Raw genomic sequence first — 72,089 nt, 5'->3', positions numbered from 1 at the left:
CGACGGTTTATAGATAAGCTCAGATGCATTCTGAGCATCCAGAACAGTAATTTTAATGTTTTGAGAAGACCATAAAGTGGACACCATTTGACTTATGCAATTTGAAACTGTGGATATAAGTACTTTATTCTGAGAATAGCCAGCATTGATTTTATCAACATCCTGGTGTAAATAAGGTATCACCACATGTGTTGTGGGTTGAGTTCTCATTAAAAAAATAACTGCAATGTGGTAAAATGTATTCATAAATATGAAAGAACAGGCTCTTAATAATCGCATACTGTATTTTATTCTCAAGATTTGTTTTTGCATAAGTTTGAAAAAACAACAGTTCATAAGTTTAGGATAAATTACTTATCATGAATTTAATTTTCAAAGTGGCACTAATGACAACACTCATACTGAACATAATTACGCTTGTATAGACTGATTTTGGAGATCAAGCAATAATTGCAGATGGGCTTTCTGAGGTCCCAGATAGCTTTTCTGATTTCCTTTTCTAACTTTCAGAATTTAGTAAATTAGCATATGGTCCATTGATACTTATATGTAGACACTAGTCCCTAGAGACAACTATTTTTGGTTTCAAATCTGGGCAAATGCAGTCCCAGAAAATTCAGAATGTGACAAACAAGAAACAGGTGTTGTAAACAAGTCAGTGCTGCTAAAAATACAAACTTGCAGAAACAAAGATACTATTCGGACATGGTTTTGCACATAAGACTGACATGGTTTGCACATAAGACTGGCATAGCATGTTTCAAGTACACACATATATGTCAGAAGGTGGGGGGACATACCATATTCTGTCCCCCCTGGTTGAAAAGGTGGGGGGGACATGCCCCCCATCCCCCACCAAATTGCGTCCATGATTATAGCTTCAAATGGTATTGTAATTTGTCAACTGTAATCATTATATTTTACTGTTTTGCAGGAAAGCATGGACAACATACCTATAATAGCAAGATTTACAGCTGGCTAAGCATTGATACTGTTTCTTAATGCCCAGAGTGAGAATGAAAATAGCTCATGATTTGTCACAAAGGATGACTGATGCTTCATTGAGATTTGTATTAAAGTATTCGCATATATTTTCTCGTCACAGGTTCCTCTATATTTGACGTTATAATTATCTTACCATATTAGTTCCTAAAATAGCTTGGTCGCTTGAGAGTTAAAATTCCATTTTAAAGGTGGTTTTCAACATTCGTAATATTGTTGTCTCAGTAGTCACAAATGTGGCAACCACGGAGCAAAAATTCTGGCCAGAATTCAAAGGCATATTTCCCCAAGCCTAGAGGTTAAATCTCCAACCTGTCAAAGGTTTTGAACACAGCATAAGCTCCAACAGGAACAAACTGATTTTACAGTTTGCATTTTTGACAGTGAAACATTATTCAAAAATGTTGGCTGCCTGAAAGATAGCAGAACTAAATTTAGTGGAAGCTAATTGGCCTGCTTTCAAAGTTAGCTGAACAGCTAACCTGCTAAGTTAGCTGAACAGCTAACCTGCTATTGAAAAAGTTAGCTTTGCTAATTAGCTGTTTGCTGAACAATGCCCTCTATCGCAGTTAGATACTTAGTTTTGGGAGTTAAAGATGAGTGGTTGCACCATCACAAGCTCCCAAATCCTCAACAGACCTCACCTATAATCATCATGACAGTGAGGGAAAAAAGGAGCTGAAGTTATTGATGAATCAGTGGTAAAGTGTAAGTATTTGTGCTTATTTAACCACTAATCATTTAAATAAAAGCGCCTTTCTGTTCTAAGTAGTTAAATTTCACAATATTCACCAAATGAATTTGCAAGATGCAACAGGTCCTTGGCTACTTCCAAGTCTGTGTGCATACCAGTGTGACCGCAGTCTAACTATTACTCTCTTTATCTCTGTCCCCCTCAAGCACCGGTGCACAAAACCTTATGTTCTCTCTCCAAAAATGTCTTCTTTTAATCTTCTGTGGGATATATACATTTGTTTGTCGTTACCCCTATAGCAAAATCTTTTTATGGCAGCTCTTTTATTTATAAAATGTTAACTAGCTAAAGACATTGAAGGACTACAAGATGGTGAAAAGCGGTATTGGGCATCAAACCCGTTGAGACGTAACCTTGCAGGTGCATTCTGTGTCGGTGTTGGAAAAATGATGCAACATTCGCACCCAGTGGAGGTTTTTTTTTTGTTTTTTTTGGCATGTGTTTGTTGGAAAGATTGGTGCCTCTGTGTTTATCTGGTGGGAATCTTGTTGAATGCGGCAGTAAGCAGTTCCACTATGAGTGACATCTGCACAATAAACATGTTCCAGAACACAAGCAGCAATCAGCATAAATCACATCATTTACAACACTTTAAACGCTTCAAGAAATACTTTTTAAGAACAGGCTGATTTGTTGTTATTTCTGCCTAATTGTCGAACTTAAACGCTGATGCTTGTGAGTCAGAAGTAACACGCCCAGATAATAGCGATGGCACAGTGGGAAATCTCCCTAATTCCTCACAGTAACTTCTGATCGCCTATGGGACTGTATGGGTGTTTTGTTGTTAACACAGGATGCTAAGTGTATTTCTCAAACCCTTCTGAAAAATGATTTAACATGGCAAAAAAGAAACAAAAAAACACACAGTCGGACAGGTGTGAACGATACCGCTGCAACGGTTTTGTGCATCATGCACACAAACACAGTACGAGCTCCTGGAAAGTGTGACACCTCATCGCGCTGCTGCTGTGGGGAAGAAAAAAACCACACACTAAAAAAACCAACAAAAAACACTGCAATTTCTAATAGTTACCCCACGCCATATAAAAACACTGCATTGTCTTGAATATCTCTTATCAAGCAAACAATGCAAGTATGATCCTTCTGTTTCTCTGAATATGACCCATGGTCATAGACGTAAAGTCATGAACTGACATGAATGAAGCCATGCGCTTTTATCATGTCCACATCTGCCGGCGCCATGTGTTCAGCGAGCGGCGCACCGAAGGACACCGCATCATGTGGACATAGCTTATGTGGTGGACATGGCATTCAGATCTCCAGCTGAGTGTTCACATGATCAGACAGTTCCTTTCACATGGGGCAGTCTGCTGATTTGCACACTGACGTGGTCGCTCCTGCCTGTTGCAAAGGCAATATGTCTTTGTATGTATTTCCACGTGAGGACAGCATGCCCATGCACGTGCCTCACGGAAGAATGTTGTCAGGTGATATCCTTCATGGTACAGTATGTGTTCTCCAGCTGTGACTTGCAAGTCCACAGATCTCAACAGCAGCAGCTAGCGCGGACACTTCCACCTCTGTCGACCACCTCAGCTCAGAGAAAAAAAAAACTCACTCTCTCTTTGTTTTGTGATTATTTATGTTATGTATTTGTTATGTAATTATGTATGTAGTTATTGTTCTACATATTTTATTGAATTGTCCTGGCTCTGTTGTCTGTGTTTTTAATTTAACACGCTGTGTGTAATGAGCCGCTGTCAGTTCCAGCTGACAGCTGGTCTCTGGCCGGCAATCAGCTGAGAGGTGCTGCGTGTCCACAGTGCTATGAGCAAAACCATCACACATGAATGAGATCACGCCTTTCCCCATGTTGTATTTATTTTCCACTTTTTCTGTCTGTCATGTGGACTACAATTTACGTGGTGGAAAGTTCATTAGGCTGGCTGGAGCACCAGCTGATAACAAAGTTCTCACCGTGCTGTGCGCGCTCAGACATGGCTGGCTGATCCCCATGTGATCTTGTCTGTACATAACTATCAGCGTGTATTGGGTGGAGTGTTGTTCATGTTGTTGATGGCACGACATATGTTCTCCAGCTGAGTTGAAAGTAAACGGTGGTCAGTTGTTCCAGCTGAAGATTATAGCCATCCAGATGTGCGCTGCGCTGGACAGAGATCGCACTCCGGCAACCTCAGCCACACCTGACAATGTTGGATCATGGTGTGGGGGACAACGATGACACACTCCTCATGCCATTTCTGTTGTGGGGGGGGGGCAGCCCCTCGCACACCACGTGTTGCGGGGGGGGGGGGGGGCTTGCATAGCATTTGTGTTGCTTGGTAATGGGACACTCATGGGGCACTTAGAAAATGCGGGGCCATTCGCACATCCAGGTCGAACGAATATGGTCACCTGCTCTCTACTCTGGTGCCGGCTGCACAAATAGCCCTGCCTTTTCTACGTGCCCTGCAAGTGGTGTTGGATGTTCATGGGTGGCACCTGGACTTTGGCCGACTCTGGCAAAATCCTGTCTCGACGTGCTGCACCCGTCTGAGCAAACTTTCTGAAAATATTTGGCTTTTGAGTCATCGTTCCAATAAACTAAAATACACTTTTGATAGAAATTTTGACTGTTTAATTTATGTATGAACATCTGTCAGTCATTTTTCAACTGATTTAATCTACAATTAATGTGCCAGAGGGGGGGGGGGGAAATGAAAGATTTTCATCATAATATTGAAAATTCTAAAAAAACAAAAAAACAACAACAACAAAAAAAGCATAGCGGTCAGCACTGTTGCCTCACAGCAACAAGGTCATGGGATTGATTCGCACCTGTGGCCTTTCTGTGTGGAGTTTGCATGTTCTCCCCGTGTTGTGTGGGTTTCCTCCAGATGCTCCGGCTTCCTCCCACATCCAAAGACATGTAGGTTAGATGGGTTAGATTCTTTAAGTTGTCCATAGGTGTGCGTGTGGGTGTGAATGTGTTCGTTTGTCTTCATGTGGCCCTGCAACAGACTGGCGTCTTGTCCAGGGTGTACCCCGCCTCACGCCCTGTGACTGCTGGGATAGGCTCCAGCCCTCCCGTGACCCTTAACTGGAGTAAGCAGTTGAAGATGAGTGAGTGAGTACGATGTCTTAAGCTAAAAACTAGATGATGTTTAAATTACTGTGAAATAAAACAGCAAATTATCACATTTGAGATGATGAAAACAGTAATTAAGAAAGCCAAAAGGTTCAATTACTGCATTACACGATTCTGTAGTCTTATGTTTATTCAGAAGATGTACTCTACTAGTATCCTATACAGCACATAGACACATCCTACGGTATGGACAGTAGCACTATTTGAACTGTTACTGATTAATGAGAACAAGGTCAAGTTTTCAGACAGGGCTTTTAACAAAAAACCCACTTAGGACAACGCATTATGTTATCGGGGAAAAGCAAATTCTTGAGATAAAAGTGGGAGAAAATGACATCTCATGAATATGATCATTGTTTCCTTTTCCTTTGGTGTTTCACATCATAAACCCCTCGGAATGCAGCGTTTGAGCTTTGACTAAATCCATTCAGACTCTTTGTTGTGCAGTCAGTCAGATCACACAGGCACTCACACAACACCACACCTCAGATATCAGGCATCTACTGTGGCTCTGATAACCACAATCAACACAACAGCATGGTCCGCAGCCACCGCCATGCACACTGCACCATCTGCAGTGGCGCAACAATGGATTTGGCATTGAGGGGGCCACACCGTCCAAAGGAAGTCCCCAATGTTATATTTCGAGTGTGCTGAACAATTAAATAATTTCTGAAACAATTGTTTAATTTCTCTGTCTTCTATCCAAGCGTTGAACCAATAAATTATTTTCTAAAGCATTTGCTTAATTTACAGTTTCAAGCAGAGGGAAGCCTCAAAAAGGTGTCTCATATAGGGTTTGTGATGACAAAATGTGAATAATCTTTTGAGTATTTTAAAATAGAGGGACTAATTTTTGAGCAGCAGTTGTTTCAGTTAGTGTTTCAAGAATGTTGAAACAGTGAATTATTTTTGAAGCAATTATGTAATTTAGTATTTAAAGAATTTGAAATGTATATTTTTTTTCTGCAGCAAGCTTTTCAAATGTTTTTGAAATAATTTTCCGAAAATATTACTTCAAATAGTGGATCAAGAATTTTGAAGAAGTTACCTTATTTTGGGCAGCATGGTGGCTTAGTGATTAGCACTGATGGCTCATAGCAAGAAGGTCATGGGATCGATTCCCATGTCTGGCCTTTCTATGTGGAGTCCAGCTTCCTCCCACATCCAAAGACATGCAGGTTAGGTGGATTGGAAACTTTAAATTGTCTGTAGGTGTGAATGTGTTTGTTTGTCTGTATGTGGCCCTGTGACAGACTGGCGTCCTGTCCAGGGTGTACACCGCCTCACACGCTATGACTGCTGGAATAGGCTCCAGCTCCCCCCAGTGACCCTTAAATGGAATAAAGGGTTGAAGATGTGTGTGACTTATTTTATTTTGTGTTTGTGCTGCACGCTATTTAAAATAGTAGATCATTTCTGAAGCAATTGTTTCATTTTGTATTTTAATTGGTTTGAAATGAATCAATTCATGCAGCAACTGTTTCAAAAATTGTGAAGCAGTGGCACATTTTCTGAAGCAGTGGCTTGAAAAATATGTTAGGCAGTGTTAGGAAAAAATGTGAATAATGTTTTGGAAGTATTTCAAAATATGATTCACTATTTTATAAGACTCAAAACACCAAATGAAGCAGCTGTTTCAAAAGATGATTTGAGTATTTTAAAATAGTGAATCCTTTTCACAAACAACTATTTAGTGTTTTATTATTTCACAGTAGGGAATATTTTTCTGACACAACTGCTTCATGTTATGTTTCAAACATTTTTAAATTGAATTGTTTCATGCAGCATGTGTTTCTAAAGTTTTGAAACCATAAATTCTTTTCTGAAACAACTTTTTCATTTTGTTCCAAGTCTTTCATAACGGGGATTTTTTTAAGCGAATGTGTCAGTTTTTCAGGCATTTCAAAATGAATCATTTTCTGTTGCAAGTGTTTTGATAGCATTTAAAAAGGAACACATTTTCTGAAACAACTGCTTCACTTAGTGCTTCAAGCATTTAGAAACAGACAATCATTTTTAGAAACAGTTCAGTTTGGTTTTTGTGTATAGGTATTTTATTTTTTTTTTTAAATGGGAATAATCTTCAGAAGCAATTGTTTAATTCACTATTTTGAACATTTTACAACAGGGAATCATTATCTGAAACATTTCTCATTTTGTGCTTCAAGCCTTTTGATACAACAAATTACTTTTTGAACAATTCTGTACATCAGTGTTTCAAGCATTTCAAAACAATTTATATTCTGCACCTTTTTCTCACTCCTCATGTCTTTTTTTTCAATATTTATTGAAGTATGTGTAAGTAATGGGTGAGTGTGTTTGAGGGTGGTCATTGTTTTTGAGGATGCACAAGCAAATTTCGTTGTGTTGATCGCTGTGCAATGACAATAAAGGTGAATCTGATTCTGATTCTTTTTAAAAATTTTAATTTACTGTTTTCAGTATTTCAAATTTTTATTTTGGGCAACAACTGCTCCTTTTAGTGCTTTGTAATTATGAACCATTGTCTGAAGCAAATGCTTCATGTACTCTATTAAACATTTCCAAGCAGTAATTTTTTTTCTTTGAAGTGATTTTTTTTTTTGTTTTCTCTGATTTAAATTTGAAAAACTCATTTCTACACTGAATAAAGAAACACCTTAAAAAGTTGTTTTAATTGGCAACATCTAAATGAATTAAGTTGTTTGAACTCAAGTTAATAAGTTACATCAACTCTAACTTACAAACCTAATGCCGCGTTCACACCGGGCGTGATCAGATGCTACAAATTCACGTGGGTCGCCAGGCGACGGACGCGCCTCCTTCGCCCGGTGTGTCGCTCTGCTTGGGTGGACTTTCGCTGCAAAAATTCGCCCCGGTGCGTCATCAAATAGGAAGAGCTTCCATTCCGCTCGCCGGCTCCGGTTGTCAGTCAAGCTAACATGACGGACCTTGATCACACGGAGCGAGTTGTTGTGAAAAGCTCCCAATACAGAGAGTATCATTATTTGCTGCAGGAGCTGAGTCTGGATGACGGCCGCTTTCAGCAGTCCTTCCACCTCTGCGGGACCCAGTTTTACGCACATGTAAACAATAAAAAAAAAAAAAAAAAAGAAACTCCGCTGCTTGCTGCAGCTCTCACTTCCCCCAAAAAACTCTGTCATAATTGTGTTTAGAAACCAGTCACCATTTGTTTTATTATACATCTGTGTAGTTAATTAATAAAATATTCTCTACAAACGATTCGCGCGCGCATGTAAAAAAAAAAGAAAAGGAAAAAGCTCCGCTCCCGCTGCTGCAAGTAGGGCTGCTGCTCGCTCCAAAAACTCTGTCATAATTGTGTTTAGAAACCAGTCACCATTTGCTTTATTATACAGCTGTGTAGTTAATAAGTAAAATAATCTCCAGGACGATTCGCACGTGCGCGTGCACATAAAAGAAAGATAAAAAGAAACTCCGTTCCCCGCTGCTGTGGTGCTGCTGTTCGCTCCAAAAACTCTGTCATAATTGTGAAATAAAGGACAAAAGAGACATAAGTCCTGCTCACAGGCTGTTACCAGATACAGGACATGTTCACATCTTCAGTCAAACTCCAGACATCTCCACGTCACTACATATTCAGTCCCTGATTGGTTATCGCGGTGCGACGAGATGAAAAAGTTCAGATTTTTGAACTTGGGGAGGAGGGCAATGCGACGTGACGCGACGCAATATCGCGCCACAAACGCACAAAATGCTCAAAATCGCTTCACTCACATCGCTTCACTCGCGTCCATCGCGTCGCGCTACGCGGTTTGGCTCCAAAACGCGTCCTTACATAGGGATTACATGGCAACCTGTGGCTGCAGTCGCTCACGTCGCACCCGGTGTGAATGCAGCTTAAGATCTAGGAACTTAAATGAATTGTTTCAATTGGCAACATCTAAATGAATTAAGTTGTTTGAACTTCGGTTAATAAGTTAGATCAACTCTAATTTACAAACCTAAGTTCAAGGAACTTAATTCATTTAGATGTCACCAATTGAAACAATTCATTTAAGTAGATTCAACTATTCTCTTTTTTTTCAGTGTATCATCACTATGGCATATTTTGGGAGGGATTCAAACCTTAAAATCCACCATCCTAAATAAGCGTATATGTTCTGTGCTGAAACCTTTCTTTCATGTTATTTCCCATAATGCACAAACACTATCATGATCATAAGTGATCTACAAATTCAGATGCTCTCGGTGTAAAATGGAAGGCACGATAATGACTTTATTAAACAGGATCCTCACTGTGAGGTGTGTTGACTTCTTTCCAGGATTACTGTACAAGATCTTCTGCCTTCTAAGAGGAAAAATGGCAGCAGGCAGTAAAAGGAATAATTCTGCTGTGTTTATGGAAAGAGCCTGGAGTGCACTGCAGACACGGTGTCTCCTTTGAATCTGATGAGGACTTTAGATCATACCTGCAGCTATAGCGCAGCTAAAGAGTGCTGTTAGCCTGATCAAACAGCTGCCACTATGAATAGGAGCGCTATATCCTCGCAGCACCCCGGGCTGTGTGAAATGAATACAGCTCTCCGGCGTCCCTCTCACATGCACCTCTTAGGTTGGAAACATCTTTTCATAATTGCGTTTAATTCTATGTTAGGTGCCCCCACAATGTCACTGGTAAGGTTAAGGCTAAGCTAAAGAAGCTTTTCAACCTTTGTTGTTGGGGCTTTTGCTCATTTAGAGGTAGTATCATTGATCCACCTCTAAGAACTCAAACATCACCAGAAGCTATTAAATTGTATCTCTGTTGTTGTTGATATTTTGATTATTGCTTGAACACACATTTCTATTCATGTGTGTGATGTGAAATCCCCTTCGTTTAGGTATAATTTAGTACCTGATGAATGAGGCCACATGGGAAAAGGATCTTGGTTAAGGGTTGTTAATGAGAGGAGGGAATTCCAAATGTGAGAACCTTAGTTGGTGTTTCATTTTGTTCTCTGTCTGCAAAGCTCATTAAAAATGACTGTATCAAGAAGGCTGCCTGTCTGCGCCGACTCACTTACAGCTTTTCCATGAAGGTGTGTTTGAAGTGGAACTGTTTCAGTTTGGGGAGAGTTTGCTTAAAAAAAACTTTAAAAGTATCACTCATGACATTTGTTGAGCACATGAGGAGTTTTACAGTTACACACAAAGGAGAATCACGACAATAAGAAAAATAACTGGCAGACCTGCTTTAAGAGATGAAAGTCTGCAGATACTCAAGCCTCCGCTTACACTGATTTTCTCTTTCCCACTCTCACTCTAAAAAAAAAAAAAAAAAGTACCTGGATTAAAATAAAGGCTCATTCTGGTATATGTAAGTTTAGAAAGCTTTCATTTTATGAGATTACTGTCAGATCAACATAAAAAAATAATATTTCCATAATTGCAATCTAAATGTAATCCAAATATACATCACCTAACATGTATTTAGAACTCATTAATACACAATAATTATAAAAAACTTTCTTCATTGACCTGTGAGTGGTGACAACATGATATCTTTGGTACTAGGTCTATCCGGAGGATCCAGTTTCTATACGTGACATTCAGGTGAGACTACTACGACTTGCTTTTTGAGGAAACATCCGTTATTATGGACAGGTTTGGATGGACAGTGTTTGCCAAGCAGGACCTGGAGAGGTTTTGTAGTGCGGCAGATACATTTTGACCTAATATGAATGTTTTGATGGTGGATGGGAATTAAGTAAATAAATCAGTAAATCAGTAAGAAACATATGCAAATTCCACACGTTGGTGGACTCAAACCCACAACCTTCTTGAAGCAGGCATGCCACTGTTTCACTGTTTCACTGTGTCACCCATGAAACTAATATAAAGCAAACCAAAAAAGTCACATGAAGTGAAAAATATACTAACTGAATCCAAAAGCACCTTATTTTCCAAAGAATGTGTTGCACCAGAGTTTGAATTGCACCTAATTAAAAATATGCTTCTTGAAGAGGAAAAACCCATATATAAGTTAATCTGGAGTATTTAAGTCGTACTTTTTTTTTGTTTTGTTTTGTTTTGTTCTCTTGAGAGTTGTGAAAGTTTATTTTGTTTCATGCTTCTGATTTCTGTGAAAGCTCCATATAAATTCTCATCATAATTATTATTATTAATAACGAAAGTGTGATTTTTCGGTATACGAGGGCTGTCAATAAAGTAAGGGTCCTTTTTATTTTTTTCAAAAACTATATGGATTTCATTCATATGTTTTTACGTCAGACATGCTCGAACCCTCGTGCGCATGCGTGAGTTTTTCCACGCCTGTCGGTGACGTCATTCGCCTGTGAGCACTCCTTGTGGGAGGAGTCGTCCAGCCCCTCATTGGAATTCCTTTGTCTGAGAAGTTGCTGAGAGACTAGCGCTTTGTTTGATCAAAATTTTTTCTAAACCTGTGAGACACATCGAAGTGGACACGGTTCGAAAAATTAAGCTGGTTTTCAGTGAAAATTTTAACGGCTGATGAGAGATTTTGAGGTGATTCTGTCGCTTTAAGGACTTCCCACGGAGTGAGACGTCGCTCAGCGCTCTCAGCCGCCGTCGTCAGCCTGTTTCAAGCTGAAAACCTCCACATTTCAGGCTCTATTGATCCAGGACGTCGTGAGAGAACAGAGAAGTTTCAGAAGAAGTCGGTTTCAGCATTTTATCCGGATATTCCACTGTTAAAGGAGATTTTTTTAATGAAAGACGTGCGGACGGATCCGCGCGTCGGGACGCAGCCGACGCGCTGCGGCGGCACAGGAAAAACACCTCCGTGTTGATAACCATTTGTAAAATCCAGGCGGCTTTTGATGGCTTTCAGTGCAGTGAGTATATGAGAAATTGTTTAATAGGCAGGACATGTTCCAACTTGTCCTTAAGGCTTTCAACAGAGGTGTTTTTCCTGTGGCGGAGCATCGCGGCGGCTGCGTCCCGACGCGCGGACCCGTCCGCACGTCTTTCATTAAAAAAATCTCCTTTAACAGTGGAATATCCGGATAAAATGCTGAAACCGACTTCTTCTGAAACTTCTCTGTTCTCTCACGACGTCCTGGATCAATAGAACCTGAAATGTGGAGGTTTTCAGCTTGAACAGGCTGACAACGGCGGCTGAGAGCGCTGAGCGACGTCTCGCACCGTGGGAAGTCCTTAAAGCGACAGAATCACCTCAAAATCTCTCATCAGCCGTTAAAATTTTCACTGAAAACCAGCTTAATTTTTCGAACCGTATCCACTTCGATGTGTCTCACAGGTTTAGAAAACATTTTGATCAAACAACGCGCCAGTCTCTCAGCAACTTCTCAGACAAAGGAATTCCGACAAGGGGCTGGACGACTCCTCCCACAAGGAGTGCTCACAGGCGAATGACGTCACCGACAGGCGTGGAAAAACTCACGCATGCGCACGAGGGTTCGAGCATGTCTGACGTAAAAACATATGAATGAAATCCATATAGTTTTTGAAAAAAATAAAAAGGACCCTTACTTTATTGACAGACCTCGTATAAGTCACACTGGAGCATAATGCGCAGGACCTGCCAAACTAGTAAAAATACAATTGTGACATACTCCAGAAAATGCGGTAACTGAATGTAAAGCTAATAGAGTTGCTTTCCAAATCAAAAAGCAACTGAATATAAAGGTAATGCAATGTAAAGCTATAAATGTTATTGAATAGGAAAGTAAGTGAATATAATGTGTATATAATATAAAGCTAAATGAAAATCCTGAATGTAAATCTAAGAATAGCGAAAGTAACTAAAAGTAGCAGAATATAAAGCTATAACACCCCATAAAGTGAACTGAAAAGCTATCTGAATCTGCAAGTAACTGAATATAAAACTAATATAATATAAAGTGAGTCTAACTAACTATAAAGGTAAACATGCTAATTGAAAAAGCTAACCAAATCTGCAAGTAACTGAATATAAAAGTTATCACAATATTATGCTAACATCCTATAAAGCTAATTGAAAAACTATCTGAATCAAAAAGCAACTGAACACAAAAAACCCATAATATAAAGGTAATGAAAGAATTAAATATAAAGCTAAGACATTATAAAGGTAACTAAAAAAGCTAACTGGATTTGCAAGTAATCAAGTATAATGCTAACAGAATTTAAAGTGATAATAAAAAGCTAAATGAATGTAAAACTAAAAATAAAGCTATCTGAACATGAAACTAATTGAATGTCAACCTACACAATAGCTAAGCAAAAATAAAAACACAAAGTTCACTGAATTTAAAATGAACTAACTAAATATAAAGCTTACTAATACCAAGGTAACAGAATATAAAGCTACACATCTCAAAATCTAAAATTAAATGAAGAGAGGCTATTTTAAGTGTAATAATTTAACATAGGAGTTAAATACATACAAACCCAACAGAATATAATCTTAACTGAAAAGCAAATTAAATTTTAAAAACCTAACTCAATTTTAAGACTTGTAATTTTCAGATTTTCATTAATAAGCTGAAATAAATCTTAAGTTAATACAAAGTAAACAATTTAAAATGAACTACATAACTATGTCAAACTAACAGAATATAACACTGAAAACTTCTATTTTTCACATTTGATAAATTTGTCTACTATGAAGAAAACACAAATTAAATTGAATATATAACTACAGCTGTCTAAATGCTATAAAATTAAGCAAATATATAAGTACTATATAAGTACCATCTGGTCATTAGAGGATGTGTAACAACATTTGCAGGTCACTGAATATTGCATGGAGGTGATGTATCACAGAAATTTACTGAGTATGGCACAATATGATAAATCAGCCTAGAACAGGTGAAGGTGAGAAGTGAGGGAAGCTACCAAGATTATTCTGTAGGCAATATGAGCTTCATTGGCTATGATTAACAAACTGCAACATATTTTTAAAATGGGAACATGACACATACCTTTTTTTAACATGTTAATGTCATATAAAGTAAGAAGAGCTAAAACGCTGGGGTTATGTAATTTTTAGAGCACCTGAATTGCCTTTCTCACATTATTGTTTACATATTTATGTTTGACAAAATAGTAAATGATAGTGTGATTATAGCACATCACCCATAATATCACAATAATGTAGCTAAAGGCTGGAAATATTAATAAAAAAAATCTGTTTTAGACAACCTACTCTATCATTTGCACATTTGAGGTGTTGCTGTTTGAAATTTGTAAGCTATCTTATACGATGCCATAAACACAGACATCAGTGCTTGTGAGGGAATTTGGAAGTGTGCCATTATACCAGTTTATGATCCAGTTCTATTAAAGTAGGAGAAACCTGTAGGTCTTCGTGTTATTTGCTCAACTTCAAACCCATATTTGGTTCAAGTTCAAGCCGCAGGGCAAGCTGACAGTGAACATGCATTCCTTTCTGCCTGATTTAAAAGTGAAGTCTCACCTTTTTTATGCTCTTACTTGATCAGAGATGAGCAGAAGGCATTCCATGATCAAAACTTTGACTACAAAGAATGTAGCAGTCATTTACTTTCAAAGTTGATATCATCCCCAAAGGAAAATGCAACAGGGAAACAAAATTTAATAGTTTATTTCTGAAGATTATAATGTTGCTAACTTGGAAATGTTGCAGTCATGCAGAACTTGATGTCCCGTGTCTCTATTGCACTGCTCACCTCTGATCCATAAGTTGTGCAGGCAATGTGTTAAACATAAAGACTCCTCAGCACCGACAAGCTCTTGCACAGGCGCAGGTATGCATACAGAGGGCAGCTTTGAGCCAACAATGCAGTGGAAATGAAGCCTTGTGTCCCAGCCAGAGCCTGTAGATACATCTCTGTTCAGACTCCTGAAGATAACCTGCAAGATTTAAAAATCAGATTGAAAAAAAAAAGCCAAGATCAGATCACAAAAAAGATTTAAAAAAAAAAAGATTAACAGTGCAAATAAAACGTGGCATGGTACTATAATTTGCAAAATGTGTCTGCTTCCCAACTCCTCACAGGTTCTTTGGCTGATTTTCACCAAGCTTGATATGTAGATGATGGCCATTGCAGTCAAAAGTCTTTTTTCTGAAACAGGCCAGGTGAGTTCAAATTTACCAAATGTCAAACATTGAGGTCAAGATCATTGGGCTCAAAAGGTCAAAATTTATTTCAAATTCCACTTTGCACTTAACTTGGCATTCACATGGAGGTCAGTTCCGGGACAAAGGTCATGTCTACTTGTCTTGTTTGTTTGATTATTGGCCTACTATTATTGGTCAGAGTTCTCCTTCAAGGGCAGTCGCATCTCCTTCTCTCTCCTTTCTCTTCCTCTATCTCTGCTCCAACCTTCAAAGAACCCTACCCCACCAGACTGTGAATTCTTCAAACTATATAAGATTAAGCATGGAATTGATCAGCTGGTCTGTGAACGCTATTGACACCATTTTTTCAACAAGGAAATCAGGGCTGGGGGACCCTGTGTGCCCAGCTGGACCCTACCCTACGGGCTATGTTCTCGACACCTGGGAGAAATGGTGTGTCTTATGCTTGGTACCACTCTCTGTGGACTTTGAAGATTTATTTATATTTGGATTTATTGTAGGAGGGCTGGTACCAAATGTGATGATTCGTTATTGCGCGTAAAAGCACATCATTAAGTTCTGTCACGTTGTGAATGAGGTGAATTGTCTCCACACACACCCCCATATTCATCCATCAGCTGCTGAACAATTCAGATCGCTCCAGTTTGCTCCTCAAAATCCACAGCAGAACTTTGTGACTACATGCTTAGTTGGACTCTGTGCCATGGAGTGACGGAGAGAGGAGGAGGAGAAGGAGAGAGGCAGATGTGTGGCTTCACGCGGCTCTCATCTTGCGCCTTTTCCAAAACATCAGGCACATGCAGCAGGTGGAACACCTGCAGGAGTGTGCCGAGGAGCACTGGAACAAGGCTTTTAGATGACTTGGCATCACTGTCCTCCTTCAGCATACTGCAGCAATGAAACTGAATGTGGTGCAGCAGGGTTTAATTGTGTGCACATCAGGGAAGAACGCTGTCATGCTCTATTAAGGATCACCACTAATCAAGACGGATCAACACGCTCAGTTGCGACCTCCACGAAATTAGGCGAAATGAGGGCAGTGCGTGACATTCGTGGAAGATTTTTTTGACAGCCAAAAACATGCTCCACGAAAATCACAAATATCACGCACCAACACGCACTATTAAGAAACCTATTCAGATGCGTTAAGTCACATTAAGAATGTCAGGAATGTGCCACGAATGGTGCAAATATGACATTCGTAACGTCTCTTGCTTATGTGTAAATGCACCTTACCGGAAAACCGGCAAGATGGCTGCCACCAGAACCACGACCCCTCATCTATCCGTGATGATTAATGAGTTGGGTAAGGCAATACATTCTCAGACTGCGTTAACCCTTGAACTCAGACATGAGGTGGATAACATCTTGGAGCAAATGTACGCCTTGCAAAGGAAGATATCGGAGACCAGGGAATACTCATAAATTCAATTTGTTTGGTTAGAGGAGCTGCAAATGTGCTTTCTCTGCTCAACTCTAAACATGGCAGGCTTATCAGCCTACAAAGGTCAAAACACCCTGAAACACTGTTTTCCTCCAGAAGAACTTCTACAGCCTTGGTGAACCATTTGGCTGCCCTCTTATCTTCTGCCCTCCCCGACATTCAGTCTGTTGTTGTTAAGGCAACTCCAGACATTATGCACACACTGTCAGAAACTGATACAAACTCATCTGACTGATACGAACTCATCTTATCTGCACTCATGACGCACACCCCATCTCCCCCCCCCCCACCTGTACCACTCCTCCCTTGCCTCCACCCTACTGCTCCCCCCTCCCAAGCTTGTGGCTGCATGGGACACTGCTGCCCCCCCCATTCACACTGCCTCAATTCGGATGATGGACTGTCTTAAAGTTTAGCGTGCATAAACAATCAAATGTATAAATCAAATCAAATCAAATCAACTTTATTTATATAGCGCCAAATCACAACAAACAGCTGCCCCAAGGCGCTTTATATTGTAAGGCAAGGCCATACAATAATTACGGAAAACCCCCAACGGTCAAAACGACCCCCTGTGACCAAGCACTTGGTGACAGTGGGAAGGAAAAACTCCCTTTTAACAGGAAGAAACCTCCAGCAGAACCAGGCTCAGGGAGGGCAGTCTTCTGCTGGGACTGGTTGGGGCTGAGGGAGAGAACCAGGAAAAAGACATGCTGTGGAAGAGAGCAGAGATCAATCACTAATGATTAAATGCAGAGTGGTGCATACAGAGCAAAAAGAGAAAGAAACACTCAGTGCATCATGGGAACCCCCCAGCAGTCTAAGTCTATAGCAGCATAACTAAGGGATGGTTCATGGTCACCTGATCCAGCCCTAACTATAAGCTTTAGCAAAAAGGAAAGTTTTAAGCCTAATCTTAAAAGTAGAGAGGGTGTCTGTCTCCCTGATCCAAATTGGGAGCTGGTTCCAGAGGAGAGGAGCCTGAAAGCTGAAGGCTTTGCCTCCCATTCTACTCTTACAAACCCTAGGAACTACAAGTAAGCCTGCAGTCTGAGAGCGAAGCGCTCTATTGGGGTGATATGGTACTATGAGGTCCCTAAGATAAGATGGGACCTGATTATTCAAAACCTTATAAGTAAGAAGAAGAATTTTAAATTCTATTCTAGAATTAACAGGAAGCCAATGAAGAGAGGCCAATATGGGTGAGATATGCTCTCTCCTTCTAGTCCCCGTCAGTACTCTAGCTGCAGCATTTTGAATTAACTGAAGGCTTTTTAGGGAACTTTTAGGACAACCTGATAATAATGAATTACAATAGTCCAGCCTAGAGGAAATAAATGCATGAATTAGTTTTTCAGCATCACTCTGAGACAAGACCTTTCTAATTTTAGAGATATTGCGCAAATGCAAAAAAGCAGTCCTACATATTTGTTTAATATGCGCATTGAATGACATATCCTGATCAAAAATGACTCCAAGATTTCTCACAGTATTACTAGAGGTGGCCAAGTGGTTAATGCGCTTGGTTTCAATTCAGAAGGTTCTGGGTTCAAATCCCACCCCTGCCACATTTCTCCATGTAATGTGGAGTTGCATCAGGAAGGGCATCCGGCGTAAAACCTGTGCCAAATCAACATGCAGATCCACCTTGGATTTGCTGTGGTGACCCCAAGTGCAAACAAGGGAGCAGCCGAAGGGACTTACTTTTTTTACTAGAGGTCAGGGCAATGCCATCCAGAGTAAGGATCTGGTTAGACACCATGTTTCTAAGATTTGTGGGGCCAAGTACAATAACTTCAGTTTTATCTGAGTTTAAAAGCAGGAAATTAGAGGTCATCCATGTCTTTATGTCTGTAAGACAATCCTGCAGTTTAGCTAATTGGTGTGTGTCCTCTGGCTTCATGGATAGATAAAGCTGGGTATCATCTGCATAACAATGAAAATTTAAGCAATGCTGTCTAATAATACTGCCTAAGGGAAACATGTATAAAGTGAATAAAATTGGTCCTAGCACAGAACCTTGTGGAACTCCTTAATTAACCTTAGTCTGTGAAGAAGATTCCCCATTTACATGAACAAATTGTAATCTATTAGATAAATATTCAAACCACTGCAGCGCGGTGCCTTTAATACCTATGGCATGCTCTAATCTCTGTAATAAAATTTTATGGTCAACAGTATCAAAAGCAGCACTGAGGTCTAACAGAACAAGCACAGAGATGAGTCCACTGTCTGAGGCCATAAGAAGATCATTTGTAACCTTCACTAATGCTGTTTCTGTACTATGATGGATTCTAAAACCTGACTGAAACTCTTCAAATAGGCCATTCCTCTGCAGATGATCAGTTAGCTGTTTTACAACTACCCTTTCAAAAATCTTTGAGAGAAAAGGAAGGTTGGAGATTGGCCTATAATTAGCTAAGATAGCTGGGTCAAGTGATGGCTTTTTATGTAATGGTTTAATTACTGCCACCTTAAAAGCCTGTGGTACATAGCCAACTAATAAAGATAGATTGATCATATTTAAGACTGAAGCATTAACTAATGGTAGGGCTTCCTTGAGCAGCCTGGTAGGAATGGGGTCTAATAGACATGTTGATGATTTGGAGGAAGTAACTAATGAAAATAACAATCGGAGAGAAAGAGTCTAACCAAATACCGGCATCACTGAAAGCAGCCAAAGAGAATGATATGTCTTTGGGATGGTTATGAGTAATTTTTTCTCTAATAGTTAGAATTTTATTAGCAAAGAAAGTCATGAAGTCATTATTAGTTAAAGTTAAAGGAATACTCGGCTCAATAGAGCTCTGACTCTTTGTCAGCCTGGCTACAGTGCTGAAAAGAAACCTGGAGTTGTTCTTATTTTCTTCAATTAGTGATGAGTAGAAAGATGTCCTAGCTTTACGGAGGGCTTTTTTTTATAGAGCAACAGACTCTTTTTCCAGGCTAAGTGAAGATCTTCTAAATTAGTGAGACGCCATTTCCTCTCCAACTTACGGGTTATCTGCTTTAAGCTGCGAGTTTGTGAGTTATACCACGGAGTCAGGCACTTCTGATTTCAGGCTCTCTTTTTCAGAGGAGCTACAGCATCCAAAGTTGTCTTCAATGAGGATGTAAAATTATTGACGAGATACTCTATCCCACTCACAGAGTTTAGGTAGCTACTCTGCACTGTGTTGGTATATGGCATTAGAGAACATAAAGAAGGAATCATATCCTTAAACGTATCCGTATATGTATGGGTGTTCTAATTTGATGTGTTTCATTATTACATTCAACTTGTAATAATTGTGGATTAATTGTATTTTTTTGAGGTGATTGTGTGGGAAGAAATTTCATTGCACTTGTTGTAATGGCAAAAAAAATCCATCCATCCATCCATCCATCCATCCATCCATCCATCCATCCATCCATCCATCCATCCATCCATCCATCCATCCATCCATCCATCCATCCATCCATCCATCCATCCATCCATCCATCCAGTTTGTTGGCCTACCCCTCCCATGAACTATTTTTGGTTTCTACCAAACTTGGTAGGTCATTGAAGATCATGATTTCATGTCTTGTTTGTTTGTTGGTGTACTCCTCCCATGACCTATTTCTGATTTCTACCAAACGTGGTGTGGTGTTTTCACCATATTTGTCCTAGAAACTCTGACAGCCAGCTAAACTCTTACTCTGAAGACAGTTGTCTTGTGCCCACAGGTTTGATGTTTCAAGGAAAGTGTGAAACTGAAACATACAAAAATCTATCCCAGAAGGTGTTGAACAAGTGTTGAACCTGTCGCCACTAGGATTTGTAGAGGTCTGCAATGTCAAATTCACCAGCAGGAGCAGGGATGATGTTCACCTTTTGTGTAGGAAAAGCATGTGGTGTGAGTATTGAGGAGTCATCAGGGTCAGTTGTCACAGAAACAAGAGGCCTGGTGTTGATGATTGCTGCTATTTCTGCCATGAAAGTCACAAACGTGTCATGGGTAAGTTTGTCCTCAGCTGGAGCAACTTTGAATCCAGAATTCTCCTTGAAAGTCCAATTATTCTCTCCCAAATTCCTCCACAATGGGATGCATGTGGAGGATTAAAGGTCCAAGTGCAGCCTTGGTCTGACAGGTAAGACTTCACAATCGTGCTTTCAATGTTCAAAGGTATTTTCAAGTCTTTACATGCGCCAGTGAAGTTGATGCCATGGTCGGAACGAATATGTTTGACTGGTCCACGCACGACAATGAAATGCCATTGTGCATTTAAGAAGCTGAACATGAAGGGGCTCTATTTCTTCAATGTGTATGGCTCTTATGCTCATACATGTAAAGATCACTGCCAACCATTTACTCTGTGCAAGGCCACCTCTGGTCCTTCACGAGGAGACATTCCAAGGGCCAAACATGTCTAGCCCAACATTTGTGAAAGGAGGGTGTAATGACAGAAGATCAGCTGGAAGGTTGGCCATTTTCTGAATGTTGAATGGAGCTCTGAGTCTTTTGTATGTTACACATTGGTGGGTGATGGTGCTCACTCTTTACTTCCTGCCAGTTATTCAAAAACCAGCTGAACGTACAGCCCCTTCTGTAAAGTGATGACCTCATGATGATGTCTGATGAGTAAATCTGCAATGTGATGCTGGCCAGAGATAATCAAGGCTATCTTTTCACTCTGATCAAGACTTCAATGGTGTAGGCATCTTCCGACTCTCAGAAAGCCATGTGTATCAATGAAAGGATCCAGATTTCTGAGAATACTCGTTTTTGGTATCTTCTCTTGTTTTCGTATACACTTTATCTCTTGGCTGTGAACTTCCTGTTGTACTGTGTGAATACTTGTGGCTGAAGCCTGACTGGATTCCTTGACAGTCAATTCTTCCTTGCACTAACGCCAGCACTTACATACACTATTTTCTCGTTGGGATTTCTTGCAGTGATGAGCAATGTGGACAAGGCTGGTCAATGCATAAGTCAGTAACTTCCAAGTAGACAACTTCATAAATGTTTGGAACCTAGCTGCTTGCATGAGGTTGTAGTACTTAAGGTAGACACCAGAGGCCTAATGTTTGGACTCTGGCTTGAACAGGAATTTGGGTCCACTCAGCCAGTTGGTGTCTTTCAGGTGGCCAACAGGGACAGAATGTGTTGGGTGGCCTGCAGGGTTCTGGTCTGGTGGCACATAATGCCATTGGTCTGGACAGGAGGATCTTCGGATGCGTAACACCTGGTTGCTGATGTAAACATAAGAGCATCTGGTCTCATTACAAATATAGCCCAGGACCACTTTACTGTCTGAGAAGTAGGTAACAGCATCCAGCAGAAGGTCTAGTTCTGCTGAGATCAGGTCTGCTAACTCAATGAGTGTTGCTGCACAAAATTCAAGTCTTGGCACTGTGTGCTCAGGGCGAGGGGCTAGCTTGGCTTTACCTTTGACAAATCCAATCTGGTTATTTCCACCTGCATCTATGACTTTTAGGTAGGACACTGCAGCAATAGCGTGAAGTGACACTTCACAGAAGACACACAATTCTCTTCTGATAGCTGCTGATGGTGATCTGTGTAGAGTCTAAGAACGGTAAGTTCAGACATCTTTGACAAACGAACCCCCCATGATGTCCAAGCATTGTTCATTGCTTGAGGTATTGGAGCATCCCAGTCACCATTGTCAGCAGAAAGTTCTCGCAAAATAGCCTTGCCTTGGATTGTCACCGGTGCAGCAAATCCAAGCGGGGTCATAGAGGCTGTTGATTGTAGACGAAACAAGGCTTTATCTCATTAGAGACACTGAAGCGGAAACAGTCTGTTTGGGGGTTCCAATTGAGTCTGAGGCTACACTGCATCAGTAACATATCTGCATCAAAGTCCAAGTTTATGAGATCACTTGCATAATCGTTGGATGTAAAGGTATCCATGAACTCTGTTTGTTGCAATCTTATGGAGTCTTAGATTCAATTTGGAGAGAACTTCCTGTGTCTTCTTTAGCAGACTGACAGCAGCTTCAACCATAGGCAGGGACTTCTGACTATTATCTACATAGAAGCCACACATTACAAATCATTTCACATCAGGGTCAACATGAAACTTGATGATTTGAACAGGCCGATACAAGCCATGTATTGCTACTGCAGGTGAGGGGTTGTTACCGAAGACATGGACCCTCATGAGACAATCCACAGTGGCTTTGGATAGGCCATTGTCTTGGAACCAAAGAAAATGTAGGAAGTTCCTGTCCTCTTCCCTAACCAAGAAAGAGCAGAACTCTTAGCATCATAGTGGAGTAGAGTGGAGAAAGACATTGTTTCACCAAAACAGATCCAATCTAGGCTTGCATCTCAGATGTACCTTCTGGCAATTTGCAGCTAAACATTCAGGTCTTAAGAAAATCCTCCTCTATACCTCTTTATTATGAAGCTGCATAACTGGTGATACAAAATGCAAATTTAGCACTGTGTGCAATTTCTCCAATCACAGCCACATAAGCTTATAACTTCTTCTCAGTTGTCTGGGTGTCTTGGTGGCTTTCCTCACTCTTCTTCTTGCACAATCACTCAGTTTTTGAGAACTGTCTACTCCATGCAGATTTACCACAGAGATAAGATAAGACTTTACTGATCTCACAATGAAGAAATTCAGTTGTTACATCAGCTCTTAATAAACACACAAGATGAGTGCAAATAGAAAGGAAACGTGCGTCAGGCAGCGTGTGCAAAGATAAAATAATAGAAATAATACTTAACAATACAATAAAAAGAAAATGAAGTATATATATATATATATATATATATATATATATATATAAACAAGTTGTTATTGCACATGCTTTGTAGACATTAATATTGCACATGATTTGGAGACATACGAGGTCTATTAGAAAAGAAACCGACAGTTTTATTTTTTTTTAAAAACTACATGGATTTGAATCACGTGTGATTACATCAGCCAAGCTTGAACCCTCGTGCGCATGCGAGAGTTTTTTCACGCCTGTCGGTGACGTCATTCGCCTGTGAGCACGCCTTGTGGAAGGAGTGGTCCAGCCCCCTCGTCGGATTTTCATTGTCTGAGAAATTTCTGAGAGACTGGCGCTGTGCTTCATCAAACTTTTTTCAAGAACTGTGAGGCACATCCGAGTGGAGACCATTCGAGAAATTCAGCTGGTTTTTGGTGTAAATTTTAATGGCTGATGAGAGATTTTGGATTGTTTCTATCACTGTAAGGACTTCCCACGGAGCGGGACATCGCGCAGCGCTCCGAAGCAACGTCGTCATCCTGTTTCAAGCTGAAAACCTCCAAATTTAAGCCTCTGTTGACCCAGAACGTCGTGAGAGAACAAAGAACTTTCAGAAGAGGTCGGAATCAGCAGTTTATCCGGACATTCCACTGTTAAAAGAGATTTTTTTAATGAAAGACGTGCGGACGAATTGGCGGCGCGGCGCACCCGCCACAGGAAAAACATCTCCGTGTTGATAACCATTTGTAAAATCCAGGCGGCTTTTGGTGGCTTTCAGTTGAGTGAGTATCTGAGAAATTGTTTAACAGTAGGGCATGTTCCAACTTGTCCTTAAGGCTTCCAATGGAGGTGTTTTTCCTGTGGCGGGCGCGCCGCGCCGGCTGCGAGCCAACGCCGCCAATCCGTCCGCACGTCTTTCATTAAAAAAAATCTCCTTTAACAGTGGAATGTCCGGATAAACTGCTGATTCCGACCTCTTCTGAAAGTTCTCTGTTCTCTCATGACGTCCTGGGTCAACAGAGGCTTAAATTTGGAGGTTTTCAGCTTGAAACAGGATGACGACGTCGCCTCGGAGCGCTGCGCGACGTCCCGCTCCGTGGGAAGTCCTTACAGTGATAGAAACAATCCAAAATCTCTCATTAGCCGTTAAAATTTTCACCGAAAACCAGCTGAATTTCTCGAATAGTGTCCACTCGGATGTGCCTCACAGTTTTTGAAAAAATTTTGATCAAGCACAGCGCCAGTCTCTCAGCAACTTCTCAGACAAAGAAATTCCGATGAGGGGGCTGGACCACTCCTTCCACAAGACGTGCTCACAGGCGAATGACGTCACCGACAGGCGTGAAAAATCTCTTGCATGCCCACGAGGGTTCAAGCTTGGCTGATGTAATCACACGTTATTCAAATCCATATGGTTTTTTAAAAAAATAATAAGGTCGGATACTTTTCTCACAGACCTCGCATTATTACAATTTGTTATTTCGCAGTGTTATTGTATTTGTATTTCTTCGTAACTGATGTAAATAAAGTCCAAGACATATTCAGTATCAGCTTTACCATCAGAGCCTCGTCCACAACGACCTCAAAAGACTCCAAGCTGTCATTGATGTTAAAGGGGGAAATATACGGTATTAAGAAGAGGAGTATGTAAACTTTTTAAATGCATGAGAGACATGAGGTACCTCGGTGCTTGTGTCATGTTGTCATGGAGCTATGGACGTGAACTCTTGAAAGGCAATGGTGCTACCCAACTACTGTCTGAGTCTTTACTTAGTCCGTCATTCATTATTTCCATGAATATGGCATCCTAAATGGAAGGAGCCACCTGATTTTCATCCTTGGTTTGCCTGAGCACAGTGCATCCCAAGTTGTCGGCTTCACCGGATATGTTTGGGGGTGACTGGTGACCTGAATATCACTGAATTTCTCTTTAACATGGAATGTGTGAAATGTGTGTGTGAATGTGTGAAGATTTAGCTGGCTGTCATAGTTTATAGAACAAGTATACCGAGGACAGCACACTTGGTATGTCATTGAAGCTCATGTCTTCCTGTTTTGTTTGAATATACTGTATATAACCGCTCAAATGACTTCAGAACAGGTGACGTTAGGGCCACAGGTGTGTAGTCATTAAGTGTGTTGGGGTTCTTCTTCTTGGGCACAGGGACCAGACATAAGGGTTTCCACCACTCAGGAACAACCATCTGGCTCAGGCTCAAGTTAAAAAAAAAAAAATATATATATATATATATACACATATATATATATATATATATATACACACACACATATACAAAACCCCAATTCCAATGAAGTTGGGATGTTGTGTAAAATGTAAATAAAAACAGAATACAATGATTTGCAAATCCTCTTCAACCTATATTCAATTGAATACACCACAAAGACAAGATATTTAATGTTCAAACTGATAAACTTTATTGTTCTTGTGCAAATATTTGCTCATTTTGAAATGGATGACTGCAACATGTTTCAAAAAAGCTGGGACAGTGTTTACCACTGTGTTACATCACCTTTCCTTCTAACAACACTCAATAAGCATTTGGGAACTGAGGACACTAACTGTTGAAGCATTGGAGGTGGAATTCATTCCCATTCTTGCTTGATGTACGACTTCAGTTGTTCAACAGTCCGGGGTCTCTGTTGTTGTATTTTCCGCTTCATAATGTGCCACACATTTTCGATGGGTGACAGGTCTGGACTGCAGGAAGGCCAGTCTAGTACCGCACTCTTTTACTATGAAGCCACGTTGTTGTAACATGTGCAGAATGTTGCTTGACATTGTCTTGCAGAAAAAGACGTTGCTTGGATGGCAGCATGTCAATCAATCAATCAATCAATTTTTTTTATATAGCGCCAAATCACAACAAACAGTTGCCCCAAGGCGCTTTATATTGTAAGGCAAGGCCATACAATAATTATGTAAAACCCCAACGGTCAAAACGACCCCCTGTGAGCAAGCACTTGGCTACAGTGGGAAGGAAAAACTCCCTTTTAACAGGAAGAAACCTCCAGCAGAACCAGGCTCAGGGAGGGGCAGTCTTCTGCTGGGACTGGATGGGGCATGTGCTGCTCCAAAACCTGGATGTACCTTTCAGCATTCATGGTGTCATCACAGATGTGTAAGTTGCCATGCCATGGGCACTAACACACCCCCATACCATCACAGATGCTGGCTTTTGAATTTTGCGCTGGTAACAATCTGGATGGTGTTTTTCCTCTTTTGTCTGGAGGACACAACGTCCGTGATTTCCAAAAACAATTTGAAATGTGGACTCATCAGACCACAGCACACTTTTACACTTTGCATCTGTCCATTTCAAGTGAGCTCAGTCCCAGAGAAGGCGGCGGCGTTTTTGGATATTGCTGATGTATGGCTTTGGCTTTGCACGGTAGAGTTTTAACTTGCACTTGTAGATGTAGCGACGAACTGTGTTAACTGAGAATGGTTTTCTTAAGTGTTCTTGAGCCCATGCGGTAAGATCCTTTACACGATGATGTCAGTTTTTAATGCAGTGCCACCCTGAGGGATCGGAGGTCATGGGCATTCATTGCTGGTTTTCGGCCTTGCTGTTACGTGTAGAAAATTCTCCAGATTCTCTGAATTTTCTGATTATATTATGTACTGTATATTATGTACTGTCCCAGCTTTTTTGAAATGTGTTGCAGCCATCCATTTTAAAATGAGCTAATATTTGCACAAAAACAATAAAGTTTATCAGTTTGAACATTAAATAACTCAGCCACATGGGGTGTGCAGCCAGTACATTCTGAGTGCCGGTCCCAAGCCCGGATAAATGAGGACGCTTGCATCAGGAAGGGCATCCGGCGTAAAACAAGCCAACCCAACTATGCAGACTAAGAATCGAATTTCCATACCGGATCGCTGCGGCCCAGGATAACAACATTCCCCACCGGTGCTGTTGCCCAACAGGGTGCCGGTGGAAATTGGGCTACTGCTGGGTGAAGACGGTGAAGAAGAGGAGAATGTTTCCACAAACAGCGGGAGAAGAAGAAAACTAGAAGGGTGGAAATGAGAGTGGGGACTTGTGTTGGTAGTATGACTGGTAAAGGGAGAGAGCTGGCTGATATGATGTAGAGGAGAAAGGTAGACATATTGTGTGTGCAAGAGACCAAGTGGAAGGGAAGTAAGAGCAGGAGCATTGGCGGTGGGTACAAGTTGTTGTACCATGGTGAGGACAGGAAGAGAAATGGTGTTGGGTCATTTTAAAGGAAGAGTATGTTAAAAGTGTGTTGGAGGTCAAGCGAGTGTCTGACAGGGTGATGAGTGTGAAGTTGGAAATTGAAGGGGTGATGATGAATATCTTCAGTGCATATGCCCCACAGGTAGGTTGTGAGATGAAGGAGTAAGAAGATTTCTGGAGTGTGTTAGATGAGGTGGTGGAGACTGTGCCCAAGCATGAAAGAGTGGTGATAGGAGCAGACTTCAATGGGCATGTTGGTGAAGGGAACAGAGGTGATGAGGAAGTAATGGGTAGATATGGCATCAAGGATAGGAATGGGGAAGGACAGATGGTAGTTGATTTTGCAAAAAGGATGGAAATGGCTGTGGTGAAAACCTACTTTCAGAAAATGGAGGAGCACAGGGTAACATATAAGAGTGGAGGAAGGTGCACACAAGTGGACTACATTCTTTATTGGGAGATGCAAGCTAAAAGAAATCAGAGACTGTAAGGTGTGACAGGAGAGAGTGTCGGTAGACAGCATAGGATGGTTGTTTGTAGGATGACTTTAGAGGTAAAGAAGAAGAAGAGAGTGAGAACTCAACAGAGGATCAGATGATGGAAGCTGAAGGAGGAAGACTGTTGTGTGAAATTTAGTGAGCAGGTGAGAGAAGCACTGGTTGGAGGGGAAGCAATTTTGGACAGCTGGAAAAGTACTGCAGATGTGGTGAGGGAGACAGGTAGGACAGTACTGGGTATGACATCTGGACAGTGGAAGGAAGACAAGGAGACTTGGTGGTGGATTGAAGAGGTCCAGGAAAGCATAAGGAGAAAGACGTTGGCAAAAAAACTTTTGGGATAGTCGGAGAGATGAAGAAAGTAGACAGGAGTACAATGAGATGTGGTGTAAGGTGAAAAGAGAAGTGGCAAAAGCGAAGGAAAAGGCATATTGCGAGCTGTACAAGAAGTTGAATAGTAAGGAAGGAGAAAAGCACTTGTACCGATTGGCCAGACAAAGGGACAGAGCTGGAAAGGATGTGCAGCAGGTTAGGGTGGTAAAAGATGCACATGGTAATGTGCTGACAAGTGAGTGTGTGCTGAGAAGGTGGATGGAATATTTCGAAGAGTTGATGAATAAAGAAAATGAGCAAGAGAAAAGGCTGGATGATGTGGTGAGAGTAAATCAGGAAGTACAAGAGATTAGTAAGGAAGAAGTGAGGGCCGCTATGAAGAGGATGAAGAGTGGAAAGGCAGTTGGTCCAGATGACATTCCAGTGGAGGCATGGAAATGTCTAGGAGAGATGGCAGTAGAGTTTCTAACAAGATTGTTTAATATACTCAACAAAAATATAAACGCAACACTTTTGGTTTTGCTCCCATTTTGTATGAGATGAACTCAAAGATCTAAAACTTTTTCCACATACACAATATCACCATTTCCCTCAAATATTGTTCACAAACCAGTCTAAATCTGTGATAGTGAGCACTTCTCCTTTGCTGAGATAATCCATCCCACCTTACAGGTGTGCCATATCAAGATGCTGATTAGACGCCATGATTAGTGCACAGGTGTGCCTTAGACTGCCCACAATAAAAGGCCACTCTGAAAGGTGCAGTTTTATCACACAGCACAATGCCACAGATGTCGCAAGATTTGAGGGAGCGTGTAATTGGCATGCTGACAGCAGGAATGTCAACCAGAGCTGTTGTTCGTGTATTGAATGTTCATTTCTCTACCATAAGCCGTCTCCAAAGGCGTTTCAGAGAATTTGGCAGTACATCCAACCAGCCTCACAACCGCAGACCACGTGTAACCACACCATCCCAGGACCACCACATCCAGCATATTCATCTCCAAGATCATCTGAGACCAGCCACTCGGACAGCTGCTGAAACAATCGGTTTGCATAACCAAAGAATTTCTGCACAAACTGTCAGAAACCGTCTCAGGGAAGCTCATCTGCATGCTCGTAGTCCTCATCGGGGTCTCAACCTGACTCCAGTTCGTCGTCGTAACCGACCTGAGTGGGCAAATGCTCACATTCGCTGGCGTTTGGCACATTGGAGAGGTGTTCTCTTCACAGATGAATCCCGGTTCACACTGTCCAGGGCAGATGGCAGACAGTGTGAGTGGCGTCGTGTGGGTGAGCGGTTTTCTGATGTCAATGTTGTGAATCGAGTGGCCCAAGGTGGTGGTGGGGTTATGGTATGGGCAGGCATCTGTTATGGACGAAGAACACAGGTGCATTTTATTGATGGCATTTTGAATGCACAGAGATACCGTGACGAGATCCTGAGGCCTACTGTTGTGCCATACATCCAAGAACATCACCTCTTGTTGCAGCAGGATAATGCACGGCTCCATGTTGCAACTTCGCACAGCCATTGAAGAGGAGTGGACCAACATTCCACAGGCCACAATTGACAACCTGATCAACTCTATGTGAAGGAGATATGTTGCACTGCATGAGGCAATTGGTGGTCACACCAGATACTGACTGGTATCCCCCCCCAATAAAACAAAACTGCACCTTTCAGAGTGGCCTTGTGGACAGTCTAAGGCACACCTGTGCATTAATCATGGTGACTAATCAGCATCTTGATATGGCACACCTGTGAGGTGGGATGGATTATCTCAGCAAAGGAGAAGTGCTCACTATCACAGATTTAGACTGGTTTGTGAACAATATTTGAGGGAAATGGTGATATTGTGTATGTGGAAAAAGTTTTAGATCTTTGAGTTCATCTCATACAAAATGGGAGCAAAACCAAAAGTGTTGCGTTTATATTTTTGTTAAGTGTAAAATCTTGGAAAGTGAGAGGATCCCTGAGGAGTGGAGACGAGTGTGCTGGTTCCTATTTTCAAGAACAAGGGTGATGTGCAGAGCTGCAGTAACTACAGAGGCATAAAACTGATCAGCCACAGCATGAAGTTATGGGAAAGAGTAGTAGAAGCTAGGCTTAGAAAACAGGTGAAGATGTGTGAGCAGCAATATGGTTTCATGCTGAGAAAGAGCACTACAGATGCAATGTTTGCTCTGAGAATACTGTTGGAGAAGTACAGTGAAGGCCAGAAAGAGTTACATCGTGTGTTTGTGGACTTAGAAAAAGCTTATGATAGGGTGCCAAGAGAAGAGCTGTGGTATTGTATGAGGAAGTCTGGAGTGGCAGAGAAGTATGTTAGGGTAGTGCAGGACATGTACAAGAGTAGTGTGACAGCGGTGAGATACGCAGTCGGAATGACAGACTCATTCAAGGTGGAGGTGGGATTACACCAAGGATCAGCTCTGAGTCCTTTCTTGTTTGTAGTGATGATGAACAAGTTGATGGATGAGATCAGACAGGAGTCCCCATGGACAATGATGTTTGCAGATGACATTGTGATCTGTAGTGAGAGTAGAGAGCAAGTTGAGTCTAGTCTGGAGAGGTGCAGATATGCTTTGGAGAGAAGGGGAATGAAAGTCAGTAGAAGCAAGACTGAGTACATGTGTGTGAATGGGAAGAAGCCTAGTGGAATAGTGCAGTTACAAGGAGTAGAAGTGGTGAAAGTACAACCCCTGGCAAAAATTATGGAATCACCGGCCTTGGAGGATGTTCATTCAGTAGAAAAAAAGCAGATCACAGACATGACACAAAACTAAAGTCATTTCAAATCAAATCAAATCAATTTTATTTATATAGCGCCAAATCACAACAAACAGTTGCCCCAAGGCGCTTTATTTTGTAAGGCAAAGCCATACAATAATTACGGAAAAACCCCAACGGTCAAAACGACCCCCTGTGAGCAAGCACTTGGCGACAGTGGGAAGGAAAAACTCCCTTTTAACAGGAAGAAACCTCCAGCAGAACCAGGCTCAGGGAGGGGCAGTCTTCTGCTGGGACTGGTTGAGGCTGAAGGAGAGAACCAGGAAAAAGACATGCTGTGGAGGGGAGCAGAGAACCCTCCAGCAGTCTAAGTCTATAGCAGCATAACTAAGGGATGGTTCAGGGTCACCTGATCCAGCCCTAACTATAAGCTTTAGCAAAAAGGAAAGTTTTAAGCCTAATCTTAAAAGTAGAGAGGGTGTCTGTCTCCCTGATCCGAATTGGGAGCTGGTTCCAGAGGAGAGGAGCCTGAAAGCTGAAGGCTCTGCCTCCCATTCTACTCTTACAAAACATGGAACTACAAGTAAGCCTGCAGTCTGAGAGCGAAGCGCTCTATTGGGGTGATATGGTACTATGAGGTCCCTAAGATAAGATGGGACCTGATTATTCAAAACCTTATAAGTAAGAAGAAGAATTTTAAATTCTATTCTAGAATTAACAGGAAGCCAATGAAGAGAGGCCAATATGGGTGACATATGCTCTCTCCTTCTAGTCCCTGTCAGTACTCTAGCTGCAGCATTTTGAATTAACTGAAGGCTTTTCAGGGAACTTTTAGGACAACCTGATAATAATGAATTACAATAGTCCAGCCTAGAGGAAATAAATGCATGAATTAGTTTTTCAGCATCACTCTGAGACAAGACCTTTCTAATTTTAGAGATATTGCGCAAATGCAAAAAAAAAAGCAGTCCTACATATTTGTTTAATATGCGCATTGAATGACATATCCTGATCAAAAATGACTCCAAGATTTCTCACAGTATTACTAGAGGTCAGGGTAATGCCATCCAGAGTAAGGAACTGGTTAGACACCATGTTTCTAAGATTTGGGGGGCCAAGTACAATAACTTCAGTTTTCTTCAAATGGCAACTTTCTGGCTTTAAGAAACACTATAAGAAATCAGGAAACAAAATTGTGGCAGTCAGTAACGGTTACTTTTTTAGACCAAGCAGAGGGAAAAAAAATATGGACTCACTCAATTCTGAGGAAAAAATTATGGAATCATGAAAAACAAAAGAACGCTCCAACACATCACTAGTATTTTGTTGCACCACCTCTGGCTTTTATAACAGCTTGCAGTCTCTGAGGCATGGACTTAATGAGTGACAAACAGTACTCTTCATCAATCTGGCTCCAACTTTCTCTGATTGCTGTTGCCAGATCAGCTTTGCAGGTTGGAGCCTTGTCATGGACCATTTTCTTCAACTTCCACCAAAGATTTTCAATTGGATTAAGATCCGGATTATTTGCAGGCCATGACATTGACCCTATGTGTCTTTTTGCAAGGAATGTTTTCACAGTTTTTGCTCTATGGCAAGATGCATTATCATCTTGAAAAATGATTTCATCATCCCCAAACATCCTTTCAATTGATGGGATAAGAAAAGTGCCCAAAATATCAACGTAAACTTGTGCATTTATTGATGATGTAATGACAGCCATCTCCCCAGTGCCTTTACCTGACATGCAGCCCCATATCATCAATGACTGTGGAAATGTACATGTTCTCTTCAGGCAATCATCTTTATAAATCTCATTGGAACGGCACCAAACAAAAGTTCCAGCATCATCACCTTGCCCAATGCAGATTCGAGATTCATCACTGAATATGACTTTCATCCAGTCATCCACAGTCCATGATGGCTTTCGTTTAGCTTTTCTATATGTAAATCCCATTTCCTTTAGGCGGTTTCTTACAGTTCAGTCACAGACATTGACTCCAGTTTCCTCCCATTCGTTCCTCATTTGTTTTGTTGTGCATTTTCGATTTTTGAGATATATTGCTTTAAGTTTTCTGTCTTGACGCTTTGATGTCTTCCTTGGTCTACCAGTATGTTTGCCTTTAACAACCTTCCCATGTTGTTTGTATTTGGTCCAGAGTTTAGACACAGCTGACTGTGAACAATCAATATCTTTTGCAACATTGCATGATGATTTACCCTCTTTTAAGAGTTTGATAATCCTCTCCTTTGTTTCAATTGACATCTCTCGTGTTGGAGCCATGATACATGTCAGTCCACTTGGTGCAACAGCTCTCCAAGGTGTGATCACTCCTTTTTAGATGCAGACTAACGAGCAGATCTGATTTGATGCAGGTGTTAGTTTTGGGGATGAAAATTTACAGGGTGATTCCATAATTTATTCCTCAGAATTGAGTGAGTCCATATTTTTTTTTCCCTCTGCTTGGTCTAAAAAAGTAACCGTTACTGCCTGCCACAATTTTTTCCTGATTTCTTATAGTGTTTCTTAAAGGCAGAAATTTGCCGTTTGAAATGACTTTAGTTTTGTGTCATGTCTATGATCTGCTTTTTTTCTACAAAATTAAACAACTGAATGAACATCCTCCAAGGCCGGTGATTCCATAATTTTTGCCAGGGGTTGTAGATGAGTTTAAATATTTGGGGTCAACTGTTCAAAGTAATGGAGAGTGTGGTAGAGAGGTGAAGAAGAGAGTGCAGGCAGGGTGGAGTGGGTGGAGAAAGATGGCAGGAGTGATTTGTGACCATAGAATATCAGCAAGAGTGAAGGGGAAAGTTACAAGACAGTCGTGAGACCAGCTATGTTGTACGGCTTAGAGACGGTGGCACTAACAAAAAGACAGGAGAAAGAGCTGGAGGTGGCAGAGCTGAACATGTTGAGATTCTCTTTGGGAGTGACAAGAATGGACAAGATTAGGAATGAACATATCAGGGGGACAGCTCAGGTGTGACGGTTTGGAGACAAAGTCAGAGAGGCGAGATTGAGGTGGTTTGGACATGTGCAGAGGAGGGACCCAGGGTATATAGGGAGAAGGATGCTGAGGATGGAGCCACCAGGCAGGATGAGAAGAGGGAAGCCAAAGAGGAGGTTTATGGATGTGCAGAGGGAGGACATGCAGGTGGTTGGTGTGACAGAGGAAAATACAGAAGACAGGGTGAGATGGAAACGATTGATCTGCTGTGGCGACCCCTAACGGGAACGGCCGAAAGACAAAGAAGAAGTTTGAACATTAAATATCTCGTCTTTGTGGTGTATTCAGTTGGATATAGGTTGAAGAGGATTTGCAAATCATTGTATTCTGTCTTTATTTACATTTCACACAATGTCCCAACTTGGGGTTGTATATAAAATTTCATTTTATTAGATATTCAAATAATACAAAATTGGTTCATTCATATTTTTTAAAAAAAAACTTTTTATAATATGTTTTTAAAAATCTGGAATGACATTAATGCTGACCATGACTGCAGATATGCACAACATGATCAGCTTGAGTGAACGTGCACGCTTATATACTGAACTGTGGTGACATCTGCATTTATATTTTGCATTTTTTTTTCTCCTTGTGTTCATTCAACAACATGAACTGTTCAGGACATTCAGCCCAGTTTAAAGATTCCAGTTTGCACAACTTTTTTTGTAAACCTGCAGGGCTGCATTTTCTGTTTTTGTTCGACTCGTTGACGCTCATATGGGCTTCCTGAATGGGTTATCTTCAGGCTTGTTCCCACAGGAGCTGATGACTCAAAAAGATTTCAAAGATGCATGATGAGAATGCAAATCTTTGTGGTCTGAAACGACTTAATTTTATGTGATTTATCCTGCAGACCATAATCAAACTTCAAAGAAAACCAAATGGTTCAAATATAGAACAAAGAGGGATTCCAGAAATTGGCAACACATACATTTCTCTCATCTGCACCTTGCACAGATTAGAAGCTTTTGGGTCCAGAGTCAAAGGTTTTCCTCAGCACGCAACCACTCAGGTGTCTGCACGTCCAGATACAGTTTGCAAATAAAACAAAGTGCTCATGAAGCCGAATGAGAATACAAAATACAGTATGGATCCAGATACTGTTGGGGACATAGGTTTACATACACCTTGGTTCAAAACAATCACGTTCAATTAACTCCAGTGTCTATTTCCCTTCATCATAAACTTTTTTCAAAAAAATATTACAAAATAGATTTATTTATATTTTTATTCAACATGCCAAATTTGTAAGGGGTCAAAGGTTTACATACACCATGTTAACTGGCTCTTTAAAGATTGCCGAAGGGGCTGCAAGAATCCAGAAATTAATTTAATTACCTTTAAAAGCTATCTAATGAGTAATTGGCATAATTAGAAGTTTACTTGGACACCTGTGGGGTATATTTAAAGGTCAGTCTGACAACCAGAACCAAACATTTGAATTTTTCATCTCCACAAGTCAATTTCCAACCATGAGCAGCCGTATAATCTACTGTGCAAATATGTTGAAATCAAAAGAATACAGCCCAAATCAACTCCCAGAAATGAAGGCACTATTAATCTAAAGGTTACCAGAACCTGAGGGTCACAAATAAGAAGTTAGACACTAGTGGGATAAGCTAGAAGTAACAACATCTACCTTTTGGAGAGTGATTTATTACCATCCATCTAAAATCAACATTATCCTATTGGGCAAGTCCAAGTCAATGGGATTTTATGTTTCTAGACCCCTGAGGGCTACAAAGCTAAATCACAAGCCTTTTTATGTCAGTTATGTACAAAGGAGGAATGATTTCCTCCTGATGGAGTGATCTCCAAAAGGTGGATGATGTCACATTTCTGTTTGATGCCTCAAAGGCTGTCATCAGTTCATTAGTTGTGGTCCTGAGCTTCTGCTGGATCTTTAACTATGATGCTGTGTTAAATCTGCAGTCTAAAGGACTGGAAAGCTCATCACCTGTCTGATGTCAGTCTGCTCAAACTGTGGTGATCAAACCAAGTCATCTATGGAATGAATATTGTCTACTCCATGTGTCTCCTTGTCTGAAGGTGAGCAATGGACAGAGTGGAATAATGATGACGAGTTCAGGCTTGTCTGGGAAAAACAATGAATTGGTTCAAGTGTTTTCTCCCCTTGTCAAGGTGCAACTGTCACATATTGTAGACTGTGCAGTGGCATATCAATCAATCAATCAATCAATTTTATTTATATAGCGCCAAATCACAACAAACAGTTGCCCCAAGGCGCTTTATATTGTAAGGCAATGCCATACAGGGAGGGGCAGTCTTCTGCTGGGACTGGTTGGGGCTGAGGGAGAGAACCAGGAAAAAGACATGTTGTGGAGGGGAGCAGAGATCAATCACTAATGATTAAATGCAGAGTGGTGCATACAGAGCAAAAAGAGAAAGAAACACTCAGTGCATCATGGGAACCCCACAGCAGTCTAAGTCTATAGCAGCATAACTAAGGGATGGTTCAGGGTCACCTGATCCAGCCCTAACTATAAGCTTTAGCAAAAAGGAAAGTTTTAAGCCTAATCTTAAAAGTAGAGAGGGTGTCTGTCTCCCTGATCTGAATTGGGAGCTGGTTCCACAGGAGAGGAGCCTGAAAGCTGAAGGCTCTGCCTCCCATTCTACTCTTACAAACCCTAGGAACTACAAGTAAGCCTGCAGTCTGAGAGCGAAGCGCTCTATTGGGGTGATATGGTACTATGAGGTCCCTAAGATAAGATGGGACCTGATTATTCAAAACCTTATAAGTAAGATGAAGAATTTTAAATTGGAGATTGGCCTATAATTAGCTAAGATAGCTGGGTCAAGTGATGGCTTTTTAAGTAATGGATTAATTACTGCCACCTTAAAAGCCTGTGGTACATAGCCAACTAATAAAGATAGATTGATCATATTTAAGATCGAAGCATTAAATAATGGTAGGGCTTCCTTGAGCAGCCTGGTAGGAATGGGGTCTAATAGACATGTTGATGGTTTGGATGAAGTAACTAATGAAAATAACTCAGACAGAACAATCTGAGAGAAAGAGTCTAACCAAATACCGGCATCACTGAAAGCAGCCAACGATAACGATACATCTTTGGGATGGTTATGAGTAATTTTTTCTCTAATAGTTAAAATTTTATTAGCAAAGAAAGTCATGAAGTCATTACTAGTTAAAGTTAAAGGAATACTCGGCTCAATAGAGCTCTGACTCTTTGTCAGCCTGGCTACAGTGTTGAAAAGAAACCTAGGGTTGTTCTTATTTTCTTCAATTAGTGATGAGTAGTAAGATGTCCTAGCTTTACGGAGGGCTTTTTTATAGAGCATATCAAAGTAAAACTCAGAAGGATTTGTTTTTGGTTCAACCAAAAATGCTGTACCTTTGAAATGGGTCAAAATAAAGAATTAGGGGCTATCTGGATATTAATTTGGAACATTCACATGAGAGAATCACTTCAGCTTGAATCATTCATTCATTTTCTGCTGTTTATCTGGGTCTGGCATCCGGGTCACTGTGGCAGTCCCCAAAGCAGCTCATCCCACACTTCCCTAACCTCAGTCAAGTTGTCTAACTCTTCTTGGGGATCTTGAGATGTTCCCAAGCAAGTGAGGAAATATATAGCGTGCCCTGGGACTTGTTTGGTTGGACGTATTGGAAGATGTCCCTATGGAGACAACAGGAGGCATCCTCTCCAGATGCCTAAACCACCTCAGCTTGACTTCTTTTGTTATGAAAAAGCAGCACAGCGGCTCTACTCCAAGCCTCTCCCGGATATCTGAGCTTCTCACCCTGTCCTTGAATGTAAATAAGCCCAGATACCAGCTTGAATCATATAACAAAATATCAAAGGACTAATATTTTACATACACAAAAAAAAAACCTTTCATTTGAAGGAAACTGACAGGCCTCACCTCCCAGGATACATAATGTGAGATTGTTGTTTTTAACCTAACTGTCTCCAAATAATTAAAAACAAACGCAGTTAACCATGAACAGTCAATTTTCATTTTCTTGTAGCTTTTGTCTCAGACCTTGATAGACTATTTTGGTTGGTCTTGTTGTCCTTATTTGTCATCTCACATCCTGTATGTGTTCAGTTTAAAGGATGATACTATGCAGAACAGATTTTGTATGTGCACTTTTGCAGTTAAACATCCTCACAATTGCACAATTCTTAGACAGACTGTGCAGCAAAAATTCTCCTGCAATAATCAAAATTTAGACATGAATTACTCATTACCCATCTTTGATACAAACACACACACACACACATATATATATATATATATATATATATATATATATATATATATATATATATATATATATATATATATATATATAAAACAAGATTTGAACTCCTGCATAATCTGTGAGACCTCGACTAATTGCTGGAATGTGCTTTTTTCAGCAGGAGAGTTGACAAGGAATATAGCAGCAGCTTTTCATTTAACGCAAAAGACATAAGTTACATTGTAGATACCTGAAAATGGTTTATTAAGATGCATAACCTGAGTGTCTGAGGGATTTCTGGCTACGATGTCAATATTTAATTTAAGACACCCAGTGAGCCTTTTAAATCACTGGCCATTGTAACACTAGGAATCACTTAAGACTACGCCGTTATAAGCGTGACATCAACAAATAAATGAACTTTCTAATGCAGCTGCTTTCATGAAAGATTAACAATAATAAACAAACAATGGTTTACCACATTTAAATTATGACCTGTGAGTGTAATGAAACCCTGTCAAATTCAGCTCGACATCTTTCAGTCTCCCACAGTGTGCAGAGGCACTTATCCCTCTCATAAAAACAGAAGAGCTTCCCTGCAGACCTGAGGCTATTCGAAGAACAATGATGCGTTTAGGCACATGCACAGACTGCTGCTACTGGAACACGATAACAGCATGAGATACAGCTCAAGAGATTTCATATTTAGGCTAATGAAGAACTGGTATTATGATGATGGTGATGCTTCTTCTCCGGGAACCATCACCTTATCACGGTGGAGAGGTGTGTGTGTGTGTGTGTGTGTGTGTGTGTGTGTGCGCGTGCCTGTCTTCTTTTTAAGAAAATCCTCCTCTGTACCACTTCATCATGAAGCTGTATAACTAATGGTACAAAATGCAAAATTTGCAATGTGCACACTTTCTCCAATCACAGCCACATGAGCCTATAAGTTCTTCTGGGTTGTCTGGGTGTCTTTCTGTTGTCATTATGATTTAAAAATTGTAAACAAAGTTGTTTGACAATAAATGGTTTCACCCAGCCACTAACCATTAGTGAAAAAAAGTTTTTTGTGTTATAATTCATATTCTCTGAAAAATGGCCAATCCCCCCCCCCCCCCCCCAAAAAAAAATTGCCAGGGTATGTAAACTTTTGAGCACAGCTGTACAAAACAGGAGAGAGCAAAGCGAATAATGTGAGCAAAGTGACAAACATAAAGGAACCAGCAAATACTTAAATACCAACTCAAATTGATTAACAAATGGAGGACAGGTGTGTGACAGGGTCAAAAGGTCAAGTGACAACTAACAGCAAAAGGTGATCAGAAACTAAAGACATCTAAAGTTAAGTAGAACCAAAACAGATCCAAAAATGACATAATACAAAAATAAACATAGAACTCCAAAAAAAGAACGAAGTAGAACAGTGCAAAAAACTGGCAGGAAGACAATAAATATGGCCCTGTGATTAACGTTTTTTTTTTCTGTAGCTATCTTGCATTGCACACTATGTAACAAATTTTTATTTTTGTTTTGTTCCTGGGTACACAGTGTGTTTTCTAACCTGTTATGCCTTAAATAAATAGAAAATAGCTGTTATTCCACAGAAACTTTGCTTCTGTGATCAGGACAATGATATTTTGAAATTTGTCTGTTTTCAAGAATATTCTCGATTCGCCTTCACTACTGCTGAGTAGTCTTCTAGAATATTCTTTAACTGCCAGAACTGCCCAGAATTTTCTAGAAGTTTCCAGAATTATCTAGAAATTTCAAGAAATTTTTAGAACTTTCTAGAACGTAAAAAAAAAAAAAAAATCAAAGTTTGTGCTGAATGTCGTCATTTTTCCATGGACTTTAGACATAAGCAGTTGAAATATAACACTTAGAAGCCAGGAACAAAAATTGTGTTACATAGTGTTATTTATGCAACCATTTTTGTTACTCTTATTTTATTTTTTCATATATTATTATTTTTATAATATATTTATTTTAATATTAGGTATTATAACTCTTATTGATGTGTGTGTGTGCATAGTATTGAAGTTGTTGATTGTTTTCATAAGGCATGTGTGTGTGGAATATGTTAAAAATCCAATAAAAATATTCAAAAAATAAAACTGGCAGGGACACTAAAAGAGGAGGTGTGGACACTGTGATAGCTGAAAAAAGGAGCAACAATTTCCCATTTTGACAGCGCATCAGCGTGCTACTTTGTTTTGCCTCTTTATTTCTCCTTTCTCTTTTATTTCACACAATTCATAGAGCTTTTATACAGCTCAAACCTGCCTATTAACAACAACGGGCTCCAACAGGAAAACATTACAGATTTAGTATTTTGTCACATGCCTGACAGGAACAAGCATTAGGGCCCCTTCACACATAGTACGAATAAGTATAAATCAATGCAAATCACGGAGGAATAGCTTGTATGAGCGAACCACAAAAACCCTGAGCCGACGGGCAGGCGTGCACGATCCCGCTGCGACAGTGTCGTGTGAGCAGGAACACAGTGCGTGCAGCTGGGATGTGGTGCACCACATCGTGCCACTGATGCAGAGAAAAATAAAATAAAAACCAGCTGTAAAATTAGTGAATATCACTGGGTTGATATAAATAATACATAAAAGGGGGCGCAATATGTCAAATGGTTCTGGGGCACGCCGCTCACAGGACACGCGTGTCCTGTCAGACAGACATGACATTCAGATCGCCTGCTGCATGTCCACATGAACTGACGGACTGTTCCAGCTGGAACAGCCTGTCAGTGTGCGCCCTCTCCAGCCCGTTGCAAAAGAGATATATGTCTTTATGTATTTCCACGTGAGGACAGCAGGCACAGACACGCGCCTCACGGGGAAATGTTGCAAGTTCATGTCCTTCAAAACACGGGATGTGTTCTCCAGCTGGGACCTCCAGGAGCACAGATCACAACAGCGCTGTGAACAGACACACCCCCTTGTCCATTCACAGCTCACACCAACGTGTCTCTGTGTTATGTGGTCATTCATTTTCGTTATTTGTTATGTAATTGTGTATGTAAGTATTGCCATAATTATTTATTTAACTGTCCTGGCGGTAGTTTCTGTGTTTGTAATGTGTGCACTGAGCTGTCACCCAGCTGTCAGTGTGCTGTGATCAGCTTACAGGCACCTGTGCTGTGTGCGCTCAGACCTCCCTGTCCGGTCCCCATGTGATCAGAGCTGTCCATACATACATACATGTCAGCATGTTATGCAAGTTTCCCCTCCCCCCGACACATGCCACATGTCGGGGGAGCCGGGGGTCAGCGCAACACATGCACTGCGTGTGTTATCTAAGACAAATTTCACATACAGCTCAACAGTGATCTTCTGCAGACTGTTTTCTTCATAATAGTGCGAATGGCCACACGTTTTGTAAGTGCCCAAGAGCGGTGTTAGATGTTCCAGGTGCGTGTCACCTGGAATTTGGTCAACACCTGCCGCGAGAGGGCTCGAATGGGCTCTCACAGCCACACGCTGTCTTTCAGTCGCTGGTGTGCACAAATAGTTGTAGCAACAGGTGTACGACGCGTTGGAGACAGCTACGAATTTACACATATTGCTTATGATTCCTGCTTCATGTGCACTTCATGCGCAATTTGACCACATTCGTACTATGAGTGAAGGAGCCCCTAAAGAGGCCAAGAGACTTTGATATGTACTTCACACATGCCAAGGTGTCACCAGAAGAGGAATCAGCTTTATATGCATAGCAGGGATGCACATTGCCAAGACAGCATTATATGTATAGAATACACATTGCTCACCCAGTCAGGGTGTGTGACATGAAACAGCTTTGTATGCATAGAATACACATTGCAGAGACAAGAAAACTCAGTATGCACACCTCTGTATGGTGAATTATGTCCACATCATGCATTAATTGTTGAATGTCTGCTACATGCACCCACCCACCCACACACACACACGCCTCCCCAGAATTCACCATAACGATAATAATAAATGTTATGCCATGGTCCAGTGGAGCCTCACATCCAGGCTGCATGCAATTGCATTTCAGAGCTCAGACATAAACTGTGAGTCCCTGTCGGAAGGGAGGTCGAATCGGGTGACCAAGGTGCCGATGGCATGAAGGTTGCCTCACCTGGGGGCAACGCAGATGTGTGAAAGGTGTGGATGAGGGCAGTCGTGGCAGTGTGGGCAGGGATGAGTGCCGCAGCAGCTATGCCAATGAATGCCCAGGCCATCACAGCCATTGTTGCAGCTGTCAACGGAACAGCCTCCTGTCACTGGGTAGAAATATATCCACCATTGTAGGGAGGTGTGTGAAGCCCAGGGAGGAGGGCAGGGGGCCCGCAAGGCCCACGTCAACGTGATCGAATCTGTGGTCAAGGACAGGGAAAAGAGCAAGGGGAGCTTTGGCGTGGCAGTGGATCTTGGAGCACTGACACTCGCCACAGGGGGTCTGCCCAGACTCTGACGTCCTTCCATGCGACATAGTAATATATATGTGTGTGTGTGCGCAGACAGACAGACGGACGGACGGACAGACAGACAGATAGATTTTTATTGATCCCTTGGGAAGCCTCCCTCAGGGAATCTGAGGTTCCAGCAGCATTGTATAGCAGCACACAGGGTAAGAAGCACACAGTGTCAAAAGTGAAAGTAAAAAAGAAAAACAATAGAAATACACAATACAATACAATAAATACCAGACATACTGATCAATACTGGTTTACTGACTACTACTGTTCCTCTCATTCCCGTCCTCTGTCATCCTGTTACTCCTCCTCCCCCTGATTGAGGACTTTTTCAGTCTGTTGGTCCTGCACTTGGGAAGGAGCAGCCTGTGGCTGAAGACGCTCCTCTGGTTGTTGATGACGGTGTGTAGAGGGTGACTGGCATCGTCCATAATGTCCAGTAGTTTGTCCAGTGTTCTTTTCTCTGCTACCGTCACCAGAGAGTCCAACTTCATGCCAACCACGGAGTCAGTCCGCTTGATCAGTTTGTCTAGTCTGCATGTGTCTTTCTTGGATGTGCTGCCCCCCAGCACACCACAGTGTAAAAGATGACGCTGCCTACTACGGACTGGTAGAACATCCGCAGGAGTTTCCTGTAGATGTTAAATGGCCCCAGCCTCTTCAGGAAGTACAACCTGCTCTGTCCCATCCTGTACAGGTGGTTGTGTGGGTTGTCCAGTCCAGTTGTACGTGTAGGAATCCACAGCCTCCACCTCAACTCCCTTGATCAGAACTGGTCATGGACTTGGTCTGAACTTCCCAAAGTCAATGACCAGTTCCTTTGTCTTCGAGGTGTTGCGCTGTAGATTTGTGTGGCACCAGACAGCAAAGTCCTTCACTGGGCTCCTGTCCTCCTTCTCTGTCATCCCTGATGCATCCAACAGTGGCTGTGTCATCTGTGAACGTCTGGCTGTGACAGAGCTCCGAGATGTAAAAAACGTCAGAGGTGTACAGGGTGAAGAGAAGATGGGCCAGCACCATGCCCTGGGGTGCTCCAGTGCGGCTGATCACAGTGTCAGATGTGGTGTCCCTCAGCCTAACATACTGTGGCCTGTCGGTGAGGTAGCTGGAGATCCAAGTGACCAGGCAGCAGTCTGTGACTGCCATTAAGTTATATCAAAAAGACATAAACACATTTGTGGACCCGTAGCACTTGTGTGAAGAAAAAGTTGGTTAAGTTTCAAACTAGATGCAAACACACAATCAGGGAAGTCCAGTCAGGGTGCATGCGCTGATGCTGTGTGTGGTCACTTCCACTGTACCATGGAGCTGGATGGATCGTGGATTGATGATGGACTGGGAGCAGATGGGGTTGTTAGTCAGTGAGACAAACCGTTTCTTCTCAGACAAATGTACTAAATCGGGGGGGTTCCTTTACATTCTGGTTGTTCAACAGTTAGAGCCTCTTCACACATATTGCACAGAGAGGTAAAGCCAGTGGTGGGCACAGCTAACCAAAAAGTTAGCTTCAATAACCATTAATCCGATAACTGAAAAGTTATCTTTTATGACGATAAACCGATAAACTGCTAAAAAAAAATGTATCTTTATTACAGATAACCGATAACTTTTAGTATTGATTTGGACGCAGCCACATCAGATTACACTGTCGGCTTCTGATAAACCATTTTCACTGGGCTTCTGGGTAAAGTCAAGGATCACAAACACAAAAAGAACACACAAAAAATGAATTAATAAAAAAATAAAACCCCAAACACTGTCATCATCTTTTAAAAGCAGTAAAACACAATATTAGAAGTCACAGTTTATCTCGGTATTAGATACACTGTCATTTACAAACTAAAAGCTGCTGCTTTTTTCACACGCTTTGAACCTTGCGGCTTAAACAACCGAAATACGTCCATTAATGTATTGATTGGCAGAGTAAAATACACGTAGTAAATATAAAATCTTACCTGTTAGTTTCAGTGGGGTTCATTAAATTCTGAAGAAATAATCCACATAAAGTGTCCTGATTATCCAACATGGTGTCTAAGAAACGTCCCTCTGTAACATAGCTGCACCATGAGAACTCCTCTCTCCCACCGAGTCTTGGCGATTAAATTATGCCGTCAGCCACAAAGAAATAAAATAATGTTAAAAAAAAGTTTGTTTTGTTTCTGGGTCAAGCGGATGGTAACACTCACTGTAACATCCAAAGTGAACCTGAACTACACCACCCACAATGCTCCCTGCATCGACCGGCCAATCACATTTTGCGCTTAATGATGATGTCATCAGCAAGCGACAGCTACAAACACAGAACAGACTGACTAAAATGTTTGATTTTAAGGGTTTACAAACGTTTTTGACCATTAAACAATGCTCAATGTAAATTGGTCCGCTGATGGTTTTGAAAGCTATCTGAAAAGCTAATCTGCTAGCAAAAACATTAGCTTAATTATTGGTTATTGGATTAGCTGAACTGTGCCCACCACTGGGTAAGAATCATGGCAAAACAGCCCAAATGAGTGAACCCCGAAAACATCAAGCCGACGTCAGGAGGGACACATTGGGGGGAGGTGAGTGTCTAGTGTTTAAGGTGTTGGGCTTGAGACCAGAAGATCCTCGGTTCAAATCCCAGCCTGACTGGAAAATCACTAAGGGCCCTTGGGCAAGGTCTTTAATCCCCTATTGCTCCCGGTGTGTCGTAAGCGCCTTGTATGGCAGCACCCTCACATTGGGGTGAATGTGAGGCATTATTTGTAAAGAGCTTTGAGCGTCTGATGCAGATGGAAAAGTGCTATATAAATGCAGTCCATTTATGGTCGGACAGGTGTGCACGATACAGCGGCGACAGCTTCGTGCACGAACACAGTGCAAGCAGCTGGAGCGTGTGGTACCACATCGCTCTGCTGCTGTGGAGAAAAAAAAAATCAGAAGCACACACCATGAAAAACACGACACACGCGCGATACACATGCACATCGCATGTGTTGAGGAGGGAGCCGACACTGGCACGCCACATGTGTGTTGCTTGGCAGTGCCACAGTTAGCCAAATTTCACAGCCAGCTTGAAAGTGGTTGTCTGCTCACTATTTTTGTGCTGACTGCGTGAATCCCCACATTTCCTAAGTGCTCCATGAGTGGTATTGGATGGAATTTGGCCGACACCTGCCGAGAGGGGGATCGAATGGGCTCTGACAGGGCACTCTCTCTCTTTTGGCAGCTAGTGTGCGTGAATGGTTGTGGGGACAGGCGTACGAGGCGTACAAGTCGGCACCGATTTCTCACAAATGGCATGCAGTTCATGCTTTGTGTGCTAGTCGGCTTCAATCGTGTTATTCTAAAACTCAAATAACGTGGTCACACCTCTGCACAGTCCTCTCTTTTTTGGTGCATTAGTGAATACCACCTGTGCACTCCCTTGTCTGATGGATAATAATTCTCACAGAGAAAAACATTTCCTGGTTACACATACTAATTCTGTAATGTTGACATAGTGACACAGTTTCATATTGGAAGTATGCAAGATTTTCTTCTTTATTCTTTTTAATTGCTTTCTTACAGTTAAGTATATGATTATAGTTACATTGATGGCAGTCAGAGGATTTGGTGACATTTCACATGCTTTTATATGATGTGAAAAGCAAATATTCCCATGTGTGTTGCTACATAAACATTAAGGAATCATAGATTTTTCAGTCCAAGTGTTAAACATCAACATTTTCATACCTTTCTTAACTTGATAACCAACAGCAGAAAAATCAGATAGTTTTGTCTGTTTGCTTTCACACTCCAGAGTTTTCATATGAAATGATTCTACTCTTGTGTATAAATGATTAACCTGCCGCTTCCTGTTCACATGGATGAAGCATATTTGTGCAAATGTGGTTACTATGTGTGTTGGCGTAGAACTCTGAAGGAATGTGTTGCACTTTTTTTTAAATTGAATGCATAAATTCAGGAACTCCATCGGCCAACAGTTCTCATTGTGCAGAAGATTTTCAAAAAGCGTGCAACCAAAAGTAACTGTGTGAACACGGTTGGCCCCATTCATCCCTGCCGGGACAGTAGCTCTGTCAGTGGGGCCATCTCTTATGGAATTACTGTCATATTTGGCAGGATGAGTCTTCAAGTGATAAAAGAGGTGTTGATACAGAAGCATCTGGCACAGCACTGAACATCTAAGATCCTGCTCTCCCCCAAATACATCAAACCTCAGGCGGCATCTGTTTAGGCTATAGATCAGCCTAGTTAGTCTATATTGTGAATTTCAATCAGTTTGTCTCTTCTGCGAGGAAAAATGTTGATTTAGTTGATAGATCCCAAGATTAATCACCATTTCACCCTGAAAAGGCAAATTCCCACTGACTGTCATCTTCAAAAATCTCCCCCCACACGAGTCTCAAATAGCAGGGTTTTTCCTGAAAATGTTGCCCAAGGCTTTCTTATGAAAGGTTTTGACTGATTACCAAGACTTAGACTGGAATTTCACACAATTTAACACAAATCAGGACAGACTTCAAGAATAAACCACAAAGATGCCAGATGCCGAGAGCAATTTTGAGTTAGAGACACAATTCTAAATAGACTGGAACATTACAAGTGATGTTTTTCACCATGTTGACAGATGTCCTAATTGAGATTTGATTGATGTCAGTTTCCAAACTTCACTGTTCTTTTTTTTTTTGCACTTTCTATCACATAGATCAGTCTCTATTTTGGATTGCTACACCTGCACTGATATCAAACACACAGGTTAATAAGACCTGACTATTCAGTTACTAAACAGCAAAACACACAAAGACGCTTCTTCTCTCTCTCTTGAGCGCTCAGATGTGGCCAAAAACCCCAGAGGGACTAAAGCCATTTTTCATGTAATTACAGAAAACCTGCCTGACTGGCTTTAAGGCATCTTGTGAAAGGAGGGACGTGGCTTTTCTTACAGTGTACTGTAATCTAACCAGTTAGTGTTTGCCAAAAGTCATTTTACTTGTTTCAGTTACACTGATCCATTTTGGCGCCGCATCAAAGTCTAACGTCTCCAAGGAGTGTCACAGTAAACTCGCTGGTTGAACAACACAAGTGTGAAGGTAAAATATATACTTAATTTTGCGCCTATTTTACAGACCCCTAAACTTTTAAAAGATAAGGCATATCTTTAAAATATGAGGTGTGGAAAAATTATGAATCGACTCATCAGGTGCCATTAGATGTTGAGTGTTCGATGCCTAAATTGGCAATAAATTAATAAGTTCAAATCTAAGCAGTGAAACTCCAAAATGACTTAATTTAAGAAATAGAACTACAGAGCTACAACTACCAAAACATTCCATTAATACAGTGAAGTACATGGAAACAATGTTAGTGGTTTAAGATATTTATTTAGATCTGATTGGATCTGGACACATGCACTGGTGCTACCCATTACTGCATCCACCACATTACAGACTCACTCTCTATACTGGATGGCAACCACCCAGGCAGATGACTGGACCATCCCAGCTTGCTGAAGCCAAAGCCAGGTGATATGTGTGCATCTCCTTGGAATTACCAGTTACTGGGGTCCTCAGTACTGCAGTATGTGTGCAGTGGATGATGTCCAGGCAAGTACACTACATGGCCAAAATTTCATAGCTAGTAATATGCTCTGTCTAAATCTCCCTACGTAACTGCTCATTTAACTCAAACTCATTCCAGCGGCCCCCAAGGATTCACTCAAGTACCAAAGACATCCAGTTACCACCTTAGATCACTGGTCATTTCCCAAATCTCAGTCATTAGGACCCTAAAAAGGTGGACCTATGCTCTCTTGCAAAAATATCAATATAATGTAACATGTCTGTCCAGCATCCTTGAAGTAAAGTTGACCTCCAAGTCTTTTTCTCACCATATAGGACAAACAAACATCTTGGAGCTTGGCTCAGCCAAGTATTATATACAAATAATGAATGTTTATGTGTGCATGCGCCTCGGTGAATGGAACATTCCATATTTCATCGCATGAAATATTCTTTCCATTGCATGAATGAAATAACATTCATTATTTGTTTTACATAACGCCTAAAATACATCCTTGTCATTTCATGTTTTATTAATTTATGAACAAGAGAAAAGGGACTTACATTTTGGTGTGCATCACTGGTCCTTTGAGGTCAGCAGGTTCCAAATAGTCCAACACAAACTTTAAATAGCAGTCCAATCCGATCGAAATGATAAACGCTATCAGCTTTGGTAATATCAACATCTCTCATGGTCTTAAAATGACGGTGTGGTCCATACCTGATGCCGTGCGTTGATTTTGTGTACAGACTACCGTCTGCAAAAGGACGCTGAGAAAAGTCGTGACAGAAATTTGTCGAGCTCTTTGTCCGACAACGGTTCTACTTCAGCTAGAGATGTCCCAGCTAATACTGCAAATGCATCTGGATGGTTACGTGTATTGGCTTTGGGGGTGTTTTGTGTTAGAAGAATTAGCATCATCATTAAGCTCATTCAAATCGTCTGTCACCAAAACAAAACCTGCGATGTTTGTTTTTAAGCTAAGCACTGTCGCCGCTAGTGTGAGCACTCAGTGGTTACAGCATGCAATGGTACAAAATGTATGGAACCAAAATTGCAGGGTAAATGGAACACAATGGCGATGGGACAAATGATCAATATCATGTGACATGCAAACCACCATTAGAGCTAGAATTAGAATTAGAAGGATTTCTGAAAATTTAACAGATTACCTCCAGTCTGTCAAAGCATATGGTGGACAGTGGCCACCAAAGCTCCCTGAGGTGAAGCAGAAAATGAAGATTTGTGTTATGTGTCGGACGCAGCCCGGAGAACCGACCAGCGTTTGAAGGACCCAGTATAAAATAAGCAGAGCACGGTACAAAGGATAACAGAGTTTAATGAACATAACAGTGCTGTGAAAAAATATAAAAGTGCGCGGTCTGGCGTGGTGGTTTTGCGGTGCGCTCCCCGCCGACACCCCCCAGGTGGCCGCGACAAACCGAGTCTGTGAAAGAAGGAATCATTATGTGAGTCCACACTCAACACACAGAGAGAACGCTCAAAGGTGCACAAACAGCAAACACTTCCTGGCTTAATTACTAATCAGCTTCCCACCCTGCAGGCATGGAACACCCAGTTCACAAAACTCCACTGCAGTGGAAGCTGATTACACGATCAACATACAGCTCAATATAATAAGGTGTGAGGGACACCACATTTACTGACTGTATAAATGTTAGTCACAAAATCTAACGTACCTCAGGAAGTGTGCTGACGAGCGTGAGACCTCACCCCCTCCTCTTTCACAGACCATGCATCAAACCTGGACGTTCTCTGCATCCACTGATGATGAGATGGCTCCCGAGACGACGATCTCACCCGTCTGGTCACAAGGTCGAGTTCCCGGCAGTTCTGCTTGAATCACACATGCCTTAAATGCAGAACGCCATCCAATTATCTGCTTCAGCTGAAAGTCTTTAAGGTTGCATGTGAGCACCAGTCACAGGTGCTACACATGATGTTGATGAGGGTGAGGATTCTTCAGCCAGCACCTTCTCCACAGACAAATCAGTTCTCATGCCACCTGAAGAGCAAAGAAAAGAAAAGAACACCAAAACATCCAGCCACACCCCCCAACACACAACAATTTGTCTGTTGTTTTTTTTTTCCATTTTGTGTTTAGTTTTATTTTGTTTAAATGTTGCTTTCAATTCACTTTTGTTGTTTATGTTATGGTGTATCTTGTTGCTGTGCATATTGTTGATGTGCCAGCAGGAATCATGGATTTTTGTAATCACATCCAACATCTTTTCACTTTGCAGCCTCCCGTTACAGATGCTACATGGCAATTGTGCACGTTAGTGAGAGTACAACAGCTTTGAACATGGCTGCATATATGCAGCCATTGTCATATTATTTATCATATGTTACCTGAACAGTGCATTCCTCATAGAGTGTGTTTATCACACACACACACACACACACACACACACACACACACACACACACACACACACACACACACACACACACACACACACACACACACACACACACACACACTCATCTTCAACCGCTTAGTCCAGTTAAGGGTTGCAGGGGGCTGGAGCCAATCCCAGCAGTCACAGTCTGTCAGTTTGTTTATCATACTAAGAAAATGCTACAGGTGACTGGCGATGAACCTATTTATGTGAGGTATGTCTGAGTGTTCTTCTCTAAATAAAGAAATATACAGCCCTGAACGTTAGACTTGCTTTTGGGTGGTCTAAGGCGTAAATATTTTATTGTGACAGACGATATGAACACACCAATTCTGCCCCTCATTTTTAGATCGACACGTCCACATAAGGACAAGTGTAACATGATGTTTACTGAATGTGGGCACTGGGCATTAAAAAGACTTGCAATAAAAAAAAGTCACATTGTTACATTTAAATTTATTGTTTTTGCGTAGTAATGAAGAAAAAAAATCCCATAAAACATAACATTTTTATTCAAATTTTGGGGTCCCTAAAGTGTTGCAGTGCACGTACCCTCTAATGACAATATGCACACTCAAAAAAATAACTTGCTCAGTGAACATAAAAAAAACAATAATGTAAAGTGTTTCCACCCAAGTAAAAGGTGTTAACCTAACCAGAAACAATTTTGCTGAGTGACCGAAGTGTAAATTTGTTGGGTTTGTTGGGTCAACATGATGAAATTGTGTTACTGTTTCCTAATTACCATGGTTCAGGCCAACTAGATTTGAAAAGGCAAATGTAACAAAAATTAAAAAATAAGCCCTTTGAGCTTCTCCCTTGTTTGCGCTTGGGATTGCCACAGCAAATCTTAGATGGACCTGCATGTTGCATTGGCACAGGTTTTACACCAGATGTTCTTCCTGACGCAACTCCACATTACATGGAGAAATGTGGTAGTGGTGGCGTTTGAACCGGGAACCTTTCATAGTGAAACCAAGTGCATTAACCACTTGACCACCATCCATGCCCTGGAAGTAGTTACAACTATACTTTTAAAATAGTACAGTTGCATGTCAACTTAACTTTGCTATGTTGGATCAGCATAATTTATGCAGATCCACCTTGGATTTGCTGTGGTGACTGAGAGCACAAACAAGCGAGTAGCCAAAAGGACTTACTCTTTTTTGTTGTTGTTTTTTTTGTTTTTTTTACATTTACCCTTACAAATCTAGTTGGCCTAACCCATAGGACTTCAGTAACAGTAACACAAGTTCATCATGTTGACCCAACAAATGCATATTTAGGTCACTCAGCAAAAATGTTTCTGTCTACGTTAATGAATTTTATTTGAGTGGAAATCATTTTCATAATGTTATTAGGGTCACTGAGCAAGTTAAATTTTAAGTTGTTGCATGTTATGTTAAAACTACATGATTCCAAAGTGTTCACCCATAAAACCTGATTTTATATCATAGAGGCTACATGTTAGACATGTAACATAAAAAACAATATCACCCATGCTGGTTTTTTGAGTGCAGACACTATTCTATAATGACAAAATGTTCACAACATATGCAATTTTATGTTTTTATGATTTTAAAATAGTCTTTCTTGAGCTCAGCTTTTGATGTAATGCCCCTCCTGTGCTTTGAATTCTACATGTCATCTGAGCTTTCAGCTATGCTGCACATCGATCAAAACACGCCAATAAATCATCATACGTCCCGACACTGTCAGCTCATAGAGGACATTAGTGTGAAGGAATTTCCTCCAGGTTGGATCAGTGCTGTCACTGTCTTTCGCTTGTACAGCAGATCTGCAGTGTAGTACTGAAGGAGGAATCTCTGAAGTATTCTCTGTTTTGTTTTTCTTCTTAAAGTTCTGAATTATTCACGCTGCCCATCGGGCAAATATTGCCAGATTCAAAAGTTGTAATCTACATCAAAGTAGCTGCAGAAGTGAGCTGTCTTGATGCTTGTTCCTCACTCTAGGGGGCGATCATTACTATGATTTATCAATCATAACACTTGTTTTTTTTAACTCTTGTGCAGGATTTATCAATAATCCCATCAGTTATCTTCACAGGTGTCAGATATCAACAAAACAGCATGACAAGTACTTTTTTTTTTTTGGTGTTTTTTAAGTCTCTACTTTCTGATTTGTTTCTGACCTAGGTTGCCTTTTTATTTGTTCCAGCTTAACAAATAACTGTTCCAATTTGATGATATAATCTCTTGCTGAAGGGATTTTCCTGTACTGACAAGTCCATCCGTATTCATGTATAAAGCCACCATGAAACAATCTTCTTTGCTTTTCTAAGATATGGTTTCAGGGTTATTGTAGGTTGTCTGTTCATTACCATAATTATAATACTGTTCAGTGGTACATAATCATAAAATTAACCATTGCCTTCAAACATTATGTTCATCTGTATGATTGTGTACGTTCATGGGTTTATAGTGGCAGCATGCAAAGTCCAACTATGTTGCACTACATTTGTTGGATGCCATTTTACCCTTTGAAGGCCCATCATCTGTTCTATACTACTCTGGTGTTTCATCTTCTAAAGGGATACATGTGAGCGCACATGTGATCAGGATTGATAAGACCTGTGATTTGTTTCATTTTATGTTATATGCTGGAAGGGATTTTTGAATTTACCTCAACTGAAATCAGGCAACATTCTGCATTTTATCCAGATTCCCATTTCTTAATTGAATGCATTTGATACTTCATAATTGTGGGTCATGTCTGGTCAGGTCTGCGAGCATGCACCGGTGCCACCCATCACCACATCCACCACATTGCATGACCGCCTGCGATTTGATTAACAACCACCCAGGCAGATCACCGGTTCATTTGTGTGCTGTAGCCAAATGATATGTGGGCATCAACTTGGCCTTGTCCAGTTGCTTAACATAAAATCATTCCAGCAGTACCCAAGGATCTGGAGAGACTGAACAACCACGACATCCGGCCACAGCTTCAGCCCAAGTCTCACAGCCATACAGTAACACTAATAATACCAAGAAGACAAAATGAGAAGCTCATTTCTGCAGCAAAGGTATCGGTACCACCAAACACCTATATTATCACATCATACCATCTTTCCAGAAGACTCACTCTCAAAGGCTGATCAAAATCAAAGATGAACTTTACCACTCAGTAGTGACACATAGATGTGGTGAAGAACAATAGTGTCCAAAAAATACAGACTGTTTTGGCATATTTGTTCTTTGCTTGTTGGTAGAGAGCTGCAGAACAATAATGACAAATGGCATTTGTTATTCTTAGACTGGTGCCAAAATTGGAAACGTTGACACACACACACACACACACACACACACAAAAAAAACATATGAAAAGTACTGGAGGGAAATATCCACAGTACTACAGCCGAATGAAAGTCACAGACCCATATTGACGAGGCCATTTCTGATTTCTACTATTGTGAAAGACTTTAGTGTAGCTATGAAGTGATAATGAAAAGCCCTTCTGAACTAGACTATTTCTTAGTTACTCAGTGAAAGCAGTTACCACACATTACATGTACATTTTGGAAAATGTTCAGACCAGTTGATCCCTTGTGGTGTGCCTGCAATACCAGCAGTAGTCCATGGGGATTTTCCAGAAGTGAAATTGGGTCACAAATGGGAAGATCACTATTGACCTTATGGTGCACATGGAGGTAAATGTCTGTGATTATTTTGCTGCTTACTACAAAGTCCCTGCATTGACAAACAAATAAATATTACAGTTTAGGACAGGACAAAAAGTTTTAATGTTCTGTTTATCAGTTTGATGTACCAAAGCAGTGCAGGCATGAAAGGTCATTGACCTCTTCCTAAATATCATGTGCAGAATGACATTTCAGTGATTGGTTTGTGAATTACCTAAGTATATAAATAAAATAAAGTTCTAGAAAAGTCCTTTGCAGAAGGATTCAGACTGAATCACATTGAAAACATGGTCAAGCCTGGATTAACAGTCATACCTGTAGGACTAATTTTGTAATTATTCAAGGTCACAAAAGGTCAGGTAAGGTATTTTTCATAGACATGATATTTAAGACAAGAGATTATCTAAACTTGAGACACATTTTGAAAATGATTAGGAACTCAAATTAAAGTTCCACGGAGCAATCTGAAAGGTCAGTGACCTCTCAAGGTCACCAGAGGTCAAGCAGATCCTGGAAAGTTGGTGATCAGAATTCAAAATATTCAAATCTAGAAAACTGTACAATTATGTAAACATACGCGTATTGTGGATTTTGAATGAGCTCAGATTGACAATTCATGCTCAAAGTGGGATTTTTTGTCAGGTTAACAGGTGCAAAGTTCAATGACCTCTCAAGGTCAACAGATGATAGATAAAGTTTGGCAAACCGCACTTTAGATCTTGTTCTGACTTATGGTATGGAAATTGAAGACTTAACAGTATTCCCTGAAAACCCACTGTTGTCTGATCATTTCTTAATAACATTTACATTTACTTTAATGGACTACCCAGCAGGGGAATAAGTTTCATTACAGTAGAAGTCTTTCTGAAAGCGCTGTAACTAGGTTTAAGGATATGATTCCTTCTTTATGTTCTCTAATGCCATATACCAACACAGTGCAGAGTAGCTACCTAAACTCTGTGAGTGAGATAGATTATCTCATCAATAGCTTTACATCCTCACTGAGCACAACTTTGGATGCTGTAGCTCCTCTGAAAAAGAGAGCCTTGAATCAGAAGTGCCTGACTCCATGGTATAACCCACAAACTCGCAGCTTAAAGCAGATAACCCGTAAGCTGGAGAGGAAATGGCGTCTCACTAATTTAGAAGATCTTCATTTAGCCTGGAAAAAGAGTCTGTTGCTCTATAAAAAAAAGCCCTCCGTAAAGCTAGGACATCTTACTATTCATCACTAATTGAAGAAAATAAGAACAACCCCAGGTTTCTTTTCAGCACTGTAGCAAGGCTGACAAAGAGTCAGAGCTCTATTGAGCCGAGTATTCCTTTAACTTTAACTAGTAATGACTTCATGACTTTCTTTGCAAATAAAATTTTAACTATTAGAGAAAAAATTATTCATAACCATCCCAAAGACATATCTTTATGTTCGGCTGCCTTCAGTAATGCTGATATTTGGCTAGACTCTTTCTCTCCGATTGTTCTGAGTTACTTTCATTAGTTACTTCCTCCAAACCATCAACATGTCTATTAGACCCCATTCCTACCAGGCTGCTCAAGGAAGCCCTACCATTAGTTAATGCTTCAATCTTAAATATGATCAATCTATCTTTATTAGTTGGCTATGTACCACAGGCTTTTAAGGTGGCAGTAATTAATCCATTACTTAAAAAGCCATCACTTGACCCAGCTATCTTAGCTAATTATAGGCCAATCTCCAATTTAAAATTCTTCGTCTTACTTATAAGGTTTTGAATAATCAGGTCCCATCTTATCTTAGGGACCTCATAGTACCATATCACCCCAATAGAGCGCTTCGCTCTCAGACTGCAGGCTTACTTGTAGTAATTATAGGCCAATCTCCAACCTTCCTTTTCTCTCAAAAATTCTTGAAAGGGTAGTTGTAAAACAGCTAACTGATCATCTGCAGAGGAATGGTCTATTCGAAGAGTTTCAGTCAGGTTTCAGAATTCATCATAGTACACAAACAGCATTAGTGAAGGTTACAAATGATCTTCTTATGGCCTCAGACAGTGGACTCATCTCTGTGCTTGTCCTGTTAGACCTCAGTGCAGCTTTTGATACTGTTGACCATAAAATTTTATTACAGAGATTAGAGCATGCCATAGGTATTAAAGGCACTGCGCTGCAGTGGTTTGAGTCATATTTATCTAATAGATTACAGTTTGTTCATGTAAATGGGGAGTCTTCTTCACAGACTAAGGTTAATTATGGAGTTCCACAAGGTTCTGTGCTAGGACCAATTTTATTCACTTTATACATGCTTCCCTTAGGCAGTGTTTTTAGAAAGCATTGCTTAAATTTTCATTGTTACACAGATGATACCCAGCTTTATCTATCCATGAAGCCAGAGGACACACACCAATTAGTTAAACTGCAGGAATGTCTTTCAGACATAAAGACATGGATGACCTCTAATTTCCTGCTTTTAAATTCAGATAAAACTGAAGTTATTGTACTTGGTCCCACAAATCTTAGAAACATGGTGTCTAACCAGATCCTTACTCTGGATGGCATTACCCTGACCTCTAGTAATACTGTGAGAAATCTTGGAGTCATTTTTGATTAGGATATGTCCTTCAATGCACATATTAAACAAATATGTAGGACTGCTTTTTTGCATTTGCGCAATATCTCTAAAATTAGAAAGGTCTTGTCTCAGAGTGATGCTGAAAAGCTAATTCATGCATTTATTTCTTCTAGGCTGGACTATTGTAATTCATTATTATCAGGTTGTCCTAAAGGTTCCCTGAAAAGCCTTCAGTTAATTCAAAATGCTGCAGCTAGAGTACTGATGGGGACTAGAAGGAGAGAGCATATTTCACCCATATTGGCCTCTCTTCATTGGCTCCCTGTTAATTCCAGAATAGAATTTAAAATTCTTCTTCTTACTTATAAGGTTTTGAATAATCAGGTCCCATCTTATCTTAGGGACCTCATAGTACCATATCACCCCAATAGAGCGCTTCACTCTCGGACTGCAGGCTTACTTGTAGTTCATAGGGTTTGTAAGAGTAGAATGGGAGGCAGAGCCTTCAGCTTTCAGGCTCCTCTCCTGTGGAACCAGCTCCCAATTCAGGGAGACAGACACCCTCTCTACTTTTAAGATTAGGCTTAAAACTTTCCTTTTTGCTAAAGCTTATAGTTAGGGCTGGATCAGGTGACCCTGAACCATCCCTTAGTTATGCTGCTATAGACTTAGACTGCTGGGGGGTTCCCATGATGCACTGAGTGTTTCTTTCTCTTTTTGCTCTGTATGCACCACTCTGCATTTAATCATTAGTGATTGATCTCTGCTCCCCTCCACAGCATGTCTTTTTCCTTGTTCTCTCCCTCAGCCCCAACCAGTCCCAGCAGAAGACTGCCCCTCCCTGAGCCTGGTTCTGCTGGAGGTTTCTTCCTGTTAAAATGGAGTTTTTCCTTCCCACTGTCGCCAAGTGCTTGCTCATAGGGGGTCGTTTTGACCGTTGGGGTTTTACATAATTATTGTATGGCCTTGCCTTACAATATAAAGCGCCTTGGGGCAACTGTTTGTTGTGATTTGGCGCTATATAAATAAAATTGATTTGATTTGATTTGATTTGAAATGGCAGATTTGGAATCAGCACACACAAATTGACAAAGTAAGACCATTTGCCAACTTTTTCCTCACATTTGTCTGTATTTCTGTAAATAAAGCCCTTTCCTCATTTTGGCACCAGTCTGACATCATGCGGCTACACAACAACAAAGAATTTCCTGGAGCCAAAAAGTATCCCAGGATTAGAAATACTTTGGTGTTATGGCTTTGTGGTGTTTTGGTTAAGATCAAGTGAAGTATTTGGTATGATTAGTTTAATATCTGATGCATCTTTGACGTAGAAAAAAATGTAAAATTGATTTATGGAGCTAGAAGCCACAAACAAAATGCATTTCCTGTACTAAATGGATCAACCTGTTATTATAGCCCTGATGTATGAATGGCAGCACACATTTGAAAGTGCTCCATAAAAAATTTCTACAAACGTTCGTAGAAGTCAACACTACAGTCTGTGCTCTAGCAGAGGTTGGACAAAGTCACCATCAAGTCACTCTCAAGTCGTCGTAAAGCAACAGCACATTTAAAGTTTGTTGCCCAACTTTGAGACAAGTTTGTGAAATAATGGGAGAATATAGTCTGGTCAGATGAGACCAAAATTGAACTCTTTGGATGCCATAATAATACACACTATAAATGGCACTGCACACCAGCCCCAAAAATACCATACCAACAGTGAAGTTTGGAGGTGGGAATATCATGGTGTGGGACTGTTTTTCAGCATACAACACTGACAAACTTCATAACTGAACGAAGGATTCACGGAAAAATGTACCGAGACATTCTTGATTAAAAAAAAAAAAATCTGCTGCCATCTACCAAGATGGCAAAGATGAAACGAGGGTGGACATTTCAGCAAGACAATGATCCCAAACACACAACCAAGCAAACTCTCAACTGGTTTCAGAGAATGAAACTAAATCTGCTAGAAACGCCCAGCCAATCATGTTAACAGGCAGGACACAGCAGGTTAGGTTGGGGAGCATCACATCCAGCAGACGTACAATCAGCACTGCTTCCCCTCAGGGGTGTGTGCTCTTCCCACTGCTCTTCTGTCTCTACACAAATGACTGCACCTCAGTAAACCCCTCTGTTGAACTCCTGAAGTTTGTGAAGGACACCACCATCACTGGACTCATCCAGGATGGCGATGAGGTTGTATAGACAGGAGGTGGAACAGTTGGTCCTCTGGTGTGGTCAGAACAACCTGTAGCTGAACCCGCTCAAGACTGTGGAGATGATAGTAGACTTCAGGAGGTTCACTGCCTGAAGCAACAATGGTGCGGTGAAAGTACCTGATGATCCACCATCCAGGTGGATGAAGTATCTTAGCAAAGGAGAAGTGCTCACCATTACAAATTTGTTAGTAAAACTCAAGGGAAAAGATATCCTAAGATATCTTCTTTTTTTTAGGAAAAGTTGCTTTGAAAAGTTGCTGAAAGGATGTAAAAACATTATCATGTGAAGAAAAAAAACTAGTAGCACCAACATTTCACTCCCTTTATTAAACAGTGACTGCTCAGAAAGGAGAGACAATAAATCATTATCAGCTAGTGGGACACAGGTAGAAAATGATTGTACAATAAAATATTACTTAAACTGACTCTAGATACAAAGAGAGCTTTTATCAATATTGTTGTTAGCATAGGGAGGAGTGGAAGAATGAATAAGTGTGTAGTCGCACCTTCAATGATGAAGGTTTTGAAATGGACTTGCACAACCAGCCAGGTCAGGAGAAAATCAAAAATTTCATATTGAAGCCAGTATTTAAGAATCCATGCATTGGTAGGCCAGTAACAACTCTTAAAGATAAATGTGGCTAAAAAAAAAAAAAGGTATGCATTGGAACACATCAAAGAACCGTGGCACAATATTCATTTTAATACAACTGAACATTAGTTTCTTGTAGAAAAGTAGGTGGGGAGGGGTCCATAGAAAATGCAGAGTATTTAACAGATCACAGTTGCTCCATGATCCATATGGACCACCCCCGATGTTCAATATACATCTGAACTGTTGATTAATTGTAAAGTTTAACAAAATAGTGTAATTTTGTGTCATGTGACTTGCTGCCACCACCATGCTTCACTGTAGGGATGGTCTTGGCTATAGGTGATAAGCAGGGCCTGGTTTCCTCCAAACATGGTGCCTGGCATTTACACCAAATAGTTTAATCTTTGTCTCATCAGACCAGAGAATTTTGCTTCTTATGGTCTGAGAGTCCTTTGGGTGCCTTTGGCAAACTCCAGGTGGGCTGTCATGTGCCTTTTACTAAGGAGTGGCTTCCATCTGGCCACTCTGCTATATCGGCCTGGTTGGTGGATTGCTGCAGAGATGGTTGTCCTTCTGGAAGGTTCTCTTCTCTCCAAAGAGGAATGCTGGAGCTCTGACAGAGTGACTATCCGGTTCTTTGTCACCTTCCTGACTAAGGCCCTTCTCCCCCAATTGCTCAGTTTAAACAGGCGGCCAGCTCTAGGAAGAGTCCTGGTGGATCCGAACTCCATTTGCAGATGATGGAGGTTACTGTACTCATTGGGACCTTCATAGCAGCAGAAATGTTTCTGTACCTTCCCCAGATTTGTGTCTTGAGAGAATCCTGTCTCAGAAGTCTGCAGACAATTACTTTGACTTCATGTTTGGTTTGTGCTCTGACATGCACTGTCAACTGTGGGACCTTATATGTAGACAGGTGTGCATCTTTTCCAAATCATGTCCAATCAACTGAATTTACCCCAGGTGGGTTCCAATTAAGCTGTAGAAACATCTCAAAGATGATCATTGTATATGTATATATACACATGCCTGTGTGTGTGTGTGTGTGTGTGTGTGTATCAATCAATCAATCAATCAATCAACATTTATTTATAAAGTGCTTTACAGCACCGACTGGTGTCCAAAGTGCTTAACATTAAAAACACAAATTTACAAAAATAAAACACATATAAAATAAAGTTTTTAAAGCAACACATAAGAAAGAACATAAAAATAACAGAACATGTCAGCTCCCCACTAAGTGTTAAAAGCCAGTTTAAATAAATAAGTCTTTAACTTAGATTTAAAAGTGCTAGGTCAGGAATAGTACGTAACTCAAAAGGTAGCTCATTCCCCAGTCTGGGGCCAGCTACCGCGAAAGCATGATCACCCCAGCGTTTATATCTTGACCTTGGAACATCTAAGTAAAGCTGGCCAGACACCCTTAATGTCCTATAGGTGCGCAAAATTAACATTTCAGACAAGTAGGGAGGTGCAAGGCCATAAATAGCTTTAAAAACAAACATTAAAATTTTAAAATCAATTCTAAAACGAACTGGAAGCCAGTGGAGTGAGTACAGGACGGGCGTAATATGCTCACGTCTAAAAGTGTTTGTCAAAAGATGAGCAGCAGCATTCTGCACCAACTGGAGACGTGCAAGAGACGACTGATTAATGCCCGAATAAAGTGCATTACAATAATCAAGTCTGGAGCTGATGAAAGCATGAATGGCTGTCTCAAGATCACGTCTACTGAGAAAGTGCTTTATTTTAGCCAAAAGGCGAAGTTGGAAAAAACTAGCTTTGACAACAGAATTTATCTGTTGATCGAACCTCAAACAGCTGTCAAATATCACTCTCAAATTCTTGACAACTGGTTTTACATAGTTAGCCAAAGCACCAAAATTTGGTGTTACCACATTTGGTATGCCAGTGCGCTCAAACACCATGATCTCAGTTTTACCATTATTCAGGTAAAGGAAGTTTTGGGCCAGCCACTGCTTACATCACGAATACAATTAAATAATGATGACAAAGCATCACTCCCATTAGTCCTCACAGGCAGATAGATTTGCAGATCATCTGCATAACAATGAAAGGACAGATTGTGCTGGGTTATAATTGACCCCAATGGCAGAATGTACAAAGAAAATAGAATCGGCCCAAGGACAGATCCCTGCGGCACTCCACAGCACAGAGGAGCAGTTGATGAGGAAAGGTCCCCAATCATGACAGAAAAGCTCCTTTCATCCAAATATGATCTAAACCACTTAAGTGCAGTACCATGAATGCCAATAAAATGTTACAACCGGGAAACAAGTACTGTGTGATCCACAGTATCAAAGGCTGCTGTGAGGTCCAACAGAACCGGCACAGCAGGATTCCCTGCATCCACCGACAAAGTGATGTCATTATGAACTTTTAAAAGTGCTGACTCAGTGCTGTGTCATGATCTAAACCCAGACTGGAATTTTTCAAGGATGAGATTGTCTTCTAAAAATGATTGTAACTGTAAAAAGACAACCTTTTCTAAAACCCTAGATAGAAATGGCAGATGAGACACAGGTCTAAAATTGGATAAAACTGATGAGTCCAGGTGAAGTGTATGTGTGTGTTGTGTGTCGCCCTGGTTTCTGCTCCTCTGCTCTCTCTCCCTCTCTCTCTCTCTCTCTCCTCTCTCTCTCTCCTCTCTCTCCTCTCTCTCTCTCTCTCCTCTTTCTCTCTCTCTCTCTCTCTCTCTCTTCCAGGTGGCATACCTTGTGGAGCTGATGAGCACACCTGTCTACAATCAACCTGCCTCTATAAAAACCCTGGTCCAACAGCTCATCGGCGCCAGCAACTCAGTGTTCACGACCTGGTACCTGGCCTCTCTATTTCTGAATAGAATCAACTGTTTGCGTTCCGTCGCAGTAATTCCTGGACTCTCTGTTTGTTATCTACTGGTTTTTGACACCTGTGCTATTTTTGGTTCTGAGCAGTTGTACACTGCCACCCTCATACAGTTTCTCCTTCTCTGTAGTGACACCACTCTCCGTCAGCTCCACTGGGGGCCACCTGGACCATGGACCACGCACAATTCCACACCTTGGAACTCCACCTGCACACCGGATCCACTTGGGCTGCGACCACCGGTTCCCACCGCAATGCGTGCCGAGTCTCCACTCAGCTAACCTCCAAGACTGTACTCACCATTCCCACTGCACTTGTTCTTGTACAATCCTTGTACAATAAATCTGGTTTTCTTTTTCCATTCAGCCTCCCTTCATTGGAGTCTAACCCAGGTGTTTGGGGATCAAATCCATAACAGTGTGTGTATGTGTGTGTGTGTATAGATATGTACAAGTAAGGTGTGTATTATAACATTATTATGTTTTTCCTTAATGCTGTGTTAATTGTATATTAGATTATGGGTAACGTACAATATGTGAATTTTCCAAAGACATGCAAGCAGTGTACTGTTTGTTGTTGTATTTATGGATTTCTTGAGACAGAAATGTCTGCAGAGCACTTAAAGTCCAAGACAAATTTCCCCTTGGGGACAATAAAGTGTGTTTGTGACGTATTTTATGTAGAATTTTGAGAAAAAAATAATTTCATCCATTTTGGAATAAGGCTCTAACATAAAAATGTGGAAAAACTGCAGCACTCTGAATACTTTCTGCATGCACTGTATACACAAATCTGTGCTTAAACCGTGCATACACACGTTTGACACATAAATCTGTGATTCGTCAATATGTTCACACCTAACTTTCTTTGTCCTCTAGAAAAAAATTTGAATTCTTCAGACCACACACAAATAAAAAAGGCCCAGTTGTCCAAGAAAATATAAGAACACACCCTTTTAATTAAGTATACACTCACTCACTCATCTTCAACCGCTTATCTGGGATCAGGTCACGGGGGCAACAGCTCTAGCAGGGGACCCCAGACTTCACTTTCCCGGGCCACATTGACTACCTCTGACTGGCAGATCCTGAGGCGTTCCCCATCCAATGTGGAGATATAATCTCTCCACCTAGTCCTGGGTCTTCCCCGGGGTCTCCTCCTGGATGGACATGCCTGGAACACCTCCCTAGGGATGCGCCCAGGGGGCATCCTTACCAGATGCCCAAACCACCTCAGCTGGCTCCTTTCAATGCGTAGAAGCAGCGGCTCTACTCCGAGCTCCCCACGGTTGACTGAGCTTCTCACCCTATCTCTAAGGGAGACACTAGCCACCCTCCTAAGGAAGCCCATTTTGGCCGATTGTACCAGCGATCTAGTTCTTTTGGTCATGACCCAACCCTCATTACCATAGGTGAGTGTAGGAATGAAGTTTCTGTGTAGGCTCTCAGTTGTCCAGGTGGTTTCCATAGTAGAGAAGCTTGAATCTTCGACTGGACTGGGTTGCTTGACGTGAGGACGTTTCGCTTCAAATCACAGAAGCTTCCTTAGCTAAAATTCTTGCTCTGGTAGTCTGACTTCTGTCTTGACTCTTGTAGAGAACAATAAACAGAAGCCACAAAAGCTGGAGTTTTAAACCTAACCAGACCCCTCCTACCGAGAGGCAGACTGCTATAGGTAGTCACCCTACCAGAGCAAGAATTTTAGCTGAGGAAGCTTCTGCGATTTGAAGCGAAACGTCCTCGCGTCAAGCAACCCAGTCGAGTCGAAGATTCAAGCTTCTCTACTATGTAGGAATGAAGATTGACCAGTAGATCGATTTTCGTCACAACAGTACAGTAGAGTGAATGCAATACCTCCCCTGCTGTGCCGATTCTCTGGCCAATCTCACACTCCATTGTCCCCCCACTCGTGAACAAGACCCCAAGGTACTTGAACTCATTCACTTGGGGCAAGACCGCATTCCCTTCCCAGAGTACGCCTTGATATCCTGTCCATGAATATCACAAACAGGATTTGTGACAAGGCACAGCCCTGGCAGAGGCCAACCCTCACCGAAAACAAGTCTGATTGACTGCTGAGAACCCAAACACAGCTTTCACTTTGTGAGTACAGAGATTGGATGGCCCTGAGAAGGGACCCCCTCACTCCATACTCCCGCAGCACCTCCCACAGTATCTCCTGGGGTACCCAATCATACGCCTTATCCAAGTCCACAAAACACATGTACACTGGATGGGCACACTCCCAGGCACCCTCCAGGATCCTTGTGACAATGAATAGCTGGCCGGTTGTTCCACGACCAGGATGGAACCCGCATTGTTCCTCTTCAATCAGAGGTTCGACTATCGGCCAAACCCTCCTTTCCAGCACCCTGGAGTAAAACTTTACCAGGGAGGCTGAGTAGGTGTGATGCCCCTGTAATTGGCACACATTCTCTGGTCCCCCCTTTTAAATATGGGGACCACCACCCCAGTTTGCCACTCCTTGGACACTGTCCCAGATCAGGTCTCAACTCATTGTGAAGAGATGTCTCATCCAAGACAGTCCCACCACACCCAGAGCCTTCAGCAAATCTGGACGGATTTCATCAACCCCTGGGCCTTTGACACTGTGAAGTTGTTTGACTACCTCAATGACTTCCACCAGGGAAACTGATGAAAATCCTCCATCAGCTTCCAGCTCTGCCCCTACTATAGAGGGTGCTCCAGTCTGATGCAGGAGTTCCTCAAAGTGTTCCTTCCTGCGCCGGATTACATCATCAGTTGAGGTCAAAAGTGCGTCATCTTCACTATAAACAGCTTAGATGGTTCCCCGTTTTCTCCTCTTGAGGTGTCTCACGGCCTGCCAGAAGCACCTTGGTGGCGACCAAAAGTCCTTCTCCATGGTTGCTTCAAACTCCTCCCACACCCACTGCTTAGCCTCCCCACAGGAGAGATTGCTACTCTTCGGGCCTATCGGTACCTTGCAACTGTCTCCGGAGTCCTCTGAGATAACATATCCCAGAAGGACTCCTTCAGTTGGATGGCTTCCCTGACCACCGGTGTCCGCCACAGTGTTCGAGGAGTGCTGCCCCTTGAGGCACCCAAGACCTTCAGGCCACAGCTCCCCGCTGCAGCTTCAGCAATGGAAGCTTTGAACATTGCCTATTCTGGTTCATGCCCCAACCTCCACAGGGATGCTGGAAAAGCTCTGCCGAAGTGTAAGTTGAAGATCTGTCAGACAGTGGGCTCCTCCAGATGTTTCAAGTTCACCCAGACTATCCGTTTGGGCTGACCAGGACTGTCCAAAGTCATACCCCACCCTTTGATCCAACTCACCACCAGATGGTGATGAGTTGAAAGCTCTCCTCGTCTCTTCACCCGAGTGTCCAGAACATGCAGCCTCAGATCAGATGATACAATTACAAAATTGATCATCAGTTTTGATCCTAGGATGCTCTGGTACCATGTACATTTATGAGCATCCTTATGTTCGAACATGGTGTTCGATATGGACAGTCCATGACTTGCACTGAAGTCCAATAACAAACGACCATTCGGGTTTAGATCGGGGAGGCCATTCCTCCCAATCACGCCTGTCCAGGTGTCTCTGTCATTGCCCACATGTGCATTAAAGTCTCCCAGCAGAACAATGGAGTCCCCCACTAGAGTCCCATACAGGACTCCCTTTAGGTACTCCAAGAAGGCTGAATACTCCAAACTGCCGTTCAGTGCATACGCAGAAACAACAGTCAGAGTTGCCCCCCACTACCCAAAGGCGACCGTCTCATCTAGGGAGAGGTAATGGTCTAGTGGTTAAGTGTTGGGCATCAGACCAGAAGATTCTTGGTTCAAATCCCACCCTGACCAGAAAATCACTAAGGGCCCTTGGGCAAAGTCCTTAATCCCCTAGCTGCTCCCGGTGTGTAGTGACTGCCTTGTATGGCAGCACCCTGACATTGGCACTTTTCCACTGATACAGATGGAAAAGCACTATATAAATTAGTATCCCCATACCCGCCAGGTGCCTCACACCCTGGGCAACTCCAGAGAAGAATAAGGTCCAACACCTATCAAGGAGAGTGGTTTCGGAGCTGAGGGTGTGCGTTGGAGGCAAGGCCCACCAGATCTAACTGGTATCGCTCCACCTCCCGCACAAGCGCCGGCTCCTTCCCCCACAGCGAGGTGACGTTTCACACCGCCAGAGCTAACCCATGCTGCCTGGGTCTGGTCTGCCGAGGCCTTTGACGTTCACTGCCACCCATGGGACAGCGCACCCAACACCAGCAGTTCCCCCTTCGGGTGGTGAGCCGATAAGGTGGAGATGGAAAGCCCACGTTGCCTTTTCAGGGGGGTGTGCCCGACTGGGCTCCGTGGCAAGCCCAGCCAGCAGGCACTCGCTGACGGGCCCTACATCCACGCCTGGCTCCAGACGGGGGCCCCGGGTTTCCCCCAGGTCGGGTCACATTTCCTCTGCCTTGTTCTGTCATGGTGTCTTGTGAACCTTCTTAGTCTGGCCTCATGCCTGAGACCAATTTGGCATGGGATACCCTACCAAGAGCACAAAGGCTCAAAGGTGATGGTTCCTCTCCAGGAACCATCACATATTTATATTATATAATTTATATTATAATAGCCCCAGTGGCCTCTGTGGGCATGCGTGCGTGCGGTGTGGGGCATATGGCTTTGATCATGGAGAAATTGGGGAGAGCTGGCATTTGTATGCCATTTAGTAAGCTCATGTATTTTGTCAATGCTGCCAACACCGAATGTTGATAGGACAAATATTTTGGAGAGAAACTATGAATATTAGCAAACAACACTGAACAATGGATGTTTGATAATTAAGTTCTGGACTCACATGCATTCCAGCAGGGCTGGTAAATTATCTTTATGTAAAAGTGTAAGTGCGGTGCGGCCTGCTTGCATGTGTGCATGATTGTATTCGTAATTTCAATGTAAGTACATAATATAATGGAAATACATTAACAATTCATGGATGACACAAGAAAGTGATTATTTCACTTATTTCATTGTGGCCCATTTAAAAATCAAATGATAAAATAAAAATAAATAACTAAATAATAAATAAATACATTTTATGGTTGTGATCAGCATGTTATACCTTCTTAAACGTTGTTAAATTTTTGTCCATACATGATTTTGCAGTTTAAGTGGAGAAAACAACATGACATCCATGAAATGAATGGTCATCATGACTGGTTGGCTTCAAAATTACTGGTCTACAGGTTGTAGCCACCTAGTGCTGCATTTATCGTTCATATTTTTTGTGTCAGTGCCGGCCCTCATGCAAGCACCTCAAGCTCTATTTCACAAAAGATTTTCATTGCACTCATGTTCCATTAAAGGCAAGTAATCTGTAAATAAACCTTACTTTTACTGGACTTACTCCTGCTCCCTCATTGAAAAAGGAGGAAGAAAAAACACAACTGGTCTTCAAAATCTCCCACTTTCCCTGCAATTTGCCTTTTTAAATTTAAGACAGACTAATTTTTTATTCATTCATTTTCTATATAATTCAGTTAATCACATCGGGAGCTACTGTATTATATGTAGAGATTGTCTGTGTTGGTGAAAAAGACAACAAGCGTCATTAAACAGACTAAAAAAATGACCAAAAATTGACTTATTCCCAGTATTTGATATTACATTTCTGTAGAAACAACCCGTGACCCAATCCTGGATAAGCAGTTGAAGATGATGATGATTTCTGTATACTGAAAAAAATTTGGAGTGATATTTACTTGAAAAAACCTAGGCAAGTTTTTCCACTCAGAAATTCCAAGTAAATTTTACAAGGAGAATTCTTAAGTAAATTTATTTGCATATATTAGTTTATCTAAAAGAATAACTCAAGTAACATTTACTAGCAGTTATCAATTGAATATTTTCATTGAATGTTACTTTGTCTTTATTCATATAAAGTAAAACTTTCAGCTGTTCCCCTTGTTTTCAATGCAGATCCAGTTTGGTGATTTGGCACAGATCCATGTTGATTTGGCACAAATTCTACACTGGATGCCCTTCCTGACAAACCTCCACATTACATGAAACATGGCGGGGTGGGGTTTGAACTGGGAACCATCTGCACTGAAACCAAGTGCACTAACCAGTTGTCCACCACCTCTGCACTGAGTTTTAAGTCCCTTTGGCTCCCCTTGTTTTCACTTGGAGTCGCCACAGCAGATCTTGGATCATTAGTTCATGAATGTGTTCAATATAAAATAAACATCGACAACACCCATCAAAGGGACGCCCACGTTCCACCTGGCAGAAGCAAATCCTGAAGATGTCTACTTTTGAGTATTGGGGATGGACAACTCCTCTGCCTGAGCGGTTGCCATTCAGGACCCAGCATGTGGCAAGCAGGAACCTTTGGTTCAAGTAATACGAATAATGACTGCTGCCACTTGAAGTGAGTTTCTGTGTCGGCACACAATCTTTTGTTAGACTTTTTCTTTCTGTCAACAGACACCTAAACATTTGAAGAGCTGAGATTTATGATTCTTTTCTGTTTGTGCCAGCTGACAATGTTCCAAGTCCTTTTGTTCCATCTATGCGAGTCAAGGGAGACAACGGATTACAATCACATTTGTGTGTTATATTCTAGTGACGTCCCTCGTGGCTGAAGTAGCTGGGTACCTCTTCTCACTTTATAGCTCATTCTATCTCTATCTAACAGTTTCATAACAGCAGTTCCTGCTAATATGTCTGTCAGATCATTTTAATATCAAATCAAATTTATTGAATTTATGTCGCGCCAACTCACAACAAAGCTGAATGAAGGTGCTTCACACAAGTAAGGTCTAACCTTGCCAACCCCTAGAGCAAGCACCCAGGCAACAGTGGTAATGAAAAACTCACTCTGATGATATTGAGGAAGAAACCTCAAGCAGACCAGAGTCAAAGGGGTGACCCTCTGTTTAGGCCATTCTACCAAAAAAGGTTTACAAAACAGAACACAGCACAACAACAATTGATGAGAGTCCATGCAGGCATCCAGCCACCATCCTTGGGTTCATCGAGCCACTCATTGGATCTGTTCACTTCTTTGATTTGTGCGTTGGACACACGAAGCAAAGAATCCAAAGTCTTCCTGCCAAAAGTCTTGTGTTGTGTTTGTGACCGACCGGCACTGCATCAGGAGTAATGGTCTTGTATTGAGGATTTAACTACCCTAAGAGAAGACATTAATAAATGGCCAGGCAGAAAATGCATTTTGCATTCAGTGGGGCATCAATGTAACATTCCAAAAGCCACAAATCATTCTACTGTAGGTAAAGACTCTGTAAAATCATTAGACAGGTGAAAGTAAGGCTTCCCACCCTTTCATTGCACTCTTTATTCTTCACCCCTTTTGTCCTATTCTTTATCTCATTACCATCACTGAAGCTGACCTCAGATCGGACCATCTAGCTGCCCCTCCACTCCCCTGCAGACAAACCTTTGACCCCCTGCTGAACTGCACAATCATCCACCACTGTCACAGAGTGACCTCCATTACCCTGAGGTCAGCCTGTACATGTTACCTACATGCTTAAGATCAGGAAGGTTGTGGTTGGGAAAAAGCGAGTAATCAAATCAAATCAAATCAATTTTATTTATATAGCGCCAAATCACAACAAACAGTTGCCCCAAGGCGCTTTATATTGTAAGGCAAAGCCATACAATAATTACGGAAAAACCCCAACGGTCAAAACGACCCCCTGTGAGCAAGCACTTGGCGACAGTGGGAAGGAAAAACTCCCTTTTAACAGGAAGAAACCTCCAGCAGAACCAGGCTCAGGGAAGGGCAGTCTTCTGCTAGGACTGGTTGGGGCTGAGGGAGAGAACCAGGAAAAAGACATGCTGTGGAGGGGAGCAGAGTAATGGAAAAAAAATGAAAGGTGTGTAGTTTTTTGAGCAGAGTGACCGGAGATACCACCCTTCAGACATCCCCACAGAGACATTCACTTTGTTTACAGCCAACACTGGCTGTTATTTACAGGGTGACAAGATGTAAAGCTTTTGAGTTTTTTTTCCCAGTGGTTATTACAGTTCATGAAGTCATCAGTGCACTCTGTTAACCACAGCCTTTAAGGTCATGCTCGAACCCATGCTCCATGCACAGCGCTTTTTCTGTATCCTTTCAACCCATGCACACAAGCGCAGATAGCACGATTAGAAATCTCCGCGGCAGCGACTTCAAAACCCTTTTGTCACCAGCACTGTGAGATACATATCGACAGAAGTACTCTGAGTTTTTTTTGTTTGTTTTTGTTTTGTTTTTTTTTACTTCTTCTGGGTTGAAGGTGAGGGTGTTTCCATATCTTGGCAAAGCTTGAGTGGAGTGCAGGAGAAGATTAATGATATAATAGCTGTGACCACATGGTTTAGTTATTTAAACTGGTAGCATCAGCTCAAATTGTTTCATGGTTTGCTGCAATGATACATTTTGGAGCGTGTCTGGACAGGCTGCAAGATGCTCATAGTGGAGAGAATTCACTCGCAACTCCCTGTGAACCTTTCAGCCAACAGACAGCACCGTGGAAGCTATGACACCATCATTAAAGTGCACGCGCTGCGTTTGAGCGTTTGTGCGCATTTCAGGACTTTCGCTCTTGTCAGTCAAAGGCAGTAAACATTTTATTTCCAGTTGGGGTTACCTGATTGCCTGTTGCGGAAATGTCATAAATATGCACAAGCTGTATTTCCAGTTTCATTTTCAAAGTGATTTTTTTTGTTTTTGTTTTTGTTCAGTTGATGTAAGACAGACAGATTTTTATTTATTTATTTTATCTTGGGGAGGGCTACAAGCCTAGTAATACACAGGTATCTCAACTAACCATTCAAATGGCTGTACAAGCAATAAATATGGTTAAAAAAAACAAACCTAAATATACATTACTCTTTTGAAGAAGCCCACAGGACATTCTCATTTCAAGACGGCCTCCATTTTACAAGATGGCCACCATCAATATTTCATTCTGGTTTATGGAATTGTACAGAATTCTAATACATGGACCAATGTGGATGATCTTGGTGTTCAAAAGTAGGCTTTTAAATGTGAGGAAGTAAGTACTATGCCTGAAGCTCACTGCTTATCCACAGATATCACACCATGAAGCAGATGAGACTTGTCAACTCCTACTGATTGGGACACCAGTCCATCACAGGTTACTTGTCCAGCCGAGGCTCATGCCCAATTAACAGTTGATTGGACTGTGATGATTTAGATAAAGTGTCAAAGTGTTTTGTCTAAGAATGCGGACAGGTAACGTGACCAGGAATCAAACACGTCTCCATATTGGTAGTCCAACTCCTATCACATTGACCCATCTACTCAACTGTCAACTGGCTTCATATGTACCCTGCTTGGTAGCTGACATATTTGGCAGGCAGCATGTTTGGCATGCTGAAGCAATGCTACTTGAGTTGGGAAATGGCTTCTGGAGTTCCAAATTAGGAATCTATATGGTCAAAAAGGCATGATTCAATGGTAGCCATTTTGAAAAATGGCTGCCATTTTGAATATGTGAGTGAGCTGTAGGCATTTTGCAGAAAGAGTAATGTCTGGAAATGTTTTAGCCAAATTTGGTGCTTGTGCCACCATTTAATAGAGTCAGCTGATGTACAACCCGTGGCAAAAATTATGGAATCACCGGCCTCGGAGGATGTTCATTCAGTTGTT

The 72,089-nt window shown here is 41.4% G+C and overlaps 1 long non-coding RNA gene and 1 other non-coding gene across 2 annotated transcripts; both read left to right on the top strand.

Moving 5' to 3' along the window:
* Nucleotides 1-20,949: 20,949 nt before the first annotated feature.
* On the top strand, nt 20,950-43,056 carry LOC117511678. Its single transcript, XR_004561037.1, has 3 exons — nt 20,950-20,961; nt 35,122-35,130; nt 42,881-43,056. It is a non-coding gene; the product is annotated as an uncharacterized LOC117511678 (long non-coding RNA).
* Nucleotides 43,057-57,983: 14,927 nt separating this feature from the next.
* On the top strand, nt 57,984-58,176 carry LOC117513149. Its single transcript, XR_004561468.1, has one exon. It is a non-coding gene; the product is annotated as a U2 spliceosomal RNA (small nuclear RNA).
* The last annotated feature ends 13,913 nt before the right edge of the window (nt 58,177-72,089 follow it).

The sequence above is a fragment of the Thalassophryne amazonica genome, chromosome 6 (genome assembly GCF_902500255.1).
Source record: "Thalassophryne amazonica chromosome 6, fThaAma1.1, whole genome shotgun sequence".
In the NCBI taxonomy this organism is placed as follows: Eukaryota; Metazoa; Chordata; class Actinopteri; order Batrachoidiformes; family Batrachoididae; genus Thalassophryne; species Thalassophryne amazonica.
Note: the sequence above shows the minus strand (reverse complement) of the source record. Positions and strands in the feature narration are given on the sequence as shown.